Raw genomic sequence first — 72,089 nt, 5'->3', positions numbered from 1 at the left:
TGAGAGGAGCGACCTCCCTTTGTTAGGCGCAAGAGAAGGAGGCGAGAGGCTGCGCCGGGAGCTGAAGAGAACGAGGGAGACAAAACGAACAGGCAGCCGGCGAAGAGGTCCGCCGTTCGTATTCAATCTCAACTACAACAAAAACCGTTTCAGCTTCCACGTGACCTTTTGTATACCCGTCGTGCGTGGCAAAAAAATTAGACATCAGCTCGCCTCATTCCCGCAACCCGCGGCGTAGCGCGTCGTGACGAGGCGACGCGAGGCGTGGCGTGGCGAGGCAGGAGGCGGAGGAGGAGCGCGCGTGGATGTCCCTCTTGTTCTCATCCTCATACATGTGGAGAAAGAGCCTCCCTTATAAAAAGGTCCAACTCCCTCTAAACTAGAAATGTGGGACTAAACTTTAGTTCCACCTTTTGCCTTGCACGAATGGGCTGCGTGGGCCTCTAGGATTTATTAGGAATTTCTGAAAATGCTAGTGGGCTAGGCCCAAAATAGACAAAATTCCAGCAATCCCCCACCAGATCCTAGAGGCACACAAAATTTGCCTTTGGTTCCAAAACACTGTTTTATATACCAGTACTACGGTGGAGACTGTTAAGTTGAACTTCCACCTAGAACTCTATGCTACACTAGTAAGCAACTTAGACAGTGGACTGGGCCTTGAACTGCAAGTTTTTTGCGAATCTAGCTTCACATAAAGCCTTGACCGATACGTGGCTACCATGGGTCTTCATCGCGGGTGGAGCTTATGCGTCATACTCTGAGATCTTTCATGAGTTTACTAGAGAGAACCCTACTCTCATAGATTGCGACGTTTAACAATCAGACTCATATAGGTGCGTTCTTAAAAAGATTATCTGCATGACGACATCTCTGCTTCAATGAGCCACTTAGAACACATTAAGATATACATCAACCTGCCATGCAGATTAGGAGAGTATTGCATCTTCATGGAGTGGTATTAATAGTAAGGATACTCTCCTCTCAGTTGTGCAACAGCTTGTCTTCCACATCTAATTCACCGGATCTCCGATAACATAGACTAAGTTACCACTGGGAACAACTCATATTGTGGGTCTCATACCTATCTCCCTCGATGCATTCTCTATCACATTACGTGATGGACCCTTAGTGAAAGGATCTGCCAGATTTTTAGATCTTTGGATATAATCTAATGCGATAACTCAGGAGTTTCTCATTTTCCTGACAGACTTTAACCTTCTTTGAACGTGTCTTGATGACTTCATGTTATCCTTTGAGTTGCTCACTTTGGTGATCACAGTTTGATTGTCGCAGTTCATAAGGATACCCGGTACAGGTTCTCAACAACCGGCAAGTCATTCAAGAGCCGACGAAGCAAATCTGCTTCGACCGTACCTGTATCTAGTGATGTGAGTTATGCTTCCATTGTTGACCGCGTTAAGATTGTCTGCTTGCAAGACTTCCAAGAAACAGCGCCACCTCCATGAGTGAATGCATATCAGCTCGTGGCCATCTCATCAGCATCTAAGATCTAGTTTGAGTCACTATACCCTTCAAGCACTTTTGGGTGCCCGGTGTAGTGAATTCCATAATTCGCAGTGCCTTTCAAATAACGCAAAACTGTCTCTAGAGATTTCCAATGCACATCTCCTAGTTTTGAGACAAACCGACTCAGTTTGCTACCAGCAAAAGAGAAGTCAGGTCTTGTAGCACTGGCTAAGTACATAATCGAGCCAATAATCTGAGAATATTTCAATTGATCTCTAGCAATTCTTCGATTCTTCCGAAGTAACACACTCGCATCATATGGTGTTTGAGAGGGCTTGCAGTCACTATAGCCAAAGCGACTCAAGATCTTTTCCACATAGTGATACTGAAGCAATGTAATCCCACCATCATCGTCTCTCAACAATTTGATGTTCAGAATGACATCAGCCACTCCTAAATCCTTCATCTCAATACAACGAGATAGGAAATCCTTGACCTCTTTAATAACATTCAGATTTGTTCTGAAAATCAGAATGTCATCAACATACAAGCAAAGGATAACTCCCTCACCCCCACCATGGCGATAGTACACACATTTATCATCTTCGTTTACAAAAAAGCATGCAGCTGTTAAAGTTCTTTCAAACTTCTCATGCCACTGCTTGGGTGCTTGCTTAAGTCCATACAAAGACTTTAGCAACTTGCACACTTTTCCTTCCTGACCATCTACTACAAACCCATCTGGTTGTTCCATGTAAATTTACTCATCCTACTCTCCATTTAGGAAAGCAGTCTTAAGATCCATTTGATGAATGAGAAGAACATGTGAGGCAGCTAGTGAAACTAGAACTCGAATAGTGGTCAGTCAAGCTACAGTTGAATAATTATCAAAGAAGTCTTCACCTTGCTTTTGGGTATAACCCTTAGCCGCGAGCCGCGCCTTGTACTTTTCAATAGTACCATCAGGCCTAACCTTCTTCTTGAATACCCATTTGCATCCTATAGGTTTGCACCCATAAGGACGATCAGTTATCTCCCAAGTTTCATTCGCCAAGATGGAATCCATCTCGCTACGAACTGCTTCCTTCCAGTAATCAGCATCTTTAGAACTGGGAGTGTCATCTATGAGATACACAAGAAAATCATCACCAAAGGATTTCGCAGTCCTCTGTCTCTTGCTCCTAGTAGGAACTTCATTGTTCTCCTCCACGGGATTTTCAAAGTGTTCCATCGAAATGGTAGGTTCAGTCATTGTAACCGGTTCCTGATTCGATGAACTAGGCATCTCCCGATTAGATGAGGTAGCCATATCCTTCATGGGAAAGATATCTTCAAAGAAAGTCGCATCATTTGACTCCATGATCATACCGACATGCATGTCAGGTACCTCAAACTTTACAACCAAGAATCTATAACCAATGCTATGAAAAGCATAACCCAGGAAAACACAATCCATAGTTTTTGGTCCAAGTTTGCGCTTCTTTGGGATTAGCACATTGACTTCCGACAAACAACCCCAAGTTCGTAGATAAAAGAGTTTCAACCTTTTCTTCTCCCATTCCTTGAATGGAGTTATCTCTTTGTTCTTTGTGGGAACTCGGTTTAGGACATGACATGCAGTCAGTATCGCCTCCCCCCACCATGCCTTGGAAAGACCCGATGTGTCTAACATGGCGTTAACCAAATCAGTTAGAGTATGGTTCTTTCTTTCGGCTACCCCATTTGACTGAGGTGAATAGGGAGGCGTCTTCTCATGGATTATACCATGTTCCGCACAAAAAGCATCAAATTCATTGGAAAAATAGTCTCCACCATGGTTGGACCTAAGCCTCTTGATTTTTTGATCAAGCTGGTTTTCCACTTCAGCTTTATAGATCTTGAAAATGTTCAAAGCCTCATCCTTAGATTTCAGAAGATACACACGACAGTATCTAGTGGAGTCGTCAATTAACATCATGAAATATTTCTTTCCACCTTTTGTTAAAACACCATTCATTTCACATAGATCTGAATGTATGAGTTCTAGTGGTGCAAGATTTCTCGCTTCCGCAGTCACATGAGACTTACGAGGTTGCTTAGCTTGCACACACACTTAACAGTTGGATCCCCTGACAGTAGTGAAACTAGGGATTAAGTTCAACTTCGCTAGTCGTGACATGCAACCAAAGTTGACATGACAAAGAGGTGAATGCCACACATTTGATTCACTATTGTTGCAAATATGATTAACAACTTTATTACAAACGTCTGATAAGGATAAACGAAACAGGCCTCCTGACTCATAGCCTTTACCAACAAAGGTTCCATACTTGGATATTACAAATTTATTTGACTCAAAGACAAGCTTGTAGCCATCTCTACACAGAAGAGGTCCGCTAACAAAAAATTTATTGACGGAGGCGACATAATGGACGTTCTTTAGCCGCACGATCTTCCCCGAAGTAAACTTCAGATCGACCATGCCAACACCACGAACAGAAGCACTTGAACCGTTGCCCATCAGCACGGTTGAAGTCCCTGCAGTCTGATAAGACGAAAACATGGAAATATCACCGCATACATGCACATTAGCACCGGTTTCAATCAACCAATCAGGAGAATGACATACTGAAAGAATAGTGGGAAATATACCATACCCAGCATCCTTCATGTCAGTGTCTCCAATGACAACATTAGCGGTCTTGCCGCCTTTCCCAGGATGACGCTTGTCATAGTGATTGGGGCAACTAGGAGCCCAATGATCAGGATCCCCACACACATGACAAACACCTTTCTTCTTGTCATTCTTCTTCTTGAAGTTCGTGTGTTGCACAGCCTTGTTCTTCCCATCAAACTTTGCTTTACCACCAAACTTGCCCTTGTTCTTGAACTTGTGGGGCTGGAAGTTCTTCTTCTGTACCAGATTGGCACTAGATCCTCCCTCAATACCTCGAGCACGTGTGTCCTTTGCCCTCGCCTTTTCTTTCACATCAAGAGTGCCAATGAGATCCCGGACGGAAAACTCCTGTCTCTTATTCTTCAGTAAGGTAGCAAAGTTCCTCCACGAAGGAGGAAGCTTAGTGATGATACCTCCGGCAACAAACTTGTTTGGTAGCATACAATTGAAGTGCTCAAGTTCTCTAGCAAATGACTGTATCTCATGAGCTTGCTCAACCACGGAGCGCTCTTCAGTCATCCTGTAATCATAGAATTGCTCCATGATGTACAGCTCAGTGCCAGCATCCGAGACCCCAAACTTGGCCTCGAGTGCATCCCACATATCTTTTTTATTATCAATTGACGCATAAGAATCAACTATGTTCTCACCAAGAAAACTCAAGAGAGCAGCCTTAAACAGAGTATCCATTTTCTAAAAAGCTTGTGCCTGTTGAGCATGAAGCTCTCCTTAAGGTTTGCCAAGAGTGGCGACATAGAAACTCTTGGTTTGAAACCATAAGACTGCTCTCACGCGCCACCTCTTATAGTGGATACCCTCAAACATAGGAGGTCTCATGGAAGCAGCAAAACCACTCGGGGTAAATTGCCTATAATAATGTTTTTGGATTGTTGGAAATATGAGCAATTTATCGAGTGATTTTATTAATAGAAATACTAGATAAAGCATGACTAGTAAAGCAGTGATAAAACAAGTCATGTGATTTGACAAAGAGAAGGTAAACAACATCTTCATATATGAACTATAACTAAACACATCTAGAGCAGACAGTATAGCAAGTTGCATATATGAAACAGAGTCTAACACATCTAGGGCAAACACTAGAACAAGGAACTATAGCAGGGCCTCTAATAGAAAGAGGAAGAACGCGTACGGGACAGCAGCAGCACAAGCGCTGGACTTGGGGTCGGTGTCCTTGCCAGCCATGTCGTCGAGGAGGTTGTCGATGTCGGGGAAGAAGTCGTCGGAGTCCAGGGCGTCCGTGATGAAGAAGTCAGAAGTCGCGCGAAGCGCTCCCCAAAAACCTTATCACCCTTCTCCCGTACAAGACTCAAAGAGGTACAGTTTCGGAGGCCTACTGTCCCGACCTGCGGTGCACGCCGCAAGCTGGGATGGGGAAGAGCATAGCAGCAGTGCAGTGCTCAGGAACTTGTGGCGAGAGGAAGAAGAGGTTCTGGTGGTGCGTCTCTCTGAGAGGAGTGACCTCCCTTTTATAGGCGCAAGAGAAGGAGGCGAGAGGCTACACCGGGAGCTGAAGAGAATGAGGGAGACGAAACGAACAGGCAGCAGGCGAAGAGGTGCGTAGTTCGTATTCAATCTCCACTACAGCAAAAAAACGTTTCAGATTTCGCGTGACCTTTCGTATACCCGTCGTGCGTGGCAAAAAATTTAGACATCGGCTCGGCTCATTCCCGCAACCCGCGGCGCGGCGCGTGGTGACGAGGTGTGGCATGGTGAGGCGGGCAGCAGAGGAGGAGCGCGCGTTGATGTCCCTCTTGTTCTCATCCTCATACATGTGGAGAAAGAGCCTCCCTTATAAAAAGGTCCAACTCCCTCTAAACTAGCAATGTGGGACTAAACTTTAGTTCCACCTCTTGCCTTGCACGAATGGGCTGCGTGGGCCTCTAGGATTTATTAGGAATTTCTGAAACTGCTATTGGGCTAGGCCCAAAATAGACTAAATTCCAGCAGTTTTGTGCATATGTGAATGGAATGCATCACTAGAGATCCTATGAAGAAGTTAATCTATCTATTAGTTTTGTCACTCGCACCAATGGTCATTTTGTTTTCAAACAATGTGGATACAGAATATATGGCCTATGAACCAAGAGGACTCTGAAGAATCTGGACTTCTGCCTAGACAACTTGTTCGCGATGTCCCTCCCAATGGTCATTTGTACACTGTTTCATGAATAAATTTTGTTGAACTACACATCTTTAAAAGAATGTGTTTTCCTATGATGCAATGAATCATCATTTAGGACAAAAAATGTAATATAGTTGCACCTTTTGTTCAGGTTCTTGTGGAACCTATGAATCAGCTTTTATCATCTATATCCTACCATAGGACTGTCTCCACTTCCATGGTAATAGGAAAAGTTGATAATTCCGGCTTTAATGAAAGCTTTTCGTCACTTGTAATTCAACAAATATTTAATTACAAAAAGGATTTAACTTTTAGCAGCCAGTCAGTGATATAACTCAAAGAGCTCATCTCTGCACTTTATCAAGAAAACTTATTTTGTTAAGTGAGCTCTTATAAAAGTTATCTTCAAATTAAATGAAATAGTGCCCTCTCCCGCTACCTATAGGAGAGATAGTACCATGATCATTAAGTGTTAGTATTTATTCGTGAGATAAACCAATTTTCGTATCACCCATCTACATAATAAACAATGCACTACATCTGCTGATGCAACACGGTGTACATTATTGCTTCACCCGCTTTGTCCCACAACCATACTCATAGCAACATATTCTCACCTATATACCCCCTTCACTTGTTAACTCATGAATTATGTGGTCAACATTTCATGATTGTATCTTAGCATCAATATACTATGTTAGATTGTTCACCGGAAAAGCTAGATGACCAACTATAAGAATGCGCCAATACTACATCTACCGAATACTAGATGTTGGTTCGTCGTCAAGAACATGACGAGGAGATTTGAGAATGAAAGGCATCAGGATAAATTCTACGGGGACTCGAATTCTGGTAAGTGCTAATCATATAAGAGTATATTGGAAGTTCTATTTATCAGTACATGGTTGCAAACAACTCATGGGATGGCCCCTTTTGCAGCTTTGTGCTTCCAATCGATGTTTGTTTGCTCTTGTATGAAGAGTGTGAAGTGAAACAGGACTACAGTGTACAATATCCAACTTACTGGCTATGAGCAAGGTGGCTGGACCAATGCAATATTGTTGACCCGCAAACAGCTAGTCATTAACTAACAACTTTAGAGATTGCGCATTCCGTCAATTAGAGCACACTTGTACTGTTGAAGATGATTAATTTTTTCATAATACTAAGTTTCATATTTTCTTTAGAAACCACCATGAAATAGAAGGAAGACAAGTGGGCTAAAAAAATGACACTTGCTTAATTTGGGGAGTCTAGACCTGATGTGTCTTTTGAGAAGTTGATGCATTCAGTCTCTTTGCTCCAAATCCTCATGTTATTTGAAATGATTGTGCAAATACATCATCGAAGAAATATTATTATGTAAGTGACGCTTTAGCATAGAGTCTATTGTGCTATTTCAAAGTCAAAGAAGACAAAACCCATTGATCTACACATCACGGAATAAACTTCTATGCTTACATCACAAGTAAATTATGTAGCATTAACAAAAACCATGACAGTGTCATGTTCTTTTGTTCCTACAGTCCAAACCTCGAATCAAACAAAACGTTTATCACTTGTGTCATAATTCAGTAATAATGCAGGTCTTAAAGTCAACATGTAGAGCAAGATGACTCATAATTCCCATAAAAGAGAAAACAAAAGACTCATACATGAATCAAGTTAAAACAAACAAAAAACATGTAGGCTCATATTCCCTGGAATTTCTCTTGCAGGTGGACCCAAGAAGGTTAAGGCTGCCTTAAGTTCGAGATCTTGGGACCGAAGGGAACAGAGTGAAGCTGAGTCTCAGCATGTAAAGTAAGCAAGCTACACAGAAACATCTAGTCTAGGAAGATAAGAAAAAGTTCAGCCATGGCTTGATCTCTTGCATACTATGTTGGAGATATGCCCTAGAGGCAATCATGTGATGATGATATTTCCATATGTATTCATGATTCCTTTGTATTGTCCTTGAACATCATCAATGATATGTATCAGTAAGTATGTGACTTCTTTGTGGAACTATGTATTGTATGATGATTGCTTTAATGGTCCCTAGTTGATAAGGTTATGCGGACACATATCCTTGACTAGTATACGACTCGGTTGATGACTATGTTTCACAAGTCATGTGCATGGAGATGCTAAACCGATAGTATGGGCTCGGGGATGGAGATCACCGAGCCGGACAGACCCACTTTGAGACGCAGCGAGATATAGTCATCTGTTAGTCTCAAGTGCAATGTCTATGCCATGTCCTAGACCTGAGGTCCTCACATGTTCTCGGGATGAGGATCGACTCATTTAGGGTCTATCAAACGCTACTCCGTAACTGGGTAGTTATAAAGGTGGCTTTCAGGTGAGTCGTGAGACATGCCGCGAGACATGGTTGACCAAGATGGAATTTGCCCCTCCTATTTGGAGAGATATTCTCTGGGCCCTCTCGAGTGATCAGATTCGGAAAGCATGGCCATGCGACTTGGGTTAAGTGTTAACCCAGTTCGGAAATCTGTATCATGGTATCGAGAAGAGAGGTCGAGCTAACACAAGGGTGACAAGTACTCGCCTTGAGCTCGACAACAAATATCGTGAGGCAAAAGGAATGTTGCATATGCCACATTGTTGAGGTTCGTCAAACGACTTTACGCCCACATGGGAGTTGACACGTTCTGCTAGGAGCCGCTACCAACTATCGACTCTGGTCGTGTCCATGTGTACGTGAACCTATAGGGTCGCACACTTAAGGGGCTGCATCCCATTCGGATTGGATCTGAGTGGAAAATGGATGTGGACTCCTAGTGGGCTCAAGTGTTGAGCCCACCTCGGAGGTCTATATAAAGGGGAGTGGGCACACCACTTAGGGTTGATGGGATTGAACCCTGGTTAGCCACCACCACTCCCCATGCCCATGCCGCGCGACCGAACCTAGCAGCCCGCCGCTCGACGCTGCTCCCCGTACGTGTGGATACCTTGGAGGCATCGCATCTGCGGTGCTTGGACGAACCGTTCGAGGGAACCGCGAGGTGCCGTTCGCGGGAGATCACCGTTCACGGGTCTTCGCTGTTCGCGGGAGATCGGCAACGCGAGGAGGAGACGTCTCGGGAGATCGGCTACACGCATCACCAACTCTACTTTCGCTATGGTGACTGCGCGTCTAGTGGTAAACCCGATCCCGTGATCTATTTCCAGCAGCATGATCTTGGGTGTGCGGTAGAAAATTTTATTTGGTGGTAGCGTAGCGTACCGCGTGTTCCAACAGTGGTATCAGAGCCTCCGCAGTGTGGTAATAGATTCGATGATATGCATATGAGATATGTAGATCGGTTCAGGTGCGGGTCGATGAGATCGGTCGTGCATGTCAGTGTTGAAGGTTGGTTTCGTGATCTTGTTTCCGTGATCGTGATGCAGAGGTCGTGACATGACTTACCCCTACCGGTCGGTTGTCCGCCATCGAGGTAGACAGTGGAACGTAAATCCGGATGCAGCACGCGAAGATCAATGAGATTGATCGAATCGGAACATAGATCAACACCTTGGAAATGTGATTTCCGCGGTGCTGAAATTTGTTGGAGCGGTCTCGGTAAAACGGCTGTAACTTTTGCATACGAACTCCGATTTTGCTCCACGACCTGTCAAACTGAAGCTAACGAAAAGTTGGATTAACTGGAACAGGATTTTGGCACTTCTGGCTAGGCCAAAATCCGCATGGAAGATAGAGTTTCAGGAGTTTTTATCTTTGGAGGTAGAACGTCTGACTCGTTTTTGCAGGGAATGACTGTGATTTGGTATAGCCCATGTATGTTGCTTGTATATTATTGTTTCATGACATGCGTGTCATGATTGCGGCAACCGGCAGGAGCCATATGGTTGTCCCATTATTGTATTAATGACCTGCGTGTCAACATGAGAAGCCATGTAATGTAATTTACTTTCAGTAGCTATTAGTTTTTAATAGCATAGTATCTTATGTAACACTTGGCAGTTGACACCATGGCATGGAGATGGAGATCACCACGAGGACAACCATGCATGGGCAGACTGCGCACGTGGAGATGGAGATTACCACGCGCTGTGAAAAGGGCTATACCATATCACACATACATAAACTGCCTGTGAAAGTTTATCCCTTTTATGCACCCTTCCTTTTGCATGGTAGATGTTTTAAGTAGGGTGATCCCTCAAAGAATTTCAGGTACAAATGCCTCCCCAATTGCTGCACCTTCACATATCAAGTATATTTAGTGGCGGGCCTATGAAATTAGGGTCCACTAGATCTCCTTGAAGTGATGGGTTTGTGTCGGACACTTACACGCGGAGCATTGGTTGACTTGTCGCGGCTATCAAAACAGTTTTGGGCTATGAGGCATAGGAGTTGGCGAGGCATGAGATGTCCCCAGCAACAAGAGTCGTATGGAGATACGATTAGCAAGAGTTGCTTACCGAGTGATCTTGTCCTCTAGCGGTGATGCAAAAGCTCCCTAGTTGACATGTTGATCTTGGATCTTGAATCACTAAGTATCAACCGAGGGATGTTGATTTTAGTGGGAGTAATGATCTTATTAAAATGTTTAATATGAATTACTCTTCATGAATACATGTCTTAGTGTTTTGCATATTTCTGTAGTAGATCAATGGCACCACCTGCTCAAGTTACCCCTTTTGCGTTGAAATCAATCCTGGAAAAAGATAAATTGAATGGAACAAACTTTACCACCTGGTATAGAAACCTGAGAATTGTTCTTAGGCATGAGAAAAAGGAACAAGTTCTAGAGAATCCGCTTCCAGAGGAACCTGCCAATAATGCTAATGCCACAACCAGAAATGCCTACCAGAAACTCGTTGATGAATCAAACGAGATCAGCTGTCTCATGCTGGCTTCTATGGAGCCCGATCTGCAGCAGCAGTTCGAAAATATTGAGGCTTTCGATATGATCGAGAACCTTAAGAGCATGTTTCAAATGCAGGCTAGGACCGAAAGGTTCAACGTCTGGCGATCCTTGATGGATTGTAAGCTGAAAGAGGGTGATCCACTGAGCCCGCAAGCTCTGGATAGGCTGGGCTTCCCACTTGGGGATGAGTTGTCCACAGATACAATTCTGGGTTCTCTTCCGGACAGCTATGGGCTGTTCATCTCGAACTACCATATGCATGGGATGGAAAAGAAGCTCACTGAATTGCATGGGATGCTCAAAGTGGCAGAGCAGGATATCAAGAAAGGTACACCTCGTCAAGTGTTGATGGTGCAGAACTCGGCTAAGTTCAAGAAGAGCTGGTCCAAGAAAAAGGCTAAGGCAAAGGGCAAAGAGAAGGAGGCAACTCCAACTACAGCCGCTGCGCCTAAGTCAGGGACAGCTTCGGGGAGTATTTGCTTTCATTACAAGGAACCCGGACACTGGAAAAGGAACTGTAGCAAGTGGCTTGCCGAGAAGGGCAAGAAGACAGGAAGTATGACTTCTTCTTCAGGTACACTTGTTATATATGTTATAGACATTTATCTTGCTGATGTTTCTAGTAGCTCTTGGGTATATGATACCGGATCGGTTGTTCACATATGCAACTCGATGCAGGGGCTAAGCAGAACTAGGAATGTCGCAAGAGGAGAAGTTGACATTCGCGTCGGGAATAAAGCAAGAGTTGCTGCATTGGCCGTCGGCACTATGCAACTTAATTTACCTTGAGGATTTGTAATGGAACTTGGTAATTGTTATTATGTTCCTGCTTTGAGTCGAAACATTATTTCTGCCCCATGTTTGATGAGACAAGGTTATGAATTCAGTATTAAGGACAATGGTTGTTCTATTTACTTGAATAATATGTTTCATGGCTTTGCACCTGTTGTAAATGGGTTATTTATCCTAGATCTTGAAGGTGAATCATTCTATAACATAAATGTCAAGAGGCATAAGCCTAATGAGATAAATCCGACTTACATCTGGCATTGTCGACTAGGACACATTAGTCAAAAGCGCATGAAGAAGCTCCATGATGATGGAATTCTACCTTCGTTTGAGTTTGAATCATTCGAGACATGCGAGTCTTGCCTACTCGGTAAGATGACTAAGACTCCTTTTGCAAAGAGTTGCGAGAAGGCGTCCGGGTTGTTGGAACTTATACATAGTGATGTATGTGGACCAATGAGCACGACAGGCAGAGGTGGTTTCCAATACTTCGTGACTTTCACCGACGACTTGAGTAGATATGGATATGTCTACTTGATGAGGCACAAGTCAGAAACTTTTGAAAAGTTCAAGGAGTTTCAGAACGAAGTGGAAAATCAACTCGGCAAGAAAATCAAACTTCTACGATCTGATCGTGGCGGTGAGTATATGAGCCAGGAGTTTGATGACCATCTGAAGAATCGTGGAATAGTTCCACAACTGACTCCTCCGGGTACGCCACAGAGAAATGGTATGTCAGAACGGAGGAATCGGACCCTGTTGGACATGGTCCGATTGATGATGAGTCAGTCGGATTTACCCTTGTCATTTTGGGGATACGCTCTAGAAACTGCAGCTTTCACACTAAACAGGGTACCATCTAAGTCCGTAGATAAGACACCATATGAGATATGGACTGCGAAGAGTCACAGTTTGTCTTTTCTGAAAATTTGGGGATGTGAAGCATATGTCAAGCGACTCCAGTCGGATAAGCTCACACCCAAATCGGACAAGTGCATATTCGTGGGATATCCAAGGGAAACCTTGGGATATTACTTCTACAACCGTGAAGAGGGCAAAGTGTTTGTCGCTCGACATGCAGTTTTCCTTGAGAAAGAGTTTCTCAATCGGAAGGGTAGTGGGAGGACGGTCCGACGAGAAGAAATTCGAGAACCACACGGGGACGTTCCGGTAGGTGATACTGTCACACCGGAGTTAGTCAGGGAACCCGTAGTGGAGTCGACACCGGTTCCACGGAGGTCGGAAAGGTTACGCAATTTGCATGAATGCAATGTGTTGTTCTTGGAGAACAACGAGCCGACTACGTATGCGGAAGCGATGGAGAGCCCTGATTCCGAGTTATGGCTTGAGGCCATGAGATCCGAATTAAAGTCCATGGATGACAATCAAGTTTGGAACTTGGTTGATCTGCCAGATGGCGTTCGAGCCATTGAGTGCAAGTGGATCTTCAAGAAGAAAACTGATATGGACGGAAATGTCACAGTCCATAAGGCTCGACTTGTTGCTAAAGGTTATCGACAAGTTCAAGGAGTTGACTACGATGAGACTTACTCACCGGTAGCGATGCCTAAATCAATTCGGATCATTCTTGCTATAGCGGCATATTTCGACTATGAAATATGGCAGATGGATGTCAAAACGGTTTCCTTAATGGATATTTAACCGATGATGTGTATATGACACAACCCGAGGGTTTTGTCGATCCAAAGAAGTCTAGCATGGTATGCAAGCTTCAGAGATCCATTTATGGATTAAGGCAAGCATCTCGGAATTGGAACATTCGTTTTAATGAAGCTGTCAAAGAGTTTGGCTTCATCAAGAATGACTGTGATCATTGTGTATTCAAGAAGGTCAGTGGGAGCTCAGTTGCATTTCTGATCTTATATGTGGATGACATATTATTGATTGGAAATGATGTTCAAATGCTTGAATCTGTCAAGGAATCATTGAAAAATAGTTTTTTATGAAGGACTTGGGAGAAGCAGCTTACATTTTGGGAATCAAGATCTATAGAGATAGATCGAGAAGGCTTATTGGATTAAGCCAGAGTGCGTATATTGACAAGGTGTTGAAGCGGTTCAACATGCAATATGCCAAGAAAGGTTTCTTGCCCATGTCACATGGCATTAGTCTTTGCAAGACTCAGAGTCCTACGACTCCTGATGAGCGAAGACGCATGGATGGGATTCCGTATGCTTCGGCTGTTGGGTCCATCATGTATGCTATGGTATGTACTCGTCCCGATGTTAGTTTTGCTCTTAGCGTGGTGGGCAGATACCAGGCTGATCCAGGGGAGAGTCACTGGACAGCGGTTAAGAATATCCTTAAGTACTTGAGAAGGACTAATGATAGTCGATCGCAATCTGGGTTTGTGTTCATTCTGAATGGAGGAGCAGTGAGCTGGAGGAGCTCCAAGCAAGATACGGTAGCTGATTCTACAACAGAGGCCGAGTACATTGCGGCTTCTGAAGCTGCAAAAGAAGGTGTTTGGGTGAAGAATTTTATTTCTGATCTTGGTGTGGTTGAGGGCGCGTCTAATCCATTGGACCTCTATTGTGATAATATGGTGCCATTGCGCAAGTCAAGGAACCACGAAACCATCATAAAACCCAACACATACTCAGGCGTTTTAACCTTATTCGCGGCATTGTCGAAAGAGGTGATGTAAACATATGCAAGGTACACACAGATGCAAATGTTGCTGATTCATTGACGAAGCCTCTCCCACGTCCGAAGCATGAGGCGCACATGAGCTCCATGGGCATACGATGCCTAAATGATTGACTCTAGTGCAGTGGGAGACTGTTGGAGATATGCCCTAGAGGCAATCATGTGATAATGATATTTCCATATGTATTCATGAGTCCTTTGTATTGTCCTTAAACATCATCCATGATATGTATCAATAAGTATGTGACTTGTTTGTGGAACTATGTATTGTATGATGATTGTTTTGATGGTCCCTAGTTGATAAGGTTATGCGGATACATATCCTTGACTAGTATACGACTCGGTTGATGACTATGTTTCACAAGTCATGTGCATGGAGATGCTAAACCGATAGTATGGGCTCGGGGATGGAGATCACCAAGCCGGACAGACCCACTTTGAGACGCAGCGAGATATAGTCATCTGTTAGTCTCAAGTGCAATGTCTATGCCATGTCCTAGACCTGAGGTCCTCGCATGTTCTCAGGATGAGGATCGACTCACTTAGGGTCTATCAAACGCTAACCCGTAACTGGGTAGTTATAAAGGTAGCTTTCAGGTGAGTCGTCAGACATGCCGCGAGACATGGTTGACCAAGACCCCTCCTATTTGGAGAGATATTCTCTGGGCCCTCTCGAGTGATCAGATTCGGAAAGCATGGCCATGCGACTTGGGTTAAGTGTTAACCCAGTTTGGGAATCTGTATCATGGTTTCGAGAAGAGAGGTCGAGCTAACACAAGGGTGACAAGTACTCGCCTTGAGCTCGACAACAAATATCGTGAGGCAAAAGGAATGTTGCATATGCCACATTGTTGAGGTTCGTCAAACGACTTTACGCCCACATGGGAGTTGGCACGTTCTGCTAGGAGCCGCTACCAACTATCGACTCTGGTCGTGTCCATGTATACGTGAACCTATAGGGTCGCACACTTAAGGGGCTGCATCCCATTCGGATTGGATCGGAGTGGAAAATGGATGTGGACTCCTAGTGGGCTCAAGTGTTGAGCCCACCTCGGAGGTCTATATAAAGGGGAGTGGGCACACCACTTAGGGTTGATGGGATTGAACCCTGGTTAGCCACCGCCACTCCCCATGCCCATGCCGCGCGACCGGACCTAGCAGCCCGCCGCTCGACGCTGCTCCCCGTATGTGTGGATACCTTGGAGGCATCGCATCTGCGGTGCTTGGACGAACCGTTCGAGGGAACCGCGAGGTGCCGTTCGCGGGAGATCACCGTTCACGGGTCTTCGCTGTTCGCGGGAGATGGGCAACGCGAGGAGGAGACAGCCCGGGAGATCGGCTACACGCATCACCAACTCTACTTCCGCTGTGGTGACTGCGCGTCTAGTGGTGAACCCGATCCCGTGATCTATTTCCAGCAGCATGATCTTGGGTGCGCGGTAGAAAATTTTATTTGGCACTAGCGTAGCGTAGCGCATGTTCCAACAAACTAGTCATACTGGTGGACATTCATCGTCAGACCCAGTATGTGAGACTAGTATAGTAGTATTAGCATACGCTTTGTTCTTTACCATGGCGTTTCAATAAAAACTTGTTTCATCACAACAAACAGGGAATGCACACACACACACACACACAGTGGAGGAGCTATGCGCCGCCTCTGTGACCAACTACTAGTCATGCTGGTTGACTAATGACAACATTGATCACCAGGCCTACTATATGAAATACTAGCATACACATGACCTATTTTCATGAAAGAAAGAAATTACCTTGACCCAAAGAAGCAGGCAAGGTAGCTCAAACTGAGTATGCACGGCCATTGCAACCCCTGGGAAGATAAGAAACCTCACCCATTGTTTAATCTCCTGCCAACCATACCGACAGAGTATACGCGCTCTTCACAACTAAAATAACTGAAGTACGAAACCATTCCAACAAAGCTTGTATAATATCCAAACAAACATATACACGCATGTATAACCATGATAGTCACTAAAATCAGGCTACTTCGGCTGGAAAAGAAGTGGCAGCAAGCTCCCCACAGCACACTTATCATCATCAGGTTTCCCTTTCTTTACTTGGCATGTAGACCTCGGAGTCATTCACTTATCCTCAAGATACGGTCTCTTGAGATCATCATCTATGCATACAGAGTAGCGATTTTCCTGATAAGAGAGTCCCTGTCATCTAGGGTAGGATGCAAGAAGACATCTACCTCTGCCACGATATCTTTTTCTTCGTTGCCATTCACCAGACCTTGGCTGAAAGACTGCAATGCAGCGATGAGGACAGAGGAAGCTTCTTCTGCGTCCATGGGCTCATCATCTTCAGTTTCTGATTCATCCTGTGACAAAGAGGGATTTTAGTGCGAGCACAAAATTAAAGTGTATCTATAGACAAAAAATATTTGTGCAAGGCTACAGATTCTGATGATACAACATCAATTTACTTAAGCTGTTATTACACGGGCATTATGTGTAGAGGGAACCTCATATATGTGAAGGAAATATGTCCTAAAGGCAATAATAAAGTTATTATTTATTTCCCTATATCATGATAAATGTTTATTATTCATGCTAGAATTGTATTAACCAGAAACATAATACATGTGTGAATACATAGACAAACAGAGTGTCACTAGTATGCCTCTACTTGACTAGCTCGTTAATCAAAGATGGTTATGTTTCCTAGCCATAGACATAAGTTGTCATTTGATTAATGAGATCACCTCATTAGGAGAATGACGTGATTGACTTGACCCATTCCGTTAGCTTAGCACCCGATCGTTTAGTATGTTGCTATTGCTTTCTTCATGACTTATACATGTTCCTATGACTATGAGATTATGCAACTCTCGTTTACCGGAGGAATACTTTGTGTGCTACCAAACGTCACAACGTAAATGGGTGATTATAAAGGTGCTCTACAGGTGTCTCCAAAGGTACTTGTTGGGTTGGCGTATTTCGAGATTAGGATTTGTCACTCCAATTGTCGGAGAGGTATCTCTGGGCCCACTCGGTAATGCACATCACTATAAGCCTTGCAAGCATTGTGACTAATGAGTTAGTTGCGGGATGATGTGTTACGGAACGAGTAAAGAGACTTTTCAGTAACGAGATTGAACTAGGTATGGAGATACCGACGATCAAATCTCGGGCAAGTAACATACCGGTGACAAAGGGAACAACGTATGTTGTTATGCGGTCTGACCGATAAAGATCTTCGTAGAATATGTGGGAGCCAATATGGGCATCTAGGTCCCGCTATTGGTTATTGACCGGAGACGTGTCTCGGTCATGTCTACATAGTTCTCGAACCCGTAGGGTCCGCACGCTTAACGTTACGATGACAGTTTTATTGAGTTTTGATGTACCGAACGAGTTCGGAGTCCCGGATGAGATCGGTGATATGACGAGGAGTCTTGAAATGGTCGAGACGTAAAGATCGATATATTGGACGACTATATTCGGACTTCGGAAAGGTTCCGAGTGATTCGGGTATTTTTCGGAGTACCGGAGAGTTACGGGAATACGTATTGGGCCTTATTGGGCCATCCGGGAAAGAAGGAAAAGGGCCTCAAGGGTGGCCGCACCCCTCCCCTTGGTCTGGTCCGAATTGGACTAGGGAAGGGGGGGCGCCCCCTTCCTTCCTTCTCTTTTTCCCTTCCTCTTTTCCTATTCCATATGGGAGGTGGAATCCTACTAGGACTAGGGAGTCCTAGTAGGACTCCACACTTGGTGCGCCCCCTCCTAGGGCCGGCCTCCTCCTCCCTTGCTCCTTTATATACGGGGGCAGGGGGCACCCCATAGACACAAAAATTGATCCTTGAGATCTCTTAGCCGTGTGCGGTGCCCCCCTCCACCATATTACACCTCGATAATACCGTTGCGGAGCTTAGGCGAAGCCCTGCGTCGGTGGAACATCATCATCGTCACCACGCCGTCGTGCTGACGAAACTCTCCCTCAACACTCGGCTGGATCGGAGTTCGAGGGACGTCATCGAGCTGAACGTGTGTAGAACTCGGAGGTGCCGTACGTTTGGTACTTGATCGGTCGGATCGTGAAGACGTACGACTACATCAACCGCGTTGTTATAACGCTTCCGCTTTCGATCTACGAGGGTACGTGGACAACACTCTCCCCTCTCGTTGCTATGCATCACCATGATCTTGCGTGTGCGTAGGAATTTTTTTGAAATTACTACGTTCCCCAACATATGGGCAATGCAACACTATATAATATCATCGTACAAGTATAAAAATCTGCAAACGATTCTACTGAAATGATTTATACAAACCAGACATATTACTATGTTTAAACTTAAGATAGCAGTCGATAGCAGCCTTTCACAACACCATAAACCAATGCTAATGTTAAAATTCAAAGTATTTCTTCCTCATTTGGGCGGCTTGTTAAGAAGTTCAGATATCATGTAATCTGCACAAATACGCATGCTGAAATTTATAGTATTGCATCCTCGTGCTGACATACAATCTGCAATCGAATTCTTGCAATATGGTTTATGCAAATCAGACATGCTAGTAGCTTTAAACATGAGGCAAGAGTTCACAACACAATAATCCAATGCCTTTAAGTAACTTAATTGCATACAATCTATGAAGAAGGCGCTGAAAGAAAATTTCACACAATAGCACAGGCTCACCTTGCTTTGTAGCAAAGAGGGAGGCCATGCCAGGACATAGGGATGGGCCGCCTCATTACGCCGATATGCACCTTTAAAGAGCACCTAGATCTCCGGTCTTTCCAGGCATAATGACAGGTACAACTCCAAATATTCCTCTGTGTCCTTGGGGTAGAAAATACACAGGTAGACAAAGCCATCGATGATGGCCACAAGATCCACCTTGACACGACATCCCTCTTTCTCCATTGAGCACCCGGTGAGCCTCCTAACGATCGGGGGCAATAGGAAATTCCTGTACGCAATCAATCTCTCGATGACACTGCTATTGTCCAGGAACCAAGAAACGATTTTCTTATCCTTTATATCTACAATGCACAACTTCACATCCTTGGTATATCTTGCCTCGACCAATTCCGGCTGCAAAGGCGTCGGCAGTGTTAGAGTTGTGTCGAATATAGTGTCCAAGGTAGGGTACAGTTGGAGTCTGAGTTGTATTGTGTTTAGATAGTATATGGAGTCGTGTCCTAGTAGGACACTTGTATTCTAGGCCTCTCATATATAGCCGGGCTAGACACACGATGTAACCTATGCCAACATAATAGCACCGGAACGCAGGGGAAGCCGGCGGCATGTGCTGGTGTCCAGGGTGACTGGGTGTGGTATTGTAGCGGTGTCATGGGGAGGAGCGCCCATAGTCAGGCCCTAGGGATGTAGCCATATCGGTGAACCTCGTTAACAAATCTCGATGTCGTGCTCGTGTGATTGCTTTGGTCCTCGGATGATCGACGGTGGCCTTGGATTTATTCTAACAAGTGGTATCATGAGCAAGATTTGAGATCAAGGGAAATCGAGGCAGATCTAGAGGATTGAAGAGCAATTTGAAGCAGACGGTTAATTGATTGGAAGCAGTGGTGTCTCGAAGCAAGCGTTGAGTCGGCGAAATAGGCTAGACCGGCTTGTGTTGTAGAATTGTATTGAATAATTGTTGATGCAATATTATGCCAGTACAAGAGATATATATAAGAGCCAAGCCGTACCTGACCTAGCCCTATTACAAACCGAGTAGGAGTCCTAATCCTATTACAAGTTGTATTCTAACATCTCCCCTCGGTGTCAATGGTAGGCTCGACGACGATGAGACTGAAACGAATGTCTTGAAACGGAGTAGTCGCCAGGCCTTTAGGAAAGATATCAGCGAACTGAGCAGAAGTAGGCATGTGGAGAACGCAAACTTGACCGAGAGCCACCTTCTCTCGAACAAAATGAATGTTGATCTCAATATGCTTGGTCCGATGGTGTTGAACCGGATTCCCTGACATGTAGACATCTGAAATATTATCACAGTAAACAATGGTAGCTTGCTCAATAGGACGGTGCAGCTCCGACACCAACTAGCGCAACCAAACCGTTTCAGCAACCGCATGAGTCACAGCGCGGTACTCAGCTTTAGCAGACGAGCAGGAGACTGTAACTTTCCTTTTTGAAGACCAAGAAACTAAATTGTTACCAAGAAAAACACAAAATCCGGATGTGGACCTACGAGTATCTGGACAACCAGCCTAGTCTGCATCAGAGTAAGCTGTCAAGGAGGTGGGAGAGGATTTGTTGATATGAAGACCTAAGTCTAGTGTGCCTTTGAGATATCGAAGAATATGTTTGACATGATTGTAGTGTGGAATACGAGGATCATGCATGTATAAACAAGCTTGTTGGACAGCAAAAGAAATTTCAGGACGAGTGAGAGTAAGATACGGAAGTGCACTGGTAAGACTATGATAAAGAGAAAGATCAGAGAAAGGATCACCATCAGCAGAGAGTTTGGAACCTGTATCAACGGGGGTATGAGAAGTTTGAGAATCAAGCATACCAGCACGAGAAAGAAGAGCCAGAGTGTACTGACGTTGAGACAAGAAAAGACCAGAGGAGTACGGATAACAGCAATACCTAAGAAGTGGTGAAGAAGACCTAAATCTGTCATAGAGAATTTGTGGCAAAGAAGAGAGATAATATGATCTAAAAATTGTTGTGAGGTGATAACCCACAAGTATAGGGGATCGCAACAGTTTTCGAGGGTAGAGTATTCAACCCAAATTTATTGATTCGACACAAGGGGAGCCAAAGAATATTCTCAAGTATTAGCAACTGAGTTGTCAATTCAGCCACACCTGGATAACTTAATATCTGCAGCAAAGTATTTAGTATCAAAGTAGTATGATAGTAGTGGTAACGGTAACAAAAGTAACAGTAGCAAAAGTAATGTTTTTGGTGTTTTGTAGTGATTTTAACTGTAGCAACGGAAAAGTAAATAAGCGGAGAACAATATGTGGAAAGCTCGTAGGCATTGGATCGGTGATGGAGAATTATGCCGGATGCGGTTCATAATGTAACAATCATAACATAGGGTGACACAGAACTAGCTCCAATTCATCAATGTAATGTAGGCATGTATTCCGAATATAGTCATCCGTGCTTATGGAAAAAAAACTTGCATGACATCTTTTGTCCTACCCTCCCGTGGCAGCGGGGTCCTAAGGGATATTAAGGCCTCCTTTTAATAGAGTACCGGACCAAAGCATTAACACATAGTGAATACATGAACTCCTCAAACTATGGTCATCACCGGGAGTGGTCCCGGTTATTGTCACTTCGGGGTTGTCGGATCATAACACATGGTAGGTGACTATAGACTTGCAAGATAGGATCAAGAACTCACATATATTCATGAAAATATAATAGGTTCAGATCTGAAATCATGGCACTCAGGCCCTAGTGACAAGCATTAAGCATAGCAAAGCCATAGCAACATCAATCTCAGAACATAGTGGATACTAGGGATCAAACCCTAACAAAACTAACTCGATTACATGATAGATCTCATCCAACCCATCACCATCCAGCAAGCCTATGATGGAATTACTCATGCACAGCGGTGAGCATCATGAAATTGGTGATGGAGGATGGTTGATGATGACGACGGTGACGGATTCCCCTTTGCGGAGCCCCGAACGGACTCCAGATCAGCCCTCCCGAGAGGTTTTAGGGCTTAGCGGCGGCTCCGTATCGTAAAACGCGATGAATCCTTCTCTCTGATTTTTTTCTCCCCGAACACGAATATATGGAGTTGGAGTTGAGGTCAGTGGAGCGTCAGGGGGCCCACGAGGCAGGGGGGCACGCCCAGGGGGGGCAGGCGCGCCCCCCACCCTCGTGGACAGGTGGAGGCCCCCCTGACGTGGATTCTTCTTCCAGTATTTTTAAAATTTTCCAAAAATATGTTCTGTGGAGTTTCAGGTCATTCCGAGAACTTTTGTTTCTGCACATAAATAACACCATGGAAAGTCTGCTGAAAACAGCGTCAGTCGGGTTAGTTCCATTCAAATCATGCAAGTTAGAGTCCAAAACAAGGGCAAAAGTGTTTGGAAAAGTAGATACGACGGAGACGTATCAACTCCCCCAAGCTTAAACCTTTGCTTGTCCTCAAGCAATTCAGTTGATAAACTGAAAGTGATAAAGAAAAACTTTTACAAACTCTGTTTGCCCTTGTTGTTGTAAATATGTAAAGCCAGCATTCAAGTTTTCAGCAAAGATTATGACTAACCACTTTCACAATAACTCTTAGGTCTCATGTTTACTCATGTTAAAGGCATAATCAACTAGCGAGCAATAATAATAAATCTCGGATGACAACACTTTCTCAAAACAATCATAATATGATATAACAAGATGGTATCTCGCTAGCCCTTTCTGAGACCGCAAAACATAAATGCCGAGCACCTTTAAAGATCAAGGACTGACTAGACATTGTAATTCATGGTAAAAGAGATCCAATCATAGTCATACCCAATATAAATTAATAGTAATGGATACAAATGACAGCGGTGCTCTCCAGCTGGTGCTTTTTAATAAGAGGGTGATGACTCAACATAAAAATAAATAGATAGGCCCTACGTAGAGGGAAGCAGGGATTTGTAGATGTGCCAGAGCTCGATTTTAAAATAGAGATGAATAATATTTTGAGCGGCATACTTTCACTGTCAACATAACAACCAAGAGATGGCGATATCTTCCATGCTACACACATTATAGGCGGTTCCCAAATATAATGGTAAAGTTTGTACTCCCCCTCCACCAACAAGCATCAATCCATGGCTTGCTCGAAACAACGAGTGCCTCCAACTAACAACAGTCCCAGGGGGAGTTTTGTTTGCAATTATTTTGATTTGATTTGCATAAAGCATGGGACTGGGCATCCCGGTTGTCGTGTAATTGTCACGGCAGATGTCCTTAGTGTCAGGACTTAGTCGCGAGGCCAACGCATCTATGTGGTAGCTTGAGAGGGGTTGAGCGGAATCAAGAGACGCAACACAAGACAAGGGTTTAGACAGCTTCGGGCCCCGGCAAACATCATCTGGTAACAACCCTACATGCTGTTTGTGGCTAGGTCTCATTATCATCACGAGGGAGTCGTCGTAAACTGGCTCTCCTAGTTGTGTCTAGCCCTAGAGATTGTTTCTTCTTGCTTGTCCCTCTTTGGGGAGCCCTGCCCCTCCTTATATAAGTTGTAGGGGCGGGTTACATGTAGAGTCCAACTCAGATTAAGACTTAAACTATTATGACTTCTCTTCATGGGCTTCTTAACGTCTTGGGTTTCATAACGTCACGGGCTTGATAACTCCAGGCGACTCTATCTGCCGAGTTATGAATGTCAACCAGTTATCATTGTCTGCCAGGTTATGACTCCTGCCGGTTTATGATTGTCTGCCGGGTTATGACTCCTGCCGGTTTATGATTGTCCGCCGGGTTATGATGGTCTGCCGGTTTATGATTGTCTTAACACCTGCCGGTTTACCACCTGCCGGTTTACCACCTGCCGGTTTACCGTCTGTCTTAGCCATCTGTCTTAACTGCCTGTCTTAACTGTCAGCCGGTTTATCAAGCTGCCCGTTTACCAAGTCCCAGCCGGGTTATAACTCTGGCCGGATCATACCGCGGGGTATATCCCTGACATTAGCCCCCAGTTTAATTTGGATTTATCCATGTTAAACTGATCCTGAGCATCTTTAAATCCTTGTCATTTCCTTCTAGAAAATCCGGGTCAATAGGCCAACTTCATAATCAATTTGCTGACATTGTTTTGTCACAGAGAAATATTGTGAAGAATAACTTCTTTGACTCAGCTCCCAATTCTTAACAAAAATGTTGGTCTTTGAAATACTCATCTGATCTTCAGCCGGTTTAAGGATGTGGAACTTGCCGGTTTACAAATATTGATGGCACCGGGTCATAATTGTAGTTAACATCAAGCTTGAAAATATACCTCTTATATGCCTATGACTTGTAGCCCCCAAGTCTTAAGAAGGTAGTATAGCAACAGCTTAAGACTTGCTTCAATATAAATATCACAAGCGTGAAGAAATCCAAGTTGTTCATCTCAATCACCAGTCAGAACTGAGTATTCCACATATGTAGCCCCCAAGTGCTGGGTTGTCATGCTTGCAGCAACCTGGGAGTTGAAATTGCCTTATACTCATAAAACTTCAACCAGTGTAGCCCCCAAGGGCCAGGTCATTATGAAATAATGAGCAGGGACTTTATAAATATGATCATGTAGACTTGGAACAGCAACGTGTAGCCCCCAACTGCCATGGTGCATGCTGGCAGTGACATGGGACTTGCATATTTGATGTAATCTCAATTTTAATAATGTAGCCCCCAAGCACCGGGTCGTAAGCCTGCAGCGACTCGGGACTATTCCCTCCATTGTAAAAATAAATCATGTCCGTTAATAAAATAATAACCATTGCGCTGAAGCGACTTTGAAGACCTCCATCATAATATTGGCTATTTATAACCATAATAAAAATCCAGCCATGTTGGCTATTAAAGATTTGAATAATATAATCCAATGATTTATAAGTGCATGATTCCAATGGCGCAATCCAAATATATACTAGCGACTTATAGACGAAAGCCAGGCCGGGTTAATAAACACCGGATTATAACTGATCATGTACTGACAACTTGTAGTTGAAAGTCAAGCCGGTTTAATGAACACCGGTTTATCAAAACATTATAAATGTCACCAAAAGAGAAAAAAACTTGGCAAACAAAAGCATATGAAAAACTTGTAGTCGAGGCTTTTCATGGGCTGCCAGGACACTGAGTTAAACCATTTCACAAAGCCTTTTAAGATGGTCCTCAATCCTTAACCAATCGCCGGTCTATCATTGACAAGTTCAGGGTCATATGCGATTGACTTGTCAAGTTGGCGTGTCATACCAGGCTTACCTGGGCGGAGTGACTTACTTAATGAAGGCAGGTTAACCCGGGGTTTTAGGTGTATATACCAGGCTTCCAAGCCACGGCTTGATAGCCTATTGCAAGTGTAGATTTCTTTGTTCATTGCGATAGCAAAGAATCCCCAAGCAACATTTTGAGCTGTGCTCAACGGGTGCCTATGTTTGAGTTGTTCTTGACAACACTCTTTGGCCCCTAAGTAATGGCATTGCGCCAGCCAAAAGGTGTAGCTATGGTTGAACACAACCAAGCCCCCAAGTGACTTACTGTCGTGGCTTTTGAGCCAGCCAAGAGGTGTAGCTATGGTTCGAATACAACCAAGCCCCCAAGTGACTTTGTGGCATTGCGCCGATCAAGAGGTGTAGCTATGGTTCGGATACGACCAAGCCCCCAAGTGATCAATAATATGGTAAGCCAATAAGGCGGAATACCCATGTTTGAACCGCGCATCATGGCAACATGTCCTCTTCGGCAACCTTTAACTTTTTGCAAGAGATAAATTCTTCTTGAACCGGGATTTTAAACCGGATATTGAGAGCGTCTGAGCTTTGCAAGAGACAGTTTCCTCTTAAACCGGATTTCAACCAGATACTAAGGGCTTCAGCGTTGTGTGGGAGACGGGATTTCCCTTAAACCGGACTATAAACTGGAAGCGTCATTGTGAGCCGGAATATTTCTGATGGCCTTTAAATTTTCATCAATATAACAGCAGCCTCCGGGACCAGGTTATCTTTCCCTTCAACATCCTGGGGCACTTGAATTGGCTGAAACTGGCAAGACTTGCTGAGTCATATCATCGTAGCCCCCGAGTCTTAAGATGACTCAAGGAGTTGTCTTGAGATTCTCCATACTTGACCATAGCAGAAGGTATATATCATTGGTGTTGATAACGCGATGTAAATTCACAGAAGGTTGAGTTGACTGCGGCGGGTTATAAATGATCCCGTATGAGCCATGTCAGCAACTCGGCCAATGGTTCCTTCCAACTGGTTGTTTGAAGTTAACCGAACTGTAGTGGCAGCGATTTGTGCGCATGTCCATTGAACCATCCAGCGCAGACAGCGCCTGATGATAATTTGCCTCCAATTTGTTGGAAGAAAACCGGGCTACCCAAGCAGTGACTTGCTCATACTCAATAAATAGCTCAGGCAAACATGTGCGGCCTGGTGTGTTAATGTAGACCAGACCGCAAGGGCGGTAGCGTAAGCACTTCCATTGAGCACGGCAGCACAGACAAATGTAGTGCAAAATGACGATGCGATGCACTCCATATCCGTGATATAACTCCCCTTCGATGGTGAATAATTGTCCTGATGTATTTGGATGACAGATGATCTTATCGTCTCTGCCATGATCATGGAACAAACATATTAAAGGGAGGACAATTGTTCACGGAGGAACTTAAAATATATTGAAAAAATAAATAAGGTAGATAGCACCTGATCTTTTCCTAGGACGTCGAGACAGTCATGTTCGTCGTCGTTTTTCCAACCGAACTGAATTTTACTGCTTCCGCAATTTTTTTTCAACCGGCCACACTTAACCCTTCATTTCCTTCTTTCCGGGCAGAGCAATCACAGGGGAAACAGGGTTCTTGCTCTGGCGTCCATGCCTCATCAGGCACTTTATGGCGGCGAACCGCAGTGAGCAGCGGAATCAACCCGGGCAACGTCGGCGGAGTCACCGGGTGCCAGCAGAGGCGGGGCCGCGGTGGTCTTGGTGACTCACAGCAGCCGCCGAATGTGCCCGCGAGGTGGCGTAGACGGTTTAGAAGCGGAACCGGCGCGACTGTTCGACCGGCGGCGGGTTGGTGATTTGGTGGTTGCGGCAGCAGCCGATCATGCAGGGGCGGCACGGGCCATGCGCGCGAAAGCAGAGGTAGCCAGGCGCGGCAGTGGCAGAGGCCCGCGGCAACTTGGCTACGGCCACGGAGTTGGGCGGCACTTGCCTCCTCTACTGCAGGAAGCTTACAATGAGGTAAACCGGCGAGGCGGCTCAGATCGGGGCAAGCTGGTGGGTCAATGAAGACGAGCCGGTGGCGGAGATGAGCCAGCGATTTGGCACGACAAAGGTGACTTGAAGGCAGAGGTGGAGGCCTGCTAAAGCGGCTGGCAGATCATGGTGCATCCACCGCGGCGGATCAATAACGGCGGGTCAAGGCCGAGGGGCTCGAGAGTGAAGCGGGTCTGCGGCCGGTTTGTTCGGCGGCTGCGACGCAGAGGTGGAGACCGCAGCGGTGACTCGGCCACAGCAGAGGTGGAGGTGGCCGCGACTGTGAAGGTGGACCGACGAGCCGTCGGAGACGGGTAGCTGGGAGCGAGGCCGTTGCCGTGGCCGCGGCGGCGGCGGCGCACCGGCGGAGGTAGGTCGCCCGCGGCGAACCTTGGCAGAAGAACAGACCGGCCCCAAGACAAGGCAGGCCTGGCTCGGAACGTGGTGCCGCAATGGCAAGTGTTAGCTCCGGCTCCATAATAGTCTGGTAGCAGTGACGGTGACCCGGCGGATGCCAGAGATTATGAACCGGCCGGTGGTGTGCTGCAGCAGCGAGGCAAACAGGGAGGTGGACTCCAAGATGAGGCCAAGGTGACCCGGCCAGGCGGTTCACAGTGTTGAAACAGAGGCAGCCCCGGATAGTCAGCGGCGACAACGGCCGGAATAGCTCGGATGCGCAGGGCTGCAGCGATGACGAGCCACGGCAGAGGCAAACGGGTAACCCGGCAATTTTGCAGTTGAAACCATGGCAGATAGCTGGTCGTTGACCCAGCGGCGGCCCAAACATGCTACAAGGGAGGCCAGTGGCAAGCTGAGACGCGACGGCCGAGGTTGCAGAGGCCAGAGCCGGTCGGAGGCGGTGCCGGCGACTTGTTGATGACGGTTTTCAGGCGACTCGCGGGTTACAGCGATGATCAGGAAGCGGCGAGTTGCTCGGAAGTGAGGCGCTAAAAGGAGGGCTCAAAAACAGGGGCGACTCGGAAACGAGCGCTTTGAAACAGGTGGCTCGTCGCAGCAGTGAGGCAGCGGAGATAAAAAAACCGGTGACCCGTCGGACCGCTTGTGGAGGTGGCAAAGCGGGCGACCGACCCAGAGGCGAAGCGGCTTTAACAGGGACCGCGGGCATAGTGACCCAGAGGACCGCAAACCGGCGGGTCAGAGGAGCGGCTGGTCATCTCAATCGTGGCGACAGTAGGTAGAAGCAACAACAAACCGGACACCAGCCCAGGCGGGTCAACGGCGTATTACGAGTCTACGTAGATATCCAATCCGGGTCGTAGACTGGTAGCTGCAGTTGTAGCGTGTAGCAGCAACTTGTGGTAAAATACAAAACTTGGACCATCCATCATGACAGCGGTATAAAATCGGCGGTTTGTGCCAGCACGTCCGATGCTATTTTAATCTCTTTTGACTGCAGTACCTATGGCCAGCAGATTGGACGGACCTTGTAATATCTCGGGAGCAGTAGCTATTCTGGTTCATTGAAAATCAGGTGGACTTCTTGAGACTTAAGCCAGTGGCAGGGGAACTCGGCGAATCCGACCGTAACCCGAAGCGGTTTGTCCGCATACCGTGCAACAGATCAACTCCTTGTTAACCTCGGATTCAACATAGAATCGGTTTTGGCGGACCGCCTCACCACGTCTAGCGGCGCAGACAACGGAACCCTAACCTCTTGATTTCAAACCCCTTGTGCTGTAAACTTCAAAGTTGATCATGTTTTTGACCATCAAACCATCTTTTCCTCATCTGACCAATCACGAGCTTCTCGATCCCTGGAAAGTGATTCCTCCAAGAACTCAACACCACCGTGCGCGAGCCCCACGGTGGGTGCCAACTGTCGTGAAATTGTCACGGCAGATGTCCTTAGTGTCAGGACTTAGTCGCGAGGCCAACGCATCTATGTGGTAGCTTGAGAGGGGTTGAGCGGAATCAAGAGACGCAACACAAGACAAGGGTTTAGACAGCTTCGGGCCCCGGGAAACATCATCCGGTAACAACCCTACATGTTGTTTGTGGCTAGGTCGCATTATCATCACGAGGGAGTCGCCGTAAACCGGCTCTCCTAGTTGTGTCTAGCCCTAGAGATTGTTTCTTCTTGCTTGTCCCTCTTTGGGGAGCCCTGCCCCTCCTTATATCAGTTGAAGGGGCGGGTTACATGTAGAGTCCAACTCGGATTAAGACATAAACTAGTATGACTTCTCTTCATGGGCTTCTTAAAGTCTTGGGTTTCATAACGTCTTGGGCTTCATAACTCCAGGCGACTCTATCTGCCGAGTTATGACTGTCAACCAGTTATCATTGTCTGCCAGGTTATGACTCCTGCCGGTTTATGATTGTCTGCCGGGTTATGACTCCTGCCGGTTTATGATTGTCCGCCGGGTTATGATGGTCTGCCGGTTTATGATTGTCTTAACACCTGCCGGTTTACCACCTGCCGTTTTACCGTCTGTCTTAGCCATCTGTCTTAACTGCCTGTCTTAACTGTCAACCGGTTTATCAACCTGCCGGTTTACCAAGTCCCAGCCGGGTTATAACTCCGGCCGGATCATACCGCGGGGTATATCCCTGACACCGGTGACCAGCCATTTTCTCGTGAGTGAGGAGCGGAGTCCACTCCTCTTGAGAATAACCCGCCTAACATGGAAGATAAGGACAGCCCTAGTTGATACATGAGCTATTCGAGCATACAAAACAGAATTTCATTTGAAGGTTTATAGTTTGGCACATACAAATTTACTTGGAACGGTAGGTAAATACCGCATATAGGAAGGTATAGTGGACTCATGTGGCATAACTTTGGGGTTTAAGGAATTGGATGCACAAGCAGTATTCCCGCTTAGTACAAGTGAAGGCTAGCAAAAGACTGGGAAGCGACCAACTAGAGAGCGACAACAGTCATGAACATGCATTAAAATTAATAAACATTGAGTGCAAGAATGAGTAGGATATAATCCACCATGAACATAAATATCGTGAAGGCTATGTTGATTTGTTTCAACTACATGGGTGAACATGTGCCAAGTCAAGTCACTTGAATCATTCAAAGGAGGATACCACCCTACCATACCACATCACAACCACTTCAATAGCATGTTGGCACGCAAGGTAAGCCATTATAAACTCATAGCTAATCAAGCATGGCACGAGCAACTATGATCTCTAATTGTCATTGCAAACATGTTTATTCATAATAGGCTGAATCGGGAACGATGAACTAATCATGTTTACAAAAACAAAAGAGATCGAGTTCATACCAGCTTCTCTCATCTCAATAAGTCCATCATATATTGTCATTACTGCCTTTACTTGCACGACCGAACGATGTAAATAATAATAAGAGTGCACGTGCATTGGACTAAGCTAGAACCTGCGAGCATTCAATAAACAGGAGAAGACAAGGCAATACGGGCTCTTGGTTAAATCAACAATAATGCATATAAGAGCCACTTCAACAATTTAATCATGGTCTTCTCCTATCGACCCCCAAAGAAAAGAAAAGAAATAAAACTATTTACACGGGAAAGCTCCCAACAAGAAAAAGAAGAACAGGAAATCTTTTTGGGTTTTCTTTTAATTATTACTACTACAGCATGAAAGTAAACTAGCTAAAAGCTACAACTAATTTTTTTTGTTTTTCTTAAGGTTTTTCAAACACACGAGAAGAAAGCGTAAAAAGAAAATAAACTAGCATGGATATTACAGTGAAAGAGTATGAGCACCGACATCTAGCAATGAGTGTGTATGAACATGAATGTAATGTCGGTGAGAAATACGTACTCCCCCAAGCTTAGGCTTTTGGCCTAAGTTGGTTTATTTCCACGGGTGGCCTGGTGGATATCCATAGTTGTAGTTGGGGTCGTACTGAGATGAAGAAGACTCTGATTGCCACTGGTTGGCAATCATCTCCGGATCCCAATAATAGTTAGACTGTCGTGGAGGATCAAATTGTGGTTCTGACTCTGGCTCTGTGGCTGATGTGGAGTTTCGGTAGGCGTGAATGGCCGCCAGCGGAACTAGATACTGACCTGCAGATAAATCAAACAAGGAAGGAGTAGGCAGGGTAATAGTCTCAGGATGATGTTTATCAAAGAACAATTTGTATTTAAGCTCCCCTTCCCTATTCTTAACAATAAAATCATGCGCTACCATACTCTTATAATCTAAATAAACAGTGGGCAGCAATTTTTCTTCTTTTTCATAATGCCTAATGGGTATGTTAAAATGTGCAGCTAGGCATGAAGCATAGATACCTCCAAAGATGGGACCCTTTGTACGGTTCAAACTTAACCGTTTGACAATAATACCGCCCATACTAACAGTATTATCACAGAATAAACCATGGAACAAAATAATAATATCAGGAACACTAAGGTTCCCACAGTTTCCGCGACCAATTAAGCAACGACTAGCAAATATGGCAAAGTAGCGTAAAACAGGAAAATGTATGCTAGTGATTCTTGCATCGGAAACCTTCCTAGTTTCCCCTACAGTAATAGTGTCAATAAACCCGTCCACATCCTTACGATGTGGTTCCTCTAAACTACCCTCGAAAGGTATTTTGCAAACCTTGCAAAATTCATCTAGTGACATCTTCTTAACCACATCATATAAATGAAACCCTACTGAAGGACGTAATTCCTTAGGATAATAGTAGAAGTTTTGCACAAAAGTATTGGTGAGTAAGAGATACTATTCGCGTTGGTCCCCGAGGAAGTCGGTGAGGCCTGCATTCTCAGCCAATTCATAAAAATCATCATAAATCCCGGCTGCTCTCAAGAAATCATTGGAAGGCCATTCACACGGCCGAACCTCCGTGGTGCGAGGCAGATTATATTTGGGCCTCTCTGCTTCCTCACTTTGCTTTTCCTTCGAGTTTCGGCTCGATGAGCCCCTCAAAAATCACTTCATTATTTTCTGAAAAATTCTGAAATTTTTAGTAACTTCAAATAAAAGTGAAGAAGCTCAACAAAATTGATAGCAACTACTCCTACAAGTGCCTAGAGCCTATATCATGCATTTGAACTACTTGGAACCATATAAATTTGACATGCAAGTTCAAGAACATGGTCACCTAGGCAGCACAAATTTGCAATGAATAAACCACTACTAAGAAAAGGGCTATAGCTAATATGGACATTAGTGGCGCACCACATATGTGGTGCGCCATAGTGGCGCACCATGTGTAGGTACACCATTAGTGTCCATATCACTAATGGCGCACCACACCCATGGTGCTCCACTACTAACATTTTTTTTCTAAAACTAGTAATGGCGCACCAGGGCGCACCACACACTCTGTGTGCCACTACTAACAATTTTTTTAACTATTTTTTTCAAAACTAGTAATGGCGCACCAGGGTGTAGTGCGCCATTACTAGTTCAAACTAGTAATGACGCACCACAACCACGGTGCGCCACTACTAACATTTTTTTTATTTTTTTGCAAAACTAGTAATGGTGCACCATGTAACAGGTGCGCCATTAGTAACCAGGATTACTAATGGCGCATTGGTAGGTGGTGCGCCATTGGTAGCTTTGACCAAATGCACCCCCCCTGGACCGCCTTTTCAGTTTTAAAAAATTAAAAGAAAATGATGGAAATGTCAAAAAAAATAAAAGAAAATAAGTTTCCCACGTGATATGTGGTCTAGTTGTTGGGAAAATTTACAAATATGAATTTCGACTTTATTTGCAAAATATCTCTGGAATTTAGTAAAATGGGAATAACTTTTGCATACGAACTTGGATTGTTTTTTATATGAAAAATCATCTACTCGAAAAGTTACATCCGAATTGAACGGGGGGAACCCGGTTCAAGATTTTCAGAATCCCAAAAACCTAACAGAATGAAAGATACGGGGCTTTTAAGATCTAGAGGGGGGGATGGAAAATAATTCAAACATACTAGTGGCGCACCACTTGCTAGGTGCGCCACTAGTAACAGAACAAAAATTGGTTTTGAATTTTTTTTGGAAATGGTTTTCAAAATATGATACGTAATATGAGCGGGAAGTTTGAACTATTTTTTCAAAATTTCATCACACTCATGAACATGAACAAAGTCCTAGACATCAACAAGGTTTAATAGGGTTGATATGATAGATATATCAACAAGTGCCTGTTAAGTGAGGTGGTGCTGGGGTTGGATAGAACTGTGAAGTTAAGCGTGCTCGTGCTGGAGTAGTGTGAGGATGGGTGACCTTCCGGGAAGTTTGACCACTTAGTGCGATTTGACTTGAGATTAAGCCATATTGACCCGAGATTAAGCCATAGTGACCCGAGATTAAGAAAAAAACGAAAAAAATTGAAAAAAAAATTCAGAATTTTTTTTTGAAAAAATTGTTAGTAATGGCGCACTTCTAGCCATTACTAAGTCAGATAGTAATGGCGCACTTCTACGCATACTAATGGCGCACTATAGGTGCGCCATTACTATCACATATAGTAATGGCGCACTATCCATTACTATCACATATAGTAATGGCGCACCTATAGTGCGCCATTAGTATTTGTTACTAGTGGCGTGATAATAGTGGCGCACCTGTAGTGCACCATTAATGGCAAAAACAGGTGCGCCATTAATTAGCCTTTTCCTAGTAGTGAAGCACTAGAACACAAACTAATTGGACCAATGGAGGAGTCACATACCAAGGAACAATCCCCTAAAGCAGTTTTGTGAGAGGTGCTTTGAGCAAGGAGATCGAAAATCGCAGCAAAATGAGCTAGAACTCGTGCTTGAGCTGGATGGTGATTTTTTTGGGAGGAAGAAGAAGTGTGTGGGTGCAGGAATAAGTGGAGGGGAGCCATCATGGGCCCACGAGGCAGGGGGGCGCGCCCAGGGGGTGGGCGCGCCCTAGACCCTCGTGGCCAGGTGCTTGCTCCGCCTGTTGTGTTCTCAATGCCAAATATTCTCAAATATTCCAGAAAAAATCATACTTCAATTTCGGGGCATTTGGAGAACTTTTATTTTCGGGGTATTTTTATATTGCACGGATAATTCAAAAAACAGACAGATAAATACTATTTTTACTTTATTTCAACTAAATAACAGAAAATAAAAGGAAGGTACAGAAGGTTGTGCCTTCTAGTTTCATCAGTCTCATGCCCATCAAAAGGAATCCACTAACAAGGTTGATCGGGTCTTGTTAACAAACTCATTCCGAATCGCATGAAACCGGAGAAATTTCGAATAACACTATGTTAATTCAACGGGGATATGCACATCCCCAATAATAAGAATATCATATCTCTTTTTGACAGTAGGAAGAGGAAATTCAAAACCTCCAAAAATAATCGATGGAATTTTTCCAATAGAGTTGATACTATGAACTTGAGGTTGTTTCCTCGGAAAGTGTACCGTATGCTCATTACCATTAACATGAAAAGTGACATTGCCTTTGTTGCAATCAATAACAGCCCCTGCAGTATTCAAAAAAGGTCTTCCAAGAATAATAGACATGCTATCATCCTCGGGAATATCAAGTATAACAAAGTCCGTTAAAATAGTAACGTTTGCAACCACAACAGGCACATCCTCACAAATGCCGACAGGTATAGCAGTTGATTTATCAGCCATTTGCAAAGATATTTCAGTTGGTGTCAACTTATTCAAGGCAAGTCTACGATATAAAGAGAGAGGCATAACACTAACACCGACTCCCAGATCACATAAAGCAGTTTTAACATAGTTTCTTTTAATGGAGCATGGTATAGTAGGTACTCCTGGATCTCCAAGTTTCTTAGGTATTCCACCCTTAAAAGTGTAATTAGCAAGCATGGTGGAAATTTCAGCTTCCGGTATCTTTATTAGTAACAATTTCTTTCATATACTTAGCATAAGGATTCATTTTGTGCATATCAGTTAATCGCATACGCAAGAAGATAGGTCTAATCATTTTAGCAAAGCGCTCAAAATCCTCATCATCCTTTTTCTTGGATGATTTGGGAGGAAAAGGCATGGGTTTCTGAACCCATGGTTCTCTTTCTTTACTGTGCTTCCTAGCAACAAAGTCTCTCTTATCATAACATTGATTCTTTGATTGTGGGTTATCAAGATCAACAGCAGGTTCAATTTCTACATCATTATCATTACTAGGTTGAGCATCATCATGAACATTATCATTAACATTATCACTAGGTTCATGTTCATTACCAAATTGTGTTTCAGCATCAGAAATAGAAATATCATTTGGATTCTCAGGTGTTCCAGCAATAGGTTCACTAGAAGCATGCAAAGTCCTATCATTTTTCTTTTTCTTCTTTTTAGAAGAACTAGGTGCATCTAAATTATTTCTCTGAGAGTCCTGCTCAATTCTCTTAGGGTGGCCTTCAGGATACGAAGGTTCCTGAGTCATTTTACCAGTTCTAGTAGCCACTCTAACATCATAATCATTATTCTTACTATTTAATTCATTGAGCAAATCATTTTGAGCTTTAAGTACTTGTTCTACTTGAGTGGTGACCATAGAAGCATGTTTACTAATGAGTTTAAGTTCACCCTTAACATTAGCCATGTAATTACTCAAGTGTTCAATCATATAAGAATTTTGTTTTAATTGTCTACCAAAATAAGCATTGAAGTCTTCTTGCTTAACCATAAAGTTATCAAACTCATCCAAGCATTGGCTAGCAAATTTAGTAGGAGGGATTTCAGCTTTATCATATCTATAAAGAGAATTTACCTTTACTACCTATGTCGGGTTATCAAGACCATGTGTTTCTTCAATAGGTGATGGATTAAGATCATATGTTTCTTCAACAGGCGGTGTCGTGGTTTTGTCACGGCAGATGTCCTAGAGAAAGGACTTAGTCGTGGAGCCATCGCTACGGGTTAGCTTGAAGGGGTTAAAGCGGACAAGGGACACAAGAGAGTTTTATACTAGTTCGGCCCCTTCGATGAAGGTAAAAGCCTACGTCTAGTTGTGATAGAATTGATGGGCTTTCGATGACCAAGGAGCGAATACGCTTTGCCTGAGTCTCGAGTTGTTGTCTGTTGTCCTGAACCGCCGCCGGGTCGTCCCCTTATATACATGGGTTGACGCCCGCCGGTTTATAGACTCCGAGGCCGGCTCATAATCGTGTCCGGCTCGGTCTCTGCTACGCATATCTTACAACACAAGTTTACATCTCAATGCCGGTTTGTGTTTACATGCCTTAAACCGGCTTTGGGCCCTGGGCCTTCATGAAGCGTCACCGTCTGTCTTCATGGGCTTCAGATAGAGATGAACTACTTATGAAGTTAACCCGGCCTCTCCTGGCCGGTTTACGCCCAGTGGTAATATCCCCAACATTAGGCCCCAGATTGATTTGAACTGGTTCATGTCAATCCTCAATACTTGAGAAAATTTCTTCTTCAACATCTTCACATAATCTTGTAAACCGCCATGACATGATCTTCTAGAATCTTGGTAAACCGCTGTGACGTCACCTGTCATTAACGAGCCTCCGACAATCGAGGCGACAGCATCACCTTATATCCAAAAATCCGGCTCCTCGATTTTCGCATCTGTCGTTTATCCCATTATAAATAAGACCAGGGGGTCTTTCCAGTTTCCCCCTCGTGCCTCTTCGCTTCATCTTCCTCCTCGCAACGCCCGAACCTTCGACCTCGGCCGCCGCCGTCAACCTTCGACTGCTGCACCAACCTTGGCCGTTGCATCGACCTGACGTACCAGAGCTCCTCCGCGCGCCGCCGTTGCTCAACAGCATCCGTAAGTCTCCCCTTTCTCTTACCATCGATCTGCACTTACGGTTTCTGTCGTTCACCGGTGTTCATCGCCGCCCTTCTTTTCCCTTATTTATATTAGATCCAAAAACCACATAGGTCTCGTGCGGTATTAGTTTAAACCACATAGATCTCGCGCTTTAGCAGTTTCAGCACATGTTTGATATCCAACTCATCTCATCTTGGTGAACCTTCAGTACACTGGAATCTAGGTCAGACTATATTTTGTTTTTCTACGCGCGGTAGATCTGAAATTACCATAGCAAGATGTGAAACTTGTTTCTTCCTTCTCTTACACCCTTTGAATACCAGATTGGTCGGTTTAACCTCACAGAAAAAATGATGACCCGGTAGATACCATTAGTCCCCTGTTGAACCGCCAATGCATTACACCGTTCCATTGCCAGACTCCGATTTACCAATATGCTGTTGGGAATCGTAGCATAATTTTAAAATTTTCCTACGCTCACCAAGATGCATCTATGGAGTCTACTAGCAATGAGGGGAAAGGAGTGCATCTACATACCCTTGTAGATCGCGAGCGGAAGCGTTCCAATGAACGTGGTTGACGGAGTCGTACTCGCCGTGATCCAAATCACCGATGACCGAGTGCCGAACGGACGGCACCTCCGCGTTCAACACACGTACGGTGCAGCGACGTCTCCTCCTTCTTGATCCAGCAAGGGGGAAGGAGAGGTTGATGGAGATCCAGCAGCACGACGGCGTGGTGGTGGATGTAGCGGGTCTCCGGCAGGGCTTCGCCAAGCTTCTGCGAGAGAGAGAGAGAGGTGTTGCAGGGGAGGAGGGAGGCGCCCAAGGCTGTAGGTTGCTGCCCTCCCTCCCCCCCCTTTATATAGGCCCCCTTGGGAGGGGGGGGCCGGCCAAAACCCATCTAGGGTTGGGGGGGCGGCGGCCAAGGGGTGGAAAGGGGTGCCTTGCCCCCCAAGGCAAGGGGAAGCTCCCCCCTAGGGTTCCCAACCCTAGGCGCATGGGGGGAGGCCCAAGGGGGGTGCCCCAGCCCACTAAGGGCTGGTTCCCTTCCACTTTCAGCCCACGGGGCCCTCCGGGACAGGTGGCCCCACCCGGTGGACCCCCGGGACCCTTCCGGTGGTCCCGGTACAATACCGGTAACCCCCGAAACTTTCCCGGTGGCCGAAACTTGACTTCCTATATATAATTCTTCACCTCCGGACCATTCCGGAACCTCTCATGACGTCCGGGATCTCATCCGGGACTCCGAACAACTTTCGGGTTTCCGCATACATATATCTCTACAACCCTAGCGTCACCGGACCTTAAGTGTGTAGACCCTACGGGTTCGGGAGACATGCAGACATGACCGAGACGCCTCTCCGGTCAATAACCAACAGCGGGATCTGGATACCCATGTTGGCTCCCACATTTTCCACGATGATCTCATCGGATGAACCACGGTGTCGAGGATTCAATCAATCCGTATGCAATTCCCTTTGTCAATCGGTATGTTACTTGCCCGAGATTCGATCGTCGGTATCCCAATACCTTGTTCAATCTCGTTACCGGCAAGTCTCTTTACTCGTACCGCAATGCGTGATCCCGTGACTAACGCCTTAGTCACATTGAGCTCATTATGATGATGCATTACCGAGTGGGCCCAGAGATACCTCTCCGTCACACGGAGTGACAAATCCCAGTCTCGATCCGTGCCAACCCAACAGACACTTTCGGAGATACCCGTAATGCACCTTTATAGTCACCCAGTTACGTTGTGACGTTTGGCACACCCAAAGCACTCCTACGGTATCCGGGAGTTGCACGATCTCATGGTCTAAGGAAAAGATACTTGACATTGGAAAAGCTCTAGCAAACGAAACTACACGATCTTTTATGCTATGCTTAAGATTGGGTCTTGTCCATCACATCATTCTCCTAATGATGTGATCCCGTTATCAATGACATCCAATGTCCATAGTCAGGAAACCATGACTATCTGTTGATCAACGAGCTAGTCAACTAGAGGCTTACTAGGGACAGGTTGTGGTCTATGTATTCACACATGTATTACGATTTCCGGACAATACAATTATAGCATGAATAATAGACAATTACCATGAACAAAGAAATATAATAATAACCATTTATTATTGCCTCTAGGGCATATTTCCAACAGTCTCCCACTTGCACTAGAGTCAATAATCTAGTTACATTGTGATGAATCGAACACCCATTGCGTCCTGGTGTTGATCATGTTTTTCCCTAGGGAGAGGTTTAGTCAACGGATCTGCTACATTCAGGTCCGTGTGTACTTTACAAATATCTATGTCTCCATTTTGAACACTTTCACGAATGGAGTTGAAGCGACGCTTGATATGCCTGGTCTTCCTGTGAAACCTGGGCTCCTTCGCAAGGGCAATAGCTCCAGTGTTGTCACAGAAGAGAGTCATTGGGCCCGACGCATTGGGAATCACCCCTAGGTCGGTAATGAACTCCTTCATCCAGACTGCTCCTATGCTGCCTCCGAGGCTGCCATGTACTCCGCTTCACATGTAGATCCCGCCCAGACGCTTTGCTTGCAACTGCACCAGCTTACTACTCCTCCATTCAAAATATACACGTATCCAGTCTGTGACTTCGAGTCATCCAGATCTGTGTCGAAGCTAGCGTCGACGTAACCCTTTACGACAAGCTCTTCGTCACCTCCATAAACGAGAAACATATCCTGAGTCCTCTTCAGGTACTTCAGGATATTCTTGACCGCTGTCCAGTGTTCCTTGCCGGGATTACTTTGGTACCTTCCTACCAAACTTACGGCAAGGTTTACATCAGGTCTGGTACACAGCATGGCATACATAATAGACCCTATGGCCGAGGCATAGGGGATGACACTCATCTCTTCTATATCTTCTGCCGTGGTCGGGCATTGAGCCGTGCTCAATTGCACACCTTGCAATACAGGCAAGAACCCCTTCTTGGACTGATCCATACTGAACTTCTTCAATATCTTGTCAAGGTATGTACTCTGTGAAAGACCAATGAGGCGTCTTGATCTATCTCTATAGATTTTGATGCCTAATATATAAGCAGCTTCTCCAAGGTCCTTCATTGAAAAACACTTATTCAAATAGGCCTTTATACTTTCCAAGAATTCTATATCATTTCCCATCAATAGTATGTCATCCACATATAATATGAGAAATTCTACAGAGCTCCCACTCACTTTCTTGTAAACACAGGCTTCTCCATAAGTCTGTGTAAACCCAAACGCTTTGATCATCTCATCAAAGCGAATGTTCCAACTCCGAGATGCTTGCACCGGCCCATAGATTGAGCGCTGGAGCTTGCACACTTTGTTAGCATTCTTAGGATCGACAAAACCTTCCGGCTGCATCATATACAACTCTTCCTTAAGGAAGCCGTTAAGGAATGCCATTTTGACGTCCATCTGCCATATCTCATAATCATAGTATGCGGCAATTGCTAACATGATTCGGACGGACTTCAGCTTCGCTACGGGTGAGAAAGTCTCATCGTAGTAAACCCCTTGAACTTGTCGATAACCCTTAGCGACAAGTCGAGCTTTGTAGATGGTCACATTACCATCCGCGTCCGTCTTCTTCTTAAAGATCCATTTGTTTTCTATGGCTCGCCGCTCATCGGGCAAGTCAGTCAAAGTCCATACTTTGTTTTCATACATGGATTCTATCTCGGATTTCATGGCTTCTAGCCATTTGTCGGAATTCGGGCCCGCCATCGCTTCTTCATAGTTCGAAGGTTCACCATTGTCAAACAACATTATTTCCAGCACAGGATTGCCGTACCACTCTGGTGCGGAACGTGTCCTTGTGGACCTACGAAGTTCAGTAACTTGATCTGAAGCTTCATGATCATCATCATTAACTTCCTCCCCCATCGGTGTAGGCACCACAGGAACATTTTCCCGGGCTGCGCTACTTTCCGGTTCGGAAGGGGTGACTATCACCTCATCAAGTTCCACTTTCCTCCCCCTCAATTCTTTCGAGAGAAACTCCTTCTCCAGAAAGGACCCGTTCTTGGCAACGAAGATCTTGCCTTCAGATCTGAGGTAGAAGGTATACCCAATAGTTTCCTTAGGGTATCCTATGAAGACGCATTTTTCTGACTTGGGTTCGAGCTTTTCGGGTTGAAGTTTCTTGACATAAGCATCGCATCCCCAAACTTTTAGAAACGACAGCTTAGGTTTCTTCCCAAACCATAATTCATACGGTGTCGTCTCAACGGATTTCGACGGAGCCCTATTTAAAGTGAATGCGGCAGTCTCTAAAGCATAGCCCCAAAATGAGAGCGGTAAATCGGTAAGAGACATCATAGATCGCACCATATCCAATAGAGTGCGATTACGACGTTCGGACACACCATTTCTCTGACGTGTTCCAGGCGGCGTGAGTTGTGAAACTATTCCACATTTCCTTAAGTGTGCACCAAACTCGTGACTTAAATATTCTCCACCACGATCTGATCGTAGGAATTTTATTCTCCTGTCACGTTGATTCTCAACCTCACTCTGAAATTCTTTGAACTTTTCAAAGGTTTCAGACTTGTGTTTCATCAGGTAGACATATCCATATCTACTTAAATCATCAGTGAGAGTGAGAACATAACGATATCCTCCGCGAGCCTCAACACTCATTGGACCACACACATCGGTATGTATGATTTCCAATAAGTTGGTTGCTCGCTCCATTGTTCCGGAGAACGGAGTCTTGGTCATCTTACCCATGAGGCATGGTTCGCATGTGTCAAATGATTCGTAATCAAGAGACTCCAAAAGTCCATCTGCATGGAGCTTCTTCATGCGCTTGACACCAATGTGACCAAGGCGGCAGTGCCACAAGTATGTGGGACTATCGTTATCAACTTTACATCTTTTGGTATTCACACTATGAACATGTGTAACATCACGTTCGAGATTCATCAAAAATAAACCATTGACCAGCGGGGCATGACCATAAAACATATCTCTCAAATAAATAGAACAACCATTATTCTCGGATTTAAATGAGTAGCCATCTCGAATTAAACGAGATCCAAACACAATGTTCATGCTCAAAGCTGGCACTAAATAACAATTATTGAGGTTTAAAACTAATCCCGTGGGTAGATGCAGAGGTAGCGTGCCGACGGCGATCACATCGACCTTGGAACCATTTCCGACGCGCATCGTCACCTCGTCCTTTGCCAGTCTCCGTTTATTCTGTAGTTCCTGCTTTGAGTTACAAATATGAGCAACCGCACCGGTATCAAATACCCAGGAGCTACTACGAGTACTGGTAAGGTACACATCAATTACTTGTATATCACATAAACCTTGGGTGTTGCCGGCCTTCTTCTTGTCCGCTAAATATTTGGGGCAGTTCCGCTTCCAGTGACCACTTCCCTTGCAATAAAAGCACTCAGTCCCGGGTTTGGGTCCATTCTTTGACTTCTTCCCAGTAACTGGTTTACTGGGCGCGGCAACTCCCTTGCCGTCCTTCTTGAAGTTCTTCTTACCCTTGCCCTTCTTGAACTTGGTGGTTTTATTCACCATCAACACTTGATGTTCTTTTCTGATCTCCCCTTCCGCTGATTTCAGCATTGAATATACCTCGGGAATGGTCTTTTCCATCCCCTGCATATTGTAGTTCATCACAAAGCTCTTGTAGCTTGGTGGAAGCAACTGGAGGATTCTGTCAATGACCGCGTCATTCGGGAGATTAACTCCCAGCTGAGACAAGCGGTTGTGCAACCCAGAGATTCTGAGTATGTGCTCACTAACAGAATTGTTCTCCTCCATTTTACAGCTGAAGAACTTGTCGGAGACATCATATCTCTCGACCCGGGCATGAGCTTGAAAAACCAGTTTCAGCTCCTCGAACATCTCATATGCTCCATGTTTCTCAAAACGCTTTTGGAGACCCGGTTCTAAGCTGTAAAGCATGCCGCACTGAACGAGGGAGTAATCATCAGCACGTGATTGCCAAGCGTTCATAACGTCTTAGTTCTGTGGGATTGGTGCATCACCTAGCGGTGCTTCTAAGACATAATCTTTCTTGGCTACTATGAGGATGAGCCTCAGGTTCCGGACCCAGTCCGTATAGTTGCTGCCATCAACTTTCAGCATGGTTTTCTCTAGGAACGCGTTGAAATTGAGGACAACGTTGGCCATTTGATCTACAACACATAGTGTAAAGATTTTAGACTAAGTTCATGATAATTGAGTTCATCTAATCAAATTATTTAATGAACTCCCACTCAGATAGACATCCCTCTCGTCATCTAAGTGAAACATGATCCGAGTTTAACTAGGCCGTGTCCGATCATCACGTGAGACGGACTAGTCAAGATCGGTGAACATCTCCATGTTGATCGTATCTTCTATACGACTCATGCTCGACCTTTCGGTCCTCCGTGTTCCGAGGCCATGTCTGTACATGCTAGGCTCGTCAAGTCAACCTAAGTGTATTGCGTGTGTTCCGAGGCCATGTCTGTACATGCTAGGCTCGTCAACACCCGTTGTATTCGAACGTTAGAATCTATCACACCCGATCATCACGTGGTGCTTCGAAACGACGAACCTTCGCAACGGTGCACAGTTAGGGTGAACACTTTCTTGAAATTATTATAAGGGATCATCTTACTTACTACCGTCGTTCTAAGCAAATAAGATGCAAAAACATGATAAACATCACATGCAATCAAATAGTGACATGATATGGCCCATATCATCATGCTCCTTTGATCTCCATCTTCGGGGCACCATGATCATCTTCGTCACCGGCATGACACCATGATCTCCATCATCATGATCTCCATCATTGTGTCTTCATGAAGTCGTCACGCCAACGATTACTTCTACTTCTATGGCTAACGCGTTTAGCAACGAAGTAAAGTAATTTACATGGCGTTATTCAATGACACGCAGGTCATAAAAAAAATAAAGACAACTCCTATGGCTCCTGCCGGTTGTCATACTCATCGACATGTAGGTCGTGATTCCTATTACAAGAATATGATCAACCTCATACATCACATATATCATTCATCACATCTTCTGGCCATATCACATCACATAGCACTTGCTGCAAAAACAAGTTAGACGTCCTCTAATTGTTGTTGCAAGTTTTTACGTGGTTTGTAGGTTTCTAGCAAGAACGTTTCTTACCTACGTATGACCACAATGTGATTTGCCAATTTCTATTTACCCTTCATAAGGACCCTTTTCATCGAATCCGTTCCGACTAAAGTAGGAGAGACAGACACCCGCTAGCCACCTTATGCATCTAGTGCATGTCAGTCGGTGGAACCTGTCTCACGTAAGTGTACGTGTAAGGTCGGTCCGGGCCGCTTCATCCTACAATGCCGCCGAAACAAGAAAAGACTAGTAGTGGCAAGAAGAATTGGCAAACTCAACGCCCACAACTACTTTGTCTCCTACTCGTGCATAGTAACTACGCATAGACCTGGATCATGATGCCACTTTTGGGAATCGTAGCATAATTTTAAAATTTTCCTATGCTCACCAAGATGCATCTATGGAGTCTACTAGCAACGAGGGGAAAGGAGTGCATCTACATACCCTTGTAGATCGCGAGCGGAAGCATTCCAATGAACGTGGATGACGGAGTCGTACTCGCCGTGATCCAAATCACCGATGACCGAGTGCCGAACGGACGGCACCTCCGCGTTCAACACACGTACGGTCCAGCAACGTCTCCTCCTTCTTGATCCAGCAAGGGGGAAGGAGAGGTTTATGGAGATCCAGCAGCACGACGGCGTGGTGGTGGATGTAGCGGGTCTCCGGCAGGGCTTCGCCAAGCTTCTGCGAGAGAGAGAGAGAGAGGTGTTGCAGGGGAGGAGGGAGGCGCCCAAGGCTGTAGGTTGCTGCCCTCCCTCCCCCCCCTTTATATAGGCCCCCTTGGGAGGGGGGGCCAGCCAAAACCCATCTAGGGTTGGGGGGGCGGCGGCCAAGGGGTGGAAAGGGGTGCCTTGCCCCCCAAGGCAAGGGGGAAGCTCCCCCCCTAGGGTTCCCAACCCTAGGCGCATGGGGGGAGGCCCAAGGGGGGCGCCCCAGCCCACTAAGGGCTGGTTCCCTTCCACTTTCAGCCCACGGGGCCCTCCGGGACAGGTGGCCCCACCTGGTGGACCCCCGGGACCCTTCCGGTGGTCGCGGTACAATACCGGTAACCCCCGAAACTTTCCCGGTGGCCGAAACTTGACTTCCTATATATAATTCTTCACCTCCGGACCATTCCAGAACCTCTCGTGACGTCCGGGATCTCATCCGGGACTCCGAACAACTTTCGGGTTTCCGCGTACATATATCTCTACAACCCTAGCGTCACCGGACCTTAAGTGTGTAGACCCTACGGGTTCGGGAGACATGCAGACATGACCGAGACGCCTCTCCGGTCAATAACCAACATCGGGATCTGGATACCCATGTTGGCTCCCACATGTTCCACGATGATCTCATTGGATGAACCACGGTGTCGAGGATTCAATCAATCCGTATGCAATTCCCTTTGTCAATCGGTATGTTACTTGCCCGAGATTCGATCGTCGGTATCCCAATACCTTGTTCAATCTCATTACCGGCAAGTCTCTTTACTCGTACCGCAATGCATGATCCCGTGACTAACGCCTTAGTCAATTGAGCTCATTATGATGATGCATTACCGAGTGGGCCCAGAGATACCTCTCCGTCACACGGAGTGACAAATCCCAGTCTCGATCCGTGCCAACCCAACAGACACTTTCGGAGATACCCGTAATGCACCTTTATAGTCACCCAGTTACGTTGTGACGTTTGGCACACCCAAAGCACTCCTACGGTATCCGGGAGTTGCACGATCTCATGGTCTAAGGAAAAGATACTTGACATTGGAAAAGCTCTAGCAAACGAAACTACACGATCTTTTATGCTATGCTTAAGATTGGGTCTTGTCCATCACATCATTCTCCTAATGATGTGATCCCGTTATCAATGACATCCAATGTCCATAGTCAGGAAACCATGACTATCTGTTGATCAACGAGCTAGTCAACTAGAGGCTTACTAGGGACAGGTTGTGGTCTATGTATTCACACATGTATTACGATTTCCGGACAATACAATTATAGCATGAATAATAGACAATTACCATGAACAAAGAAATATAATAATAACCATTTATTATTGCCTCTAGGGCATATTTCCAACATATGCTAGTATCCTCATACCGTTGTATAGTTGTCCACTGTAAATCTTAAACCGGTAATACTCATGTTTCAGATTTTCCTTGTCATGGCTAAACAAGTTTATGAGTGCAATTGGGCTCCCTCTCGAGTAACTGAGGAGCAATTAAGCAACCTTGTTAAAACGGGCGCCTTAGCCAAGAATGATGTCATCCACTGGAGGGTCCCTGGCCTGGAAAATCCTCCTACAACCAAGGATGGAGAAGTAGTCGTGTTTGCTGACCATCTTGGACGAGGTTTTAGCCCTCCCGGTTCAAAAAAATTCCGAGATGTGCTAGCCAATTTTCAGCTGCGCCCTCAAGACATCAGTCCCAACTCTGTTACCAACATTTGCCATTTCCAAGTATTATGTGAAGCTTATCTACAAGAGGAACCTATAGTCGAACTATTTAGGGATTTCTTTCACTTAAACCGTCGCACCGAGTTCTCAGATGGACCCAATACGGAACTGGGTGGAATGGCGGTTCAGAAGAGGAAAGAAGTCACCTTCCCCCATCCCAAACTCCACAGTCACCCCAAAGAGTGGAACCAAACTTGGTTTTACTGCATGCATACCTCTCCATCTGATGAAAACCCCCTGCCGGGTTACCGCCCTGAACGCCTGAGCAACACAAACCCGTTTCCTCAGAGATTGACAGCAAGAGAACGGGCCAACTATGCTCCCCAACTATCAAAGCTTAGAGCCTTCATGGCGAACGGTTTGACAGGAGTTGATCTTGCTCGTTGCTGGATAAGCTGGAGCATTCTGCCCTTAAGCCGGCGCCCCGGTTTGATGTGTGAGTACACGGGTAGTCTGAAGGATGCTCAGCGGCACATTGATATTCAGCTTACAGACGAAGAAGTCACTGAGGCTGTAAAGAGAATACTGAATAAACCGGAGGCCGTCTGTGCCCAAATCGGACTACTCCCTTTCTGCACCTTCAACAAACCACCAGCTGTAAGAATCATACAATCCTTTGTATCTGAATTTGCTTCTATCCAAATATTCTCTGACAGTGTGATTATTTTCTGACAGGGTGATGATCCGTTCTGGAACAAGAAACCATCACAAGATAAACCAAAAAACCGCAAGACAAACAGGTCAAGCCAGTTCGTCCAAAGACCAAGGTTGTTATGAAACCTGCCAAGAGAAGGACCACTGCATCCTCCGATCTACCAGCAGATGACAATGTGCGTAATCCAGAATCAGAGGTAGAACTTGACTCTCTTAGCTCGTTTTTCGTACATCTAATTGACAATGATTATTATCAGGACGACGCTGAAGGCAGTCATGCTGAGGACGTAGAGGTAACTGTTCTTTCCTCCGATTCAGATCCTCTGCCAACATCAAAAATCCGTCAAGCAAACCGGAAAGTAAAATTTTCTCACCCTCTTGCTTATTTGGATCCAAACTTTCTTTTGAAGACGCACCAGCACGAAGCTCGCCGTACAACCCGGCACAGCGGCCAGGTAGTTACCTCTGCCGGTTTACCAAACAGTCCGGTTCGGAAACGCCGATCAGAGGACTCTTATCCCATTGATACTTCATGCCCAAAAGCGGGTTGTTTTCGCCAGCCTCTTAACCCGTCTGATTCAAATTATCAGGGTACTTCTCACTCATCCTCTGGCGAGTCTTCGGCCACACAGCTTCCACCCCTCAAAACAGTTCCTGGGTGAGTTATGCACATGTCTTTATTCTTGATATGTTATCTTTTCATACTGTACTGATCCTTATGTCTTATCTTTTCGCAGCGCCAAGCCAAGACCCAGCAAGAAAGCTCGGTTGAACAAACCGGCTGATGATAATGTAGCTGTTGAACCGGAAACAACTTCAGATCTGGAAGAAACCGATGCTGACGCCATGCTTCCCGATCCGCCGCTTCAAGACCCTAATGTCCTTGCTGAACAAGTGCAAGTTGATACTACAAGTCATGCATACCGGCCAAACAACACTGTCCGAACTGGTGACAAACCGGTCAGTCCAGCGAAGGACACTGATAAACCGCCAACTCCGGCAAGAGCTGCTGATGAACAAGATGATGACATTATGATTACTGGCACTGGCCACTCCACTCCAGGCAACCCTGTAGCTTTGTCAAATCATACAGCCAAGGATGATCTCTCTGCTATCGGCAAAGGCAAATGGAATGCCGATTTATCAAGCTTCGCCAACTTCAATGTTCAAGATATTCACTCTGGCTTCTTGAACCATCTGTATACCAGCCATGACTATGAAGCTAGTTTGGTAAACTTGATGAAGGAGCGATATGAGGTAACTACTGTTTTTCTCCTTTGTTCAATTGCAGTTCGTCGACTCGTAGTAGCTCCCAAGTGACGGTTTATGATACCAATCTAAACCGGGACTTTTTTCATAACTTAACTTTGCCTATTTAGCCTCCAGGGACTGGATTACCTTGTTAAGATGAACCGGTTCCTTAAAATTTGCCATACTACTCTTTCGCCGGTATAGTCCCCAAGGGCCGGTTTAACTTTATAAAGATGAACCGGGACTGTAGAATAGTTCCCATACCAACAGCTTTTTGAGCAAACACACATTAGCCCCCAAGTGCCAAGCTTAATACTTGTATTGTGCTTGGGACTTGTAAAAATTTCTGAGTAAAAGCAAATATGCATTAGCCACCAAGTACTAAGGGCATAACTTGTTATGTGCTTGGTACTTCAAATATGTACTGTCAACTCATTATGTATCTGTCTCTTTACAGGCGGAGCTGAGCAAGAAGGAACGCCAAACCACTGATCTGCAAGAGAACATCAAAACCCAGCAAGCTGAAGCCTCCAAAGTGAAGGAAGAGTTGACCCGCGCTCTAGGCACTATGGAGAAACTGAAAGAGGGCTTCAACAAAGAGCGGGCGGATTGGGAGACTGAAAAAGCCGCTTTGATAAAAAGGGCTGAAAACGTAGAAGCCGCTCTTAAACCGGTGGTTGACGAGCTGACTGGTGTAAAGCGGCAAGTGCATGCTATGACCGCTGCTGTGTTTGGTAAACATCCTTCCTTTATGCTTTCAACATATCCTCTCATGCGTTGCCGGTTTACTGATGTTTGTAATGATACAGGAACCCGCATTAGCCATCTGGGCTCTGATGTGCAGAAGAAGTTGAAAGCTGCCTACACGCTGATAGAGCAACTGTATACCGGCGCACAATGGATTATCTGCACCGCTTCGCACAATAAGCCACCCCCGACGTTGATCAAGGATACCTTAGACAGGCTATCTATGCTGCCTGCCCGGATAGAAGAGCTGAGGAGGTCTGCTGCAAGGGCTGGCGCTCTGACCGCACTAACCCGGGCAAAAGCATGGGTGCCTGATCTTGATCCGACGGACGTGGCTAAAGGCTACCCAAGCTTGAAAGAAGACAGATCAGAATTTTGCACTGAAGATCTCCGCGCCATAAACAGGGAAGTACGTCCACTGGCTTGTCAACTTGGTGAAGAAGCTGATCTTTCACATTATCAGGCGAGTTATGATATCAATAACAAGCGGGTTGCTGCACCAGCTCCTGAAACTCAAAGCATGATCCCCCCAATCCGTAAGCACACTTATGCCCCTGATATTGAACCGTCCACCCTTATAAGCGATGAAGCTGTGTTCCAAGCTTTAACTGGGATCGACTGGACAACTGTTGACTTCCAGCCGCTGGGTAGGGACGAAGAAGAAGAACCGGTGCAAGATGACCCGCAGCCGTCAGGTCAAGTTGCTCAGTGATCATAACCCGGGGGCCAGTTTAACCTTCCATACTGCAATGTTTATTGAGAAACAATTATTCCTTTGGGTACTGAAACGCATTGTAATAGGCTAGTTAAAACACTTGGCATGTTATGCCTTCGTGCATATTTATCTGCAACTGATGCGTGTTAATCCGCCATGCTTTGAGATATGATGTTCATAATCCATAGCTATTTATTCCAATTGTTCCTGCAGATAAAAAGCTTAAAACGCCCTGGCGGTTTACCACCGGTCGGGTCATGATACCCAACTATATATATGACCAAGTTTTATAACCAAGGTTGTAAAAGATAACCAAGTATGGAAATATATGATACCTGCTACCTTCAGGCATAGTGTTGGCTGACCAACCTTGTAATGAAGGTAATAACCTTAATCCGGAGTAAAAGTATCTCCTGTTATATAATGCCGGTTTACAACAAAACCGTTCCGGGTTGTGATAAACACTGACTTATTCCATACTGGTGACTATGAGTCAAAACCAGACCGGGCTGATAGTCTCCGGATTATAACTTGGTCATGTACTGACAACTTGTAGTTGACAGCCCAACCGGGTTGATAAACACTGGTTTGAAAACATCACAAATCTTAGCAAAAGAAAAAGAAACTTAGCAAAAGGCAAATAAAACCGTTGTAGTCGAGGCTTTTCACGAGCTGCCAGGCCCAAATTTGATCAAGAGGTGTTGCTATGGTTCGGGTTCGACCAAGCCCCCAAGTGATGCTGTGGCATTACGCCGATCAAAAGGCATTGCTATGGTTCGGGTTCGACCAAGCCCCCAAGTGATTCTGTGGCTTTACGCCGATCAAGAGGCGTAGCCATGGTTCGGGTTCTACCATGCTCCCAAGTGATGCCGTGGCATTATGCAGATCAAGAGGCGTGGCTATGGTTCGGATACGACCAAGCCCCCCAGTGATTCTGTGGCTTTACGCCAATCAAGAGGCGTAGCCATGGTTCGGGTTCTACCATGCTCCCAAGTGATGTTGTGGCATTACGCCGATCAAGAGGCGTGGCTATGGTTCGGATATGACCAAGCCCCCAAGTGATCTGATATCAAGCTTTAAGAAGCTAAATCAAGGGGTAAACCGGACGCCGCTTTGTAAGCTCCATGTAACCACACGTGATGTAAGAAAACAACAGATACCCCGCTTTAGCTGAGGTTCCAGTTTATTATATTGATCATAATATATACAATGTCATAATATGTACATAAGCAGAGCCTGTAGCTCAAGTATAGTAGGGCCGAAGATGAGAATATTCCACGGCCGGTTGGTCTCCTCCTCCGATTTACGTGAGTCTTTGCGCTCTCGAACATCAATTAGGTAGTACGACCCATTGTGCAAATCCTTGCTGACCACAAAAGGCCCTTCCCAAGGGGGGATAGCTTGTGCATATCCGTCTGATCCTGGATGAGTCGAAGCACCAAATCTCCTTCTTGAAAGGTTCTGGTTCTAACCCGGCGGCTATGATAACGAATCAGATCTTGCTGATAAATCGCCGAACGGGCTGCCGCCATGTCACGCTCCTCACCTAACGAGTCAAGAGCTTCCTGTCGTGCCTTCTCGTTATCCGCTTCAACATATGCCGCTACACGAGGTGAGTCATGACGGATGTCACTAGGAAGAACCGCTTCCGCTCCATAAACCATGAAGAACGGCGTGTAGCCTGTCGATCTGTTGGGTGTGGTATTGATGCTCCATAACACTGAAGGTAACTCCTCAACCCAACTACCCGGCGTCCGTTGCAAAGGAACCATAAGCCAGGGTTTTATGCCTCTCAAGATCTCTTGATTGGCCCTCTCCGCTTGACCATTGGACTGGGGGTGAGCCACTGATGACATGTCAAGCCGGATGTGCTCACATTGACAGAACTCCTTCATGGCACCCTTTGACAGATTAGTACCATTGTCTGTTATAATGCTGTGTGGAAAGCCAAACCGGAAGATCACCTTTTTGATGAATTGAACTGCCGTGGCTGCATCACACTTACTAACTGGCTTTGCCTCCACCCACTTCGTGAACTTATCAACCGCCACCAAAAGGTGGGTCTTCTTATCCTTGGACCTCTTGAAAGGCCCAACCATATCTAGCCCCCAAGTTGCAAATGGCCAGGTGATTGGAATCATCCTCAATTCTTGAGCTGGTACATGAGCACGCCGTGAGAATTTCTGACAGCCATCACATCTTTTAACCAAGTCCTCGGCATCAGCATGAGTTGTCAACCAATAGAAACCGTGACGAAACACCTTGGCCACCAAAGATTTTGAACTGGCATGGTGTCCACAATCTCCTTCGTGGATCTCACGCAAAATTTCACGGCCTTCATCAGGAGATACACAGCGTTGAAACGCCCCTGTCACACTGCAATGATGCAAGTCTCCACTGATAATAGTCATGGACTTGGACCGCCGGGTTATCTGCCTGGCCAAAGTTTCATCCTCTGGTAACTCGCCCCGGTTTATATACGCCAGAACGGAACCGTCCAATCCGGGATAACATGTAAAGCCGCCACCAACTGAGCCTCTGGATCAGGAACAGCCAAATCCTCTTCACCAGGGAGCTTGACGGACGGATTATGCAAAACATCCAGGAAGACATTAGGTGGAACCGGTTTACGTTGGGAGCCCAGGCAGCTTAAAGCATCTGTTGCTTCGTTCTTCCGCCGGTCCACATGATCCACCTGATAACCTTTGAAGTGACCTGCAACAATATCCACCTCACGACGATATGCTGCCATTAGTGGGTCCTTGGAATCCCAAGTGTCAGACACTTGTTGAGCCACCAGATCCGAGTCACCGAAGCATTTAACTCGGCTGAGATTCATCTCCTTAGCCATTGGAAGCCCATGGAGTAAGGCCTCATATTTAGCTGCATTATTAGTGCAAGGGAACATTAAATGGAGAACATAACAAAACTTATCACCTCGCGGGGAAGTTAACACAACTCCAGCCCCTGAGCCCTCCAATTGTCTGGACCCATCAAAATGAATAGTCCAATAAGTGTGATCCGGCTTCTCTTCTGGTGCTTGTAATTCTGTCCGATCATTGATGAAATCCACAAGTGCCTGAGATTTGATCGCCGTTCGGGGTATGTATTTCAACTCGTGAGGCCCGAGCTCGATAGCCCACTTAGCAATCCGACCAGTTGCCTCCCTATTCTGGATTATATCCCCCAAAGGAGCAGAGCTGACCACCGTGATGGGATGACCTTGGCAATACTGCTTAAGCTTCCGGCTTGCCATGAAAATCCCATACACCAATTTTTGCCAATGCGGGTAGCTCTGCTGGGATTCAATGAGTACTTCACTAATATAGTAAACCGGCCGCTGAACCGGATATTCCTTTCCTGCCTCCTTGCGCTCCACTACAATAGCCACACTAACAGCCCGAGCGATAGCTGCCACATATAGCAACAATGGCTCTTTGTCAACCGGAGCAGCGAGAACCGGCGGATTAGCTAGTTGCCGCTTTAAGTCCTCAAATGCTTCATTAGCGGCGTCACTCCAGACGAAGTTATCCGTTTTCTTCAGCATCTGATACAAAGGGATGGCCTTCTTGTCGAGGCGACTGACAAAACGGCTCAACGCGGCAATCCGGCCTGCCAGGCATTGAACATCATTGATACACTTCGGTTTAGCCAAGGAGGTGATGGCTTTGATTTTTTCCGGATTAGCTTCAATGCCCCTATTAGACACCAAAAAAACCCAAGAGCTTGCCTGCAGGTACACCAAAGACGCGCTTGGCTGGATTAAGCATCATTTTATAAACCCGCAGGTTATCAAAGGTTTCCTTCAAGTCATCAATCAATGTCTCCTTTTTCCTTGATTTCACCACAATATCATCCACATAGGCGTGAACATTGCGGCCGATCTGTTTATGAAGACAATTCTGCACACACCGTTGATAACTTGCTTGTGTACTCTTGAGCCCAAAGGGCATGGACACATAGCAGAAGGCTCCAAAGGGAGTTATGAAGGCCGTCTTCTCCTGGTCCTTAACTGCCATTTTAATCTGATGATAACCAGAATATGCATCCAAAAAACTTAACCGCTCACAACCCGCCGTAGCATCAATAATCTGATCAATACGGGGGAGGGAAAAAGGATCTGCTGGACAAGCTTTGTTGAGATCTGTGTAGTCCACACACATACGCCTAGTGCCATTCTTCTTGAGGACCAGCACCGGATTAGCCAACCACTCAGGATGGAATACTTCAATGATAAATCCAGCCGCCAAGAGCGTGGCTACTTCTTCTCCAATAGCTTTGCGTCTTTCTTCATTGAACCAGCGGAGAAACTGCTTGACCGGTTTATACTTAGGATCAACATTGAGAGTGTGCTCAGCGAGTTCTCTCGGTACACCAGGCATGTCAGAAGGCTTCCATGCAAAGATGTCCCGATTCTCACGGATGAACTCGATGAGCGCGCTTTCCTATTTCGGATCCAAGTTAGCGCTGATGCTAAACTGCTTGGACGAATTTCCAGGCACGAAGTCAACAAGTTTAGTCTCATCAGCCGATTTAAACTTCAAGGCCGGATCATGCTCCGTAGTTGGTTTCTTCAACGAAGTCATATCTGCCGGATCAACATTGTCTTTGTAAAACTTCAACTCCTCTGTTGCATAGACCGACTCAGCATAAGCCGCATCACCTTCCTCACACTCCAGAGCAATCTTGCGGCTTCCATGCATGGTTATAGTTCCCTTGTGACCCGGCATCTTGAGCTGTAGATAGACATAACAAGGCCGTGCCATAAACTTAGCATAAGCTGGCCGTCCAAATAAGGCATGATACGGGCTTCTGATTTTCACCACTTCAAAGGTCAAGGTTTCTGATCTCGAGTCATGCTCATCTCCAAAAGCCACCTCCAGAGCTATCTTACCAACAGGATATGCCGACTTACCAGCCACCACACCATGGAACACCGTATTGGACGGACGGTTTAAGATTTTTATCTGTTAGCCCCATGCGACGGAAAGTTTCATAATAAAGGATATTGATACTACTCCCTCCATCCATGAGTACCTTAGTGAACTTATAACCTCCCACCTGAGGTGCCACCACCAGAGCCAAATGACCCGGATTGTCAACCCGGGGTGGATGATCGTCTCTACTCCACACAATGGGCTGCTCGGACCAGCGCAAATAACGGGGCACCGCCGGTTCAATGGCATTCACCATCCTTTTATGAAGCTTCTGATCGCGCTTGTCCAAGCTAGTGGTGAAGACATGATACTGTCCGCTATTCAACTGCTTCGGGTTGCTCTGGTAACCCGACTGCTGCCGCTGCTGATTGCCCTGATGATTATAGCCACATTGGTTACCTTGATTACTTTGATTGTTATGTCCACCCTGATTGCCATGGAATCCCGAACCAGAATTTCCTCCGCCATAACCCGGCCCATGAGAGCCAGAGCCCGAACCGCCTCCTGATCCATGATCATACCGGAAAGAATCAGAATTTTTGAACTCTTGCATGATATAACAATCTTTCCAGAGGTGTGTAGATGGTTCCTCCTCCGTCCCATGCTTTGGACGGGGCTGGTTCAACAGATACGACAAACGGTCCGGATTAGGATTCGGCATTCCATTCCGCCGGGGCGGTTTACCCTTACGCCGCTGGCCCTTGTCGTGCGTGTTAGTGTTAGCCACAAAGTCTAAACCGTGGTCCACTTTACGCTTGCCGCCGTTTCCATGACCCGTCGGGTTATGGTGCTGCCCCTTGGCGTTGCCGCTCTTCTTTCCCTTCCCTGTCTTATCATCGTCAGACTCGGGATCCTTGGTACTATCAGAGTCGGCATACTTCACCAGTGCAGCCATGAGGGTTCCCATGTCATTACAATGACGTTTGAGCCGTCCCAACTTCAACTTCAAGGGTTGAAACCGGCAATTTCCTTCCAATGTTAAAACTGCGGTGTCAGCGTTGATGCGGTCTGATGAACGCAAAATCTCCGAAACCCGGCGCACCCAATGGGTTGTTGACTCTCCTTCCTCCTGGACACAGGCAGCTAAGTCCACAATTGACATGGACTGCTTGCATGTATCCTTGAAATTCTGAACAAATCGGGCTCTCAACTCAGCCCATGACCTGATAGAATTAGCCGGTAAACTCTTTAGCCAAGTGCGGTCCATTCCTTCTAGCATCATGGTGAAGTACTTCGCACATGCCGCATCATCCACGTCCAGCATCTCCATGGCCATCTCGTAGCTTTCAACCCATGTTTCAGGGGACAAATCGGCGGTGTAATTCGGTACCTTGCGCGGGCCCTTGAAATCCTTGGGCAGGCGCACACTGCGCAACGCTGGGACAAGACATGGCACTCCCAAGGAACTAGAGGTAACTCCTGGTTCCACCGATGTGGTTGGACAAACCGGAGTAAGCTGTCGGGCCTCATGCTGCACCGCTAACTCGGCCTCTCTGCGTGCCCGAGCCCGGTCCACCACATCCTGGGCCTCACCGGCACCACCCGCCGGGTTATGGCCATGGGGCGGATCACGGTTCCACGCATTGCTTGATACTGCCAGTTCATCCATACGCCTGCTGTAACTCCGGCTTGGACGGGGAGTGGAATGAACCTGATCGCGACTATATGAATAAGCCTCCTGCTGAATCAAGGCTGTCTGAAGAAGCTCCTTAACCGACGCGTCTCGACCGCTGCTGGAGAATCGCCTTCGATCGGGATGGCCGCCGGCCGTGAAGCGGCAGCGACAATGTTGTCCATTGGGTTAGAGTAATGACCCGGTGGTGTGGGGACATGAGGTACCACAACGTTGTTCTGACGAGGCGGATCCACCAAACGTGGCTGAACCGGCGCCCCTGCTTCTGGTGCCTCTGCCCGGTTTACCACCGGCGGATTGCCGGTTCCTGCTCCTGGGGTGTTAAAGAGATTTCTAGCTTCATAAACCGGCGGCAGGCGAGATCGGTGCCTCCTCTTCAAGACTTCGTTCGATGCACTCTGATCCAGCATAAACCGGTAAGCTTGTGCATCCAAAGCGGCCCGCTCCGCGGCTATCCTGGTATCCTCAGCTGCTAAGTCGGCTTTTGCCTGGGTGCTCTGATCTTTCACTTTCACGACTTTCGCATTGTGTGCATCCTGATCCGCCGGGTTAACCTCCGCCATCAGCGTTGCCAACATATCAAACAAATCAGATAGAACCTGAGCCAGCGGTCGCACAGGGCCTCCTTCCCCAGCCGCTGCCGCTGCGGTTGAAGAGTGGAGCGCTGGTTGCGTGCCGGCCATGAAGATCGCCACCCGGTTTGGCAGATCAAAGGGGTCCAGAATACTGTCGCCATCGGAACAGCCCCCAATCCGGCCATCTTGTAACTGATATAATGACTCGGTCTCTCCAGTCGATGACTCGTCGCCGGAATAAACGACGGTCTCACCACCAGATTCCGATCTATCCTCAGATTCACCTCCATGGATAACTCCCACGAAGGCACGCTTCATGACAAGCTTGACCCGGGCAGATCTCGCACGCTGAGCCGTTTCGACGAGGTCGGCGTAGATGTCCGGCTCAGGGCCCGGTTCACCGATCTTGCCAATGAAAACGTGTATGCCACCAAAGGGGACCCGGTACCCGTACTCGATTGAGCCGGCCTCGGGGCCCTAGCCTGCATCGTCGACGTAGAGCTTGCCGCGACGACTCTTGGTCATCCGGCCCACAGCGTAACCCTTGAGTCCTTCGAAGCTGCCCTCCAAGAACTTGAAACCATCGTGCGATAGCCCCACGGTGGGTGCCAACTGTCGTGGTTTTGTCACGGCAGATGTCCTAGAGAAAGGACTTAGTCGTGGAGCCATCGCTATGGGTTAGCTTGAAGGGGTTAAAGCGGACAAGGGACGCAGGAGAGTTTTATACTAGTTCGGCCCCTTCGATGAAGGTAAAAGCCTACGTCTAGTTGTGATGGAATTGATGGGGTTTCGATGACCAGGGAGCGAGACGTTCCCGTCGACAATGAAGGTGTCTGTGGCGACTTCATCAATCTTAAAATGTATGCCTGCTCAGTCTCGGAGGTGATCATAGAGGTAGGGTGTCTCTGCATCCGTTCATAGAGGTGAGTGTATACTTGTGTATGTGAACAACTCATCTGTACAGTGTATCATAAAAAAACACATCGAAGGCTAGATACATTGGACACTCTTACAACGTAGATCAATAAACATGTTTGATTATACACCAAAGAGTGTGTAGATGACCAGTTACAAGTATGTTTCAATACTACATATATTCAATGCTAAATATTCGTTCCTAGTAAAGAATGTGTTAACTAGGAGTATTGTCTTTTGCAGTGCCACAGTTATGAGCAGTGTTTGATCACTCTGATATAGAGAGTGTCATGTGATTGATCATGCATGAATACATATTGGCTATGTACAAAATTATTTGTAGCACTCCACTCTATTGGCTCACAAGTTGGTGGTCCCAAAGCTTTAACCAACCACATCATAGAGGTCTTGTGTAACATCAAACACATTTTGCTTCGAGCCTTTGGGGGCGAACTTTCCTCATTACTAGGTTTCAATTTTCTTGAAAAGAAAACCATGAAAACAAGGGAAGACACGAAGTGGGGTTAAGAAATGACACTTAGCAAGTTGGCATAATCATAGCCGATGTGCCTTTCAGAAGTCTGAAGCATTCATTTACATTTCTTTGCAAGTATTTTTCTCCTAAATCCTCTTGATATCTCAAGTGATAGTCTAAACGCATCATGTATGAAACATCAAGGTATTCTACTGCAAGCAATGATTTATTCTCTTTTACTATCTCTACATGTATGTCCTAAACTCCTAATTAATGCAACACAAGACAACTTATCCAGACATGACATATGGTTTCGTTCAACCACTGGTGCAACGACGTGCTATACAAACGGTTTTTAACCCCTTTCCGCGACGGCATTTGGAACCGTCGCCAAGTGAGTGCGGGCGATGGGGGCTCCTTCCCACACGACCTAGAAACCGTCGGGGATAGGCCCTCCTGGGACACCGAATGAGCTCGTGTGCGATCGGGAGAGGCATCGAAACCCAATCATTTCCGTAGGTATGTACATCCCACACGGTGAATCCTAGAAAATCATTTCCGTAGGTATGTACATCCCACACGGTGAATCCCAGAAAATCATTTCCGTAGCTATGTACATCCCACACGGTGAATCCTAGAAAAACATTTCCGTAGGTATGTATATCACACACAGTTCTTTGTGTGGAAATGTTTGTGCAAGGTGGTCTAGCGCAAACAGTTCGCTGCCGGAAGCCGTGTGTGATTGTTAGTTGATCGAACACGCCTACTTTCTAGAAACCGTGCGGGTTGTTGGAGTTCATCGCCCACGGTGTTGTCTGAGTAACCGTCTGCAATAGAAAACCCCAATAAGCAGGGTAATTAGCCTATTATTGATAATCCATGTACTAATCAAACTGATATTTCTTATAAAACACACCAGATATTTCATATCCGTATAACAGCAACCAGGATTTCATAATCGAATTACAACAGATAGTTTCGGCACTCAGTTACGCCATTACACAACAGCACCAAGTTTCACATGCAGCATCAAAAACCTTTGGAAAGTAGCATCATACACGGTAAATAGACAGATGAATCTCATCCGGGAAACTGTAGAAGCGGAAGGCAAATACTGAGCCTTCAGTGATGTTGAATGTCCTTGCAACTTTAGGCCATTGGCTATGGATAATTTCCCGCCCAACCTTCGTCCTCTTCAGCAAGACTTCAATATTGTACCATGGGTGTTGAATGAATACCTTCCTTGCCTCTTGACCATGCAGGTGGTTTGAGAGGTAATCATCGGTGAACTGCTTTGAAAAGTACTGAAAACAAAGCTATGCATAAATCGCTGTTGTAAATTTTGAAATGGCGCAAGAGGTAATAACAAGGTAAAAGAATTGGTACCATCCTATAGTTGACTGATGTCTTCTTCATTGTGCAAACAAAGACCTTGTTGTTATTCGTCGCAAGTTTCTTCATCCTAACAATCTTTCTGAGTTTCTTGACTTGACTGATATTCATGGACATCTCATTTCCCCATATGCAAAATGGGTCGAACAGTGGGTCTAAGCCTCTGACAGCAGGACCTACATGTGCAAGACCAAATTGTAAGAAACCTAATTATTATAATGATTCCTGCAACTGCACAATAATGTGCTATTAGCCAAAGGACCCTGCTTGAACAAACCTCGATGGTAAACCGCAGTGTCTCCCATTGTTTCCCTGCAACACACATAAGGAAGAGCTTGATCGGGTTAACTGAGAGTTGACATACTATCACTAGAATATGTATTGAGTATAGCCAAATTCGATTGGTGTCACATGCATAACAACACAAAATTGTACCCACAACAATTGAAAATCAAATTGCAGAACTGAACCAAACAGTTAAATGGACAGCAAACCAAATGAACCAAAATAGTTAACTGAGCACGACATTGCAGAATAGAAGATAAGATAGTTAACAAAACAAAGAATGCTTGAGAACAGTACTACGAAATATAGCAATTGTCGGACCAAAGTTAACTAAACAGTACATTTCATAGGACCAAACTGGTAACCGAACATCAGATTGCATATTAACATTACAGAGGACAAATCACTAGAAGGCACTGGCAGTGGCCTCGAGAAAACAGCACGAACTGTATTTTAAAGTAGACAACCGCGTGGCGGTGTCGACGATGGCCTCGAAGACGAGGTGCTCCTCCAAGATCTGGCGGTTGACACGCAGGGCAGCCATAGCGACCTCGTGCGCGCATGCGGCCGCATGCTACTGAGCTCCACGTTATACTGCGTGCAAAATGGCTGTGGGCGGCACTTAATTGGAGGAGGGGGTGATACGTCTCCAACGTGTCTATAATTTTTGATCGTTCCATGCTATAATATTATCTGTTTTGGATGTTTAATGGGCTTTAATATGCTCTTTTATATTATTTTTGGGACTAACCTATTAACCAGAGGCCCAGTGCCAGTTGCTGTTTTTTTTGCCTATTTCAGTGTTTCGCAGAAAAGGAATATCAAACGGAATCCAAACGGAACGAAACCTTCGTGAGAATCTTTCTTGGAACAAACGCAATCCAGGAGACTTGGAGTGAAAGTCAGAGATGCAACGAGGCGGCCACGAGGCGGGAGGGCGCGCCTAGGGGGGTAGGCGCGCCCCCCACCCTCGTGGGCCCCTCGTAGCTCCACCGACGTACTTCTTTCGCCTATATATACCCTTGTACCCTAGAAACATCCAGGAGAGCCACGAAACCACTTTTCCACCGCCGCAACCTTCTGTACCCGTGAGATCCCATCTGGGGCCTTTTCTGGCGATCTGCCGCAGGGGGATTCGATCACGGAGGGTTTCTACATCAACACCATAGCCTCTCCGATGATGTGAGGGCCATAGTTATTAGCTAGATGGCTTCTTCTCTTTCTTTGGTTCTCAATACAAAGTTCTCCTCGATGTTCTTGGAGATCTATTCGATATAATATTCTTTTGCGTTGTGTTTGCCGAGATCCGATAAATTGTGGGTTTATGATCAAGATTATCTATGAACAATATTTGTTTCTTCTCTGAGTTCTTATATGCATGATTTGATATCTTTGTAAGTCTCTTCGAATTATCGGTTTAGTTTGGCCTACTAGATTGATCTTTCATGCAATGGGAGAAGTGCTTAGCTTTGGGTTCAATCTTGCGGTGTCCTTTCCCAGTGACAGTAGGGGCAGCAAGGCACGTATTGTATTGTTGCCATTGAGGGTAAAAAGATGGGGTTTATATCATATTGCTTGAGTTTATCCCTCTACATTATGTCATCTTGCTTAATGCATTACTCTGTTCTTATGAACTTAATAGATGCATGCTGGATAGCGGTCGATGTGTGGAGTAATAGTAGTAGATGCAGAATCGTTTCGGCCTACTTGACACGGACGTGATGCCTATATTCATGATCATGTCTAGATATTCTCATAACCATGCGCTTTTCTATCAATTGCTCGGCAGTAATTTGTTCACCCACCGTAATATATGCTATCATGAGAGAAGCCACTAGTGAAACCTATGGCCCCCGGGTCTACTCTACATCATATAAGTTTCCGATCTATAATTCTAGTTTACTATTTATTTATTTTGCAACCTTTATTTTCCAATCTATATAACAAAAATACCAAAAATATTTATCTTATTATCTTTATCATACCTCACTTTTGCAGGTGATCGTGAAGGGATTGACAACCCCTTTATCGCGTTGGTTGCAAGGTTCTTGATTGTTTGTGCAGGTACTAGGTGACTTGCGAGTAGTCTCCTACTGGATTGATACTTTGGTTCTCAAAAACTGAGCGAAATACTTACACTACTTTGTTGCATCACCCTTTCCTCTTCAAGGGAAAACCAACGCATGCTCAAGAGGTAGCAAGAAGGATTTCTGGCGCCGTTGCCGGGGACATCTACGCTCAAGTCAAGACATACCAAGTACCCATCACAAACTCTTATCCCTCGCATTACATTATTTGCCATTTGCCTCTCGTTTTTTGATGACCCACAAGTATAGGGGATCTATCGTAGTCCTTTCGATAAGTAAGAGTGTCGAACCCAACGAGGAGCAGAAGGAAATGATAAGCGGTTTTCAGCAAGGTATTCTCTGCAAGCACTGAAATTATCGGTAACAGATAGTTTTGTGATAAGATAATTTGTAACGGGTAACAAGTAATGAAAGTAAATAAGGTGCAGCAAGGTGGCCCAATCCTTTTTGTAGCAAAGGACAAGCCTGGACAAACTCTTATATAGAGAAAAGTGCTCCCGAGGACACATGGGAATTATCGTCAAGCTAGTTTTCATCACGTTCATATGATTCGCGTTCGGTACTTTGATAATTTGATATGTGGGTGGACTGGTGCTTGGGTGCTATCCTTACTTGGACAAGCATCCCACTTATGATTAACTCCTATTGCAAGCATCCGGAACTACAAAAGAAGTATTAAGGTAAACCTAACCATAGCATGAAACATGTGGATCCAAATCAACCCCTTACGAAGCAACGCATAAACTAGGGTTTAAGCTTCTGTCACTCTAGCAACCCATCATCTACTTATTACTTCCCAATGCCTTCCTCTAGGCCCAAACAATGGTGAAGTTTCATGTATTCGACGTTCACATGACACCACTAGAGGAGAGACAACATACATCTCATCAAAATATCGAACGAATACCAAATTCACATGACTACTAATAGCAAGACTTCTCCCATGTCCTCAGGAACAAACGTAACTACTCACAAAGCATATTCATGTTCATAATCAGAGGGGTATTAATATGCATAATGGATCTGAACATATGATCTTCCAACAAATAAACCAACTAGCATCAACTACAAGGAGTAATCAACACTACTAGCAACCTACAAGTACCAATCTCAGACTTAGAGACAAGAATTGGATACAAGAGATGAACTACGGTTTGAGAGGAGATTGTGCTGGTGAAGATGTTGATGGAGATTGGCACCCTCCCGATGGGAGGAGCCTTGGTGATGACGATGGCGATGATTTCCCCCTCCCGGAGGGAAGTGTCCCCGGCAGAACAGCTGCGCCAGAGCCCTAGATTGGTTCCGCCAAGGTTCCGCCTCATGGCGGCGGAGTCTCGTCCCGAAAGCTTGCTTATGATTTTTTCTCGGACGAAAGACTTCATATAGCAGAAGATGGGCACCGGAGGGCCAACAGGGGGCCCACGAGGCAGGGGGGCGCGCCCAGGGGGTAGGGCGCGCCCCCCACCCTCGTGCCCAGGGTGTGGGCCCCCTCTGATATTTTCTTCGCTCAATATCTTTTATTATTTCCAAAAATAACTTCCGTGGAGTTTCAGGACTTTTGGAGTTGTGCAGAATACGTCTCTAATATTTGCTCCTTTTCCAGCCCAGAATTCCAGCTGCCGGCATTCTCCCTCTTTCTGTAAACCTTGTAAAATAAGAGAGAATAGGCATAAGTATTGTGACATAATGTGTAATAACATCCCATAATAAAATAAATATCGATATAAAAGCATGATGCAAAATGGACGTATCAACTCCCCCAAGCTTAGACCTCGTCCTCAAGAGGAAGTCGATAACGATAAATATGTCCACATGTTTAGAGATAGAGGTGTCGATAAAATAAAATACGGACATGAGGGCATCATGATCATTCTTATAACAGCAACATATATGGATATTGTCATATGATTTCTTATGCTCAAGTAATAATCTATTCACAATGTCAAGTATGAATCAGAAACTTCATTGAGAACTAACAAACTATAATCTCAGTCATTAAAGCAATTGCAATTTATCATAACATCAGAAAGAGTCAATATAAGAGCTTTTCAGCAAGTCCACATACTCAACTATCCTTTAGTCTTTCACAATTGCTAACACTCACGCAATACTTGTGGTTACGGAGTTTTAATCGGACACAGAGAAAGATAGGGGCTTATAGTTTCGCCTCCCAACCTCTTACCTCAAGGGTAATGTCAACAATAATAGCTCGTGCTAACTTACATCCAATTATTTATATATATATATATATATATATATATATATATATATATATATATATATATATATATATAGGGTCGCGCTATTCATCACCCTGGGTGAGGAATAGTTATTCTTCACCCCCTCTCTATTTTGACATCAATGCACCGTATTTTTACGTTTTGTAAATTTTGTCTTATTTCATACATAAAAAAAGAACGTAAGAAAATATGTACTCGCCGTAAAAAATATTTTATGTTACATAAAATTACAAATGTAAAAACATATTGTAAAACATACATAAAATGTGATTTTTCTGATCTTATAACTTTTTTTAGACCAAATTTTACATATTGAATTAACGTGCATGTAACTATTTATATTCTAAACGTAATTTATTTAGGAAGTGATCGTAAGATTACCTCGGGTGAAGAATAACTTATTCTGCATCCTGGGTGATGAATAGTAACACTATATATATATATATATATATATATATATATATATATATATATATATATATATATATATATATATCGCGCTATTCGTCACCCTGGGTGAGGAATAGTTATTCTTCACCCCCTCTCTATTTTGACATCAATGCACCGTATTTTTACGTTTCGTAAATTTTGTCTTATTTCATACGTAAAAAGAGAGCGTAAGAAAATATATACTTGCCGTAAAAAATATTTTATGTTACGTAAAGTTACGAACGTAAAAACATACATAAAATGCGATATTTCTGGTCTTATAACCTATTTTTTTATTTTCTTATACCAAATTTTACGTAGTGAATCAATATGAATGTAACTATTTGTATTCCAAATGTAATTTATTCATGAAGCGATCGTAAGATTACCTCAGACGAAGAATCACTTATTCTGCAACCTGGGTGATGAATAGTATTACTATATATATATATATATATATATATATATATATATATATATATATATATATATATATATATATATATATATATATATATATATATATATATCAGGATCTTTACAACACAATGTGCTTGCCAAAGGATAAAATGTAAAAAGGAAAGGTGAAGATCACCATGACTCTTGCATAAGGTAGAAGATAAAAGTAAAAGATAGGCCCTTCGCAGAAGGAAGCAGAGGTTGTCATGCGCTTTCAGGGTTGGATGCACAAAATCTTAATGCGAAAGGACGTCACTTTATATTGCCACTTGTGATATGGACATTTATTATGCAGTCCGTCGCTTTTATTTCTTCCACATCACAAGATCGTATCAAGCTTATTACCTCCACACTAATCAATCATACTTATTTACAGAGCAATTTTTATTGCTTGCACCGATGACAACTTACTTGAAGGATCTTACTCAATTCATAGATAGATATGGTGGACTCTCATGGCAAAACTGGGTTTAAGAGTATTTGGAAGCACAAGTAGTATCTCTACTTGGTGCAAAGAATTTGGCTAGCATGAGAGAGAAAGGCAAGCTCAACATGTTGGATGATCCATGACAATATACTTTATTTTAGATATAAGAAAACATAACCCATTACGTTGTCTTCCTTGTCCAACATCAACTCTTTAGCATGTCATATTTTAATGAGTGCTCACAATCATAAAAGATGTCCAAGATAGTATATATTTATATGTGAAACCTCTTTTTCTATATGAAGTCATTACTCTCCACAAGATCAATATGATCTCTTTATTTCTTACTAGCACACATGCCCGTGCTTTGCAACGGGATAATAAAATTGCATGCCTCTAGCTCATTATAAGAATGGATCAAGACCCCCACATGTCTGTATTCTCTTGTATTGGCACGTGCCCACAATTTCTTTTAATTATAATTACCATCATATTCTCTTTTATTGGCACATGGAAGTCAATAAGTTATGGTGCCCTTTATTTTGAACAAGCCGACTTAGCTCGATGTGCCGGATGCGGAGCAGGCCTAGTATGGGAGTGATCGAACTCACAACCTCAAAGACCAGACCACATGTCGCTAGCCACTCAAACAAACGCATCCTGTTAACCAATGTTCGGCGTGAATATTAAAGAATATAATGCAACGTTGAAACATTTTTCTTAAACTATTAAGAAACTGATAACTATGTACTGCCAAATATACTTGGCAACGTGAATATTTTCCAAATTACAAACAGTTGTTTTTTTGAAAATTCCAAACATTTTTGGACGAAGCAAGAATAAAAAATTTGACTGGAACATTTCCTGAAATTCACAAATATTTTTTAAAAACATGAACCTTTTATAAAACTACAAACATTTTTAAGTTGTGAACAATTTTTAAAAATAGGAACATGTTTTGAAGATTCAGAAGAGTTTTAGTAATTTTTTTCTTTAATGAAAAAATTATTTTCAATTTTTGGACATGTCGCGAAAACAAAAATAGTTTTCGAATTTGGAACTTTTTTAAAATGCATTTTTCCAAATATTGATTTTTTTAAAAATACAGTCATTTTTTAACAAATGGTAATATTTTTAAAATTTTGAAATTTTTTTGGCACAACAAAAAATCGACACTTTTTTTATAATAGGAACACATTTATGTAATTCGTAATGTTTCATGAATTTTTGAATAAAAATGAAATAGCGAACATTTTCCAAATATTTTGAATTTCAGAAAAAAAGTAAAAAATAGACTTAGAATGGGAAAAATAAAAAATAAATAGGAAACAAAATGAGAACGAAACAAAAAAGAAAAATGGAAACAGAACACAAGAATATTTTTCGAATTTGGAACATTTTTAAAATGCATTTTTCTAAATATTAATTTTTTAGAAAAATACAGTCTTTGTTTAACAAACGGGAATATTTTTTAAATTTTGAAAAAAATTTGGCACAACAAAAAAATCCAAACATTTTTTATAATAGGAACACATTTATTTAATTCGCAATTTTTTATGAATTTTTAATAAAAATGAAATTGGGAACATTTTTTGAAAATTTTGAATTTCAGAAAACATTTAAAAAATAGACTTAGTATGGGAAAAATAAAAAAAGAAATAGGAAACAAAAAGAGAACGAAAGAGAAAAAGAAAAATGGAAACAGAACGCAAGCATAAATGGGCCGCTGAGTTTTGGGCGCCCTGTGCGTACCTCAAACTATTTACCGCCTTGAGCTGGAAATAGGATTTTGTTATTGCTATATGGGCAGGAAAAAATGGGCTGACTTTACGGGGCCATAGTGCGCGCGGCCCATGGACGAAATTCTGCACAAATTGTTTTTCCTTTGCTAATAGACGAAGATAGAAAGTTTAGTACCACCTCGGATAGAAAAATAATAATCTATTTGCGGTGAACGGATGAAAAAATCGGAGAAACGCACATTGCATAATCTCCATTTGTATTCATAAAAAATGGCTCAATTTATGGCTCAGTCACTTCCATTGTAACTTTTTCTTTAATTGCTCTCACATCCTATTCTTTTTGCACCGACTTAACTTTGTTACTGCATTGACATATATTGTTGCTTGCATTATTTTCTATTGAATTCACAACACCACTTTGCTCCTATCATAATTTCCTCGTTGACTGGATATACAACTCAGCCAAGTTCCAAAGATGCAAGCTTAGGTTTTAATTATTTTTAAAAACGTGGTGTAGTGGCCTCCCTAATTAACATGGAGATTCGCTTCAAAATCATCGAGATGCTTTGTAGCATCAATGGAGATGTTTGCCACTATTGCATTTGAAGCTTTCGTGAACCACTTAAGTATTCAACTCCCAGTTGATCCTCATAAGAAGTTCAGGGAAAAAGATACCATCATGAATATTTAGTAACTTGACTCCTTTATTTGCCGTTAATTAATCCAGTTAATGCATACAATACATCTTAGGTCCTCCTATTTAGTATAGAACATGATGAAAAAAAAAATCAGATTTTGTATACTGCAAGCTCATGTAAGACCAGCTTAATCACTTGTGATATATAGATCAATCACCTGAGCCGCCGTCGACGACGAGGGGACGCTACTGACGTGGTCAGAACCCACGATTATTAACAAATAAGCACTAAAGCTTGCTGAGTTAAGCCCGAGCCCGGGCCTCCATACCGGCGGCGTCGCAGCGCGGACGACTCCGCTAGATTAATATCCATGCCTAAATTTGTAGATCAATATCCATGCCTAAATTAAGATTGCTTTTCTTTATGAAGATTTGTGCTGCTCTAACGTTCCTTAGTTTCCATGTTTAATTATCATTAATTCCAAGTAGGAATGAGGACAAACCTTGAGCAAGGATGTGGGGCTGAGCTCCTGCCTAGCATGTTCCTACAGAGATGTAGGACACGGCAAGCACCTAGCAAGGTGTCACAACCCTGCGGCTGGCGACGATGTGTCGGCACCCTAATCCCTGAAATGAAACAGAGGATCAATGGATTAGTACAAAAAACATTTTGGGACGGAAGGAGCACTATTTACAATGAGTCATTCAAAAGAAGCAATACACTGGCTAGGAAAAGACAACACTACCCACTTGAGGCAGAGAAATAGTAATCAACATTAACTTACATCAAGGCAAACTGGATCTTGGCTCCAAATACTCCGTTAAATAAGCAAAAATTGTGAGGAGCTACTGCTATTCAAAGATGTAGTTGTTTAAAACCTATAAAATTACCTAACAGACAAACTTACGGTATCAATCCCAAAAGTTCAAGTTTTATGCACGCACATCAATCAAATATTAGGCACTACTAAGAAAGGCTCCGGTGTTACTGCGACAGTAAGAAACTGCAAAGGAAAGAAGTTAAACATACTCGAGCTTCAGGTATCCAACTCAACTGCGATGTAGACACCCTTTTAGGCGTTGATCTTGCACAGATCATATACTAATAACATGCATAATCAGTTACTCCCTCTGTTCCGAAATGTATGTCGCTGGGGAATATGTTCCGACCAGGTGAAAATGGGCAAATGGACATTTATGCCCCCAGTTCAAACTTTGAATCAGTCCGTCTTCTTCCTCAGCGTCTTTCACCTCTGCCTCCGCCCCGGCGCTCCACCTCCGCCTCCGCGGCTCCGCCACCCGCCCTCCACCTCCACCTCCACCTCCACCTCCACCCCACCCTCCACCTCCATCTCCACCCCCGCGCTCCTCCTCTCCCACGCCAGGGGCTCCTCCTGGCCCGCGCGCACCCAGGTGGTGCTCTGCTGCCGCCCGCTGGTGGAGACGAGCTGCTGCTCTGCTGCCGGCCGCTGGTGGAGGCGAGCTGGTGCTCTGCCGTCGCCCGCTGGTGGAGGCGAGCTGCTGCCTGCGCGTGCCCAGGGTTTGTTCCTCCCCACGCACAGGTGTTGCTGCCGCTGAAGTCCTCGCCGCTGGGCAGGAGCTGCTTTAGCTAGATTTCTCAATTTTGCTCGCCTAGGTTCATCTCCTCGCCCATTACTCCCTCTGCATCTGAGTAAACAATTTGATGATCATCTGTCTTAAATAATTTGAATAATTGCATGCAGTACAATCTTGGAGTAATACTGAAATTTAACACTGAAACTGAACAGTGATATTGAACACTGAGTATAACATGTACTGTCAATACAAGTTTGGACTTGTACTGTCAATACAAAAATTGAACATGTACTGTCAATTTAGCACAGGTTTGGACTTAGTTTCATCAGTACTGCAAATCAGTAGGAGTATGAATTAACGGGCAGAAATAATTGCTACTCTCATTTCAGGTAAAATTGAGTAGGAATAGGAGCATGAATATCAGGAGCATGAATATCAGGAAGGGTAGTGGTAAAACATAGAGCATGGCCTCCGAAAATTTTACCCCAGCCTTACTTTGAACTCACTATCATTTTTGTACTTCATTATTCCCATAAGAGGGTCTCTTTCACCTGTAACTCGACATGATCAAGTAAAGTGTGCACATGTCTATTTTTATTTGAATCTTCAGAATGTCCAAACTTTTAAACACTATGGTATGACTGAACAATCTAAACTTTTTGACATTATTTGATGTAAATAAAATACTTCGGTCATTCTTAGTATGCAATCTGCAGTAGTGCTTTGAAAAAACACTAGGGGAAATGACTTGAATGGACAAATGTTGAGAGACCAACCTGCTACCTGAAAGGTGCGGCATGCCCACACATGAGTCACTAATACTCTCACACATCTTTTTCCAATAGCCCTTCTTTAAAACAATCTGGTGGAAAAAAACATTCAAGGTCACAAGTCACAATCTGGTGGAGTATGACTCAACATACTCTATGATGAATGAATGGAGGTAAAAGTATGGAGTATTTACTGAATGAATAATCAAGTAAACAATGCATGGAGGTAAAAGGAAAAAAAAAGCTAAATTCACGGGGAAGAATAGAGCAAAATAATTTAGACAGAATAATTTAAAGACAGAATAAATTATGAAAGAACCTCTGCCATCTGTTGATCTGTTGATTTACTTTAAATAAAATTCATAGACTGAAAATGCTGTCATCTGGATTACACATGTTCTTTTTCTCATTAAAGGTTCATGAGACAGCTACTGAAAACAGACTGGAGTAAATTGTTTTTCTAAGAACACACACACAACAAAAACAGGTTCATGACTGGAGTAGTACTGTAATAAGACCCGACAAAACATCTTTTGGGTGGGAGAGATTTGAGTATTTTTCATCATTGATAAGAGATTTTATTACTGTAATAATACCTGACCAAACATCTTGATTTTATTACATCATTTGACAGAATCTGAATGTACTAATGCAGCAATATTGTCAAATTCAGTTTGCATAAGTCAAATGGAAATTAAATGCAGCAGTACTGTCAGCTTATTGCAGTGAATATCATTGATACTGAAATTGGATTGTTAATTTGGAAAGGATCAATACTCCACTTGCTACAGTTGCTACTACAATAGTTACACTTGCTATTGATGAACCTCTACTAGAACCTGCTGGATATTTTGACAGTCATAAACTTTCAGTTAATTTCAGTTTGAGGAAAAGTTTCATGTACTACTCCAAGTCCTACACTAAACTACTCCAAGATCATTTTCATTTCCATTTGATCATTTAACGTTAAACAAGCAGTGCAAGCAAGAGAATAGTGCAAACAAAGTATGCAATAATGTTGTACTGCTCCAATTGATCATTTTCATTTCCAAAATGTACTCGTGTGCCTCTTGAAAGTTCAACCTCTTACCTTGAAAGTTCTTTTCAGTTGCCCGGAGAACATGGATCTCCCAGACCTCAACTACACCCCACCTACTGAAGATGAAGATGAAATGGACGAAGATGTGAGAGATGAAATGGACGAAGATGTAGGAGATGCAATTGTTCAACATGCAGGTAAATGACTCAAATGATCATGAGTAGAGAGTAAATGACTCAAATGACTTGTGTAAATGCATTGTTGTACTCCATTTGATCATATATTTTCT

The sequence above is a fragment of the Triticum aestivum genome, chromosome 5D (assembly GCF_018294505.1).
Source record: "Triticum aestivum cultivar Chinese Spring chromosome 5D, IWGSC CS RefSeq v2.1, whole genome shotgun sequence".
NCBI classification, from domain to species: Eukaryota; Viridiplantae; Streptophyta; class Magnoliopsida; order Poales; family Poaceae; genus Triticum; species Triticum aestivum.
The sequence above is the reverse complement of the archived record's forward strand: the minus strand, read 5'-3'. Positions refer to the sequence as shown.